We start from the raw sequence: 72,089 nt of genomic DNA, 5'->3' as shown, positions 1-72,089 counted from the left end.
ATGAACCAATACTCTTCCAAAAAATCCACAACTTCTTTGAGATATCCTTACACCCCTGAACATAAATTAACTCAAAAACCAACATCTCAGGGTTGGGAAGATCAATTTAAAAATACTCAAAGGTAAGAGGCCTTAAAATGACTAAGTCCCCAACACTTAGTAAAATTTTCTGGTTTTAAGGCTCTTATGAATGCAACTAGGAGCTAAACTAAGCTAAGAAAAGTATGGGGTAGTATAATATCTTTTCCTTGGGAAAATTCATCCTTGAATAAGATAGATTTGGCTTAGAGTACTAAAGAAGTTGAGAGCATATACTAAACATGCATGACTGAAAATATGAATACTTGATCGAGTTTGAAACATGATACATGAACTGACATGATTTCGTAAATGAATGCAATGACATGAGAATGATTATATAGCTAAAATTGAGAATAGAAAGGAAACAATCTAAGGAAAATTATGACCTTAAGTCGGGTCTTAGTTTGCAGAGAAAAGATGAGGGTACTTGGTACTCATATATTCTTTTTCTTCCCTAGTAGCTCCCTCAACGGACTAATTCTGCCAAAGAACTTTGACCAAAGAAACTTATTTGTTCCTTAGTCTACGAATCTGACAATCGAGAATCCCAGCTCGGACTTCTTTGAGGAAATGGCTATCCTTAACCTCCATATCCTCCAATGGAATAACAATATCTAAATCACCAATACACTTCTTTAACGGGAAAACATGAAACACTAGATGCTCTGATGCAAAATTGCAGGCAATTCTAGCTCATAAGCTACCTTCCCAAAATGGCTCAAAATTCTGTAAGGGCTAAAATATCGGGGAATGAGCTTTCCCAACTTACCAAATCTCTTTACTCCATTCATGGTCGAGGTTTTCAAATAGAATAAATCCCCAACTTCGAACTCAAAATCTCTCCTCCTCACATCTACATAAGATTTCTGATGACTTTAGGCTGTATTAAGCCTATCCTTAATTAATTAAACTTTTTTCATCGCATAAAATACTAAATTTTGCCCTACCAAAGTAACCTTACCTCCTCAAACCAACTAATGGGGTATCTACATATCCTTCCATAAAGAGCCTCAAACAGAGCCATCTGAATACTGAGTGATAACTGTTATTGTAAGCAAATTTAATCAAAGGTAAGTGGTCATCCTAACTTTCTTTAAAATCAAGAACACATGCCCTCAACATGATCTCTAGGGTTGGAATAGTCCTTTTTGCCTGACCATCTGTCAGAGGATGAAAAGCTACACTATGATGAACTTGGGTACCAAGACCCATCTAAAAAGCTCTCCAAAAGTGAGAGGTAAACTGAGTACCTCTATCTGAAATGATATACAATAGGACTCTATGAAATCTAACTCACTAATATAGATCTTGTCCTAGTCTTCAGCTTAATATGAAGTATCAAATGTCAAGAAATGAGCTAATTTAGTTATTCTATCTACAATAACCCATATCGAATCATGCTGATAATGCATACGAGGCAACCTTGTCAGAAAATATATGTTCACCTCTTTCCACTTCTAAGTAGGACTACTGAATTCTTACAATGTACCACCAGGCCTATGGTGTTTAACCTTGTCTTGCTGATAGTTAGATCACAACTCTGCATTATCCCTCTTCATACCACTCCACCAATAGATTTTCCGCAAATCACAGTATATCTTAGTGGATCCTAGGTGAATGGAGTAATGCGCACCATTCATTTCTACTATAATATGCTACTTCAAATCATCAAGATATGGCACACATAGCCTACCTTGACATCGCAATAGACCATCTCCCTCTTAGGAGAAAACCTCTACTTTCTGATCTCTAATTGATTCCTTCAACTTAACCACACTGGAATCCCTATCTTCCTTTTCTTTCACTTCGGCAACCAAAGAAGATGTTGAACCATTCTGAACCATACACTATCCTCAGCTGAATCAACCAACTGTATACCTTATCTATCAAGCTGACGAACCTCTCTGACTAACTTTCTCTTATTATTCTCAATATGAGCAACACTGTGACGCACCGCGTCACTACCCATTAAATCCATCCCGTTTTGGGCACAATTCCGTGCGTTTTGGGCACATTTCGGAACCCGACGGGGCTCCCTCAACGTCTCGGGACAAGGCCAACATGGGGGCATCTTTGGGAGGTCAAAATACAAGCTCGGGTCAACATTTATTGGGCTTTGAAGCCTTGACCAGCTGAGCAGTGACTGCTCTACAAAATCAGCATACTAGACAAAGCCCTTTCTAATTGTTCATGGCTTGTATGCCTAAATAGGGTAATGTTGACTAGCATTAATTGTATCCCTTGACTAAGGGGCATTATATATAGCTTGTAAAGGCCCTCTTGGGCAGATCATTCACTCAAAATATTCAAGAAATATAATCTGAAAATTGGCTCTTCGGGCCTCCCAAAATCGAGTGTCTTTCTTACTATTTCCTCGTGAGTTCGTGTGAGTGTTCGAAAGTTCTTGGGACGAATTTAGGGCGGTTTAGGACTGAAGTTTAGCCTCGATATCGTGAGTGTTAAGCTGTCCGCACGTGGCTAAAATTAGGCCCGTGACAAACACTATCCATAGATAATCTACTAAGGGCGTCTGCCACTAATTATCCTTGCCCGGATGATACAAAACACGTATATCATAATTTTTTAACATCTTAGGCTATGTTTTTAGACAAAGATTTAAATCCTTCTATGAAAACACATACTGCAAACTTTTTTGATTCGTGAACACATCAATATGAAATCCATAAAGGTAATGCATCTAAATTTTCAAGGCAAAAACAAACAGCTTTCAACTCAAGATCATGGGTAGGGTAATTCTTCTCATGGGTTTAAGCTGTCTAGACGCATAGGCTATGACCTTACCTCTCTGCATCAAAACACAAGCAAGACCAACTCTAGAAGCATCACAGTAAATAATAAACCCATCTAAACCATATGGTAAAGTCAAGAATGGGGTAAGGTGAGTCGAGTCTTCAACTCTTGAAACTGTTGGAATTTGACTATCTTCAGAGTCAATCGAGACATGAGGGACACATTAGACAAAAACCCTTCAATTAACCATTTGTAATAGCCAAAAAAACCCAAGAAATTCTTGATATCTGATGGAGAGATAGTTCTGGACCAGTTTCTCACTGCTTTGGTATTTTGAGGGTCAACTCTACTACTATCATCAAAAATAATATGGCTAAGAAAAGATATTGATCTTATCCAAAACTCACACTTATTGAATTTGGTGAATAACTGATGGGCTCTAAGAGTCTGTAATACAATTTTGAGATAGTCTGCATGATCATTTTCACTACCAAAATAGACAAGATTATCATCAATGAGGACTATGATGAACATGTCCAATTGATGCTTAAATACTCTTTTCATCAAGTCTATGAATGTTGTTGGGGCATTTGTTAGTCCAAAAGATATAACTAGGTATTTGAAGTGACCATACTGAGTTCTTAAGACTATCTTCAAAATGTCACATTCTTTGACTCTATTCTGATGATAGCCAGATCTGAGGCCTATCTTAGAGAAACAAATATCACCATAAAGTTGGTCAAATAAGTCATCAATCAAAAGGGAGTGGATACTTATTCTTGATTGTGACTTTGTTCAACTGACAGTAATTGATGTACATTCTTAGAGATTTGTCTTTCTTACACACAAAAAGGACTGGAGCACCTCATGTGGAATTACTGGGTCTGATGAATCCCATATAAAAGAGATTATTCAACTGCTCTTTCAACTCCTTGATCCTAGTTGGAGCCATTTTATAGGGCACAATAGAGATAGGCTGTGTATCTAGAAGGAGATCTATTCCGAAGTCAATTTCCCTTTCGGGAGGAACTCAAGGAAGATCTCCAGGAAAAAAGTCTAGAAATTCCCTTACCACTGAAAATGACTTGAGACTGGGAGTCACATAATTAGAGTCTTTGACTAGAACTAGATGGTGCATGCACACCTTAGATATCATCTTTCTCGCTTTAAGATATGAAATAATTTAACCCCTAAGCACTAAAGTAATACCCCTCGTACTAGTATATTTAAAGTACTGATTGTATACTTTTCTATTCCATTATGCTATCTCATTACATTGGTTCGAACACATAGTTTTTTGACCATTCATAGAAATCTCAATAGTTCCCTGCAGTAATAGAGGTGAGTTCTTATTCGTTAAGGACCTGATATTTTATTTTAGTTATTTCCATATTTCCTTACATCCAGTTCATTTGGAGTTAGTTGGGGGTTTATACCATCAACTCCTTATGATTCTTAGAGGCTTTAAGATAGACAATTACTCAATTTTTAGTTTTTATCAGTTATTTTAGATGGATAGTCTAGTTTCCGGTGTTTATCAAATACTTTGTGCATGTCTATTATATGTTTCTATATTCATATTGATAGTACTTTATTGGTTTATCTTCTATAAATCTTATTTTACTTTTATTAGATTCAGTGCTCACAACAGGTGCGAGAATAAATAATAAAAGAAGAAATGGGGATCAACCCATACCACCACCTATTTAGAAAGATCCCCTGAATGACCATGTTTCTCACGATGAGTTTAGGGCTACTTTCATAGCCTTGGCCTATTTTGAAGTTGCTCAGAACAATCAGCAGGCTATTTTCATAGCCAATCCATTGATGAATATTGTTGTATCTAGGGTCCAAGACTTCAACCGATAAATCCCTCTATGTTTTTTGGATCCAAGTCTGAGGAGGATCCACTAGAATTCCTAGATAGAGTGCAGAAGGTGACAGACATCATGGCTGTCACTTCTAATGAGAGTGTAGAGTTTGCTGTATATTAGTTATAGGGAGTAGCTCACACTTGGTTTAAGTAGTGAAAGGAATATAGAGGTGTGAAAGTAGAGCTTATAGAGTGTAAAGAGTTTTCCACAGCTTTCCTAGAGATGTTATTCCTACTAGAGTTGAGGGAAGATAAGGTTTAAGGGTTCATAAACTTAAAGCAGTGAAGTATCAGCGTGAAGGAGTACTCGCTCAAGTTCACTTAGTTGGCAAGCTATGCTCCTACGATGGTGGATGATAATTGGTATAGAATAAGTAAGTTCATATATGGTGTATCTGATAGTGTGGTTAAAGAAGGTAGGATAGGTATGTTAATTAAGGAGATAGAACTGTCTCGACTTATGGTTCATGCACAGTAGAAATTCCCTTACCATTAAAACTGACTTGAGACTGGGAGTTATAGAATTAGAGTGTTTGACTTGAACAAGATGGTAAATGCACACCTTAGATATCATCTTTCAAATTACTGATTGTATACTTTTCTATTCCATTATGTTATCTCATTACATAGGTTTGAACACATAGTTTCCCAACCATTCTTAGAAAGCTCAAAGTTCCCTGCAGTAGTAGTGGTGAGTTCTTATTCGTTAAGGACCTGATATTTTATTTTAGTTATTTCCATATTTCTTTACATCCAGTTCATTTGGAGTTAGTTGGGGTTTTGTAACATAAAATCCTTATGATTCTTAAAGGCTTTAAGATAGATAATCAGTCAATTTTCAGTTTTTATCGATTATTTTAGATGGACAGTCTAGTTTCCAGTGTTTATCAAATACTTTGGACATGTCATTTATATGTTTCCATATTCATATTAATAGTACTTTATTGGTTTATCTTCTATACATGTTAATTTACTTTTATTACATTCAGTGCTCATAGCAGCTGCAATATCACAGGTTAGCTTGGGGTCACTTGTGTCCTTAACCATTATGTTGCGACTACGGGGTAACCTCAGGTCATGACAAAACTTGGTATAAGAGCCTATGGTTTTAAAGTATCCTAAAATTTCTGAAATCCACAGTGAGTAGAGTCTCGTGCATGGGGGTAAAGCGCACCACACTTATAGATGAGAGGCTATGAGATGTTTTGGAAAGTTTTCCTTCTTTAAGTATTTATGTCGTGTGAAAGAGAATAAGGTCTACTAAATTCCTCTTTCTAACTCATTATTCATTCCATTTATACACAATGCTTCCTATAAAAAATAATAGAAGAGGAAATGGGGATCAACCCACACCACTACCCATTCAGGAAGATTCCCTGAACGACCATGTTTCTCACGATGAGTTTAGGGCCGCTTTCATAGGCTTGGCCTATTTTGAAGTTTCTCAGACCAAGCAGCAGGCTATTTTCATAGCCAATCCATTGATGAATATGGTTATATCTAGGGACGGAGACTTCAATCGATAAATCCCCCTATGTTTTCTGGATCCAAGTCTGAGGAGGATCCACTAGAGTTCCTAGATAGAGTGCAGAAGGTGAAAGGCATCATGGCTGTCACTTCTAATGAGAGTGCAGAGTTTGCTGTATATTAGTTATAGGGAGTATCACACACCTGGTATAAATAGTGGAAGGAATACAGAGGTGTAAAAGTAGAGCTTATAAAATGTAAGGAGTTTTCCATGGCTTTCCTAGAGATATTATTCCTACTAGAGTTGAGGGAAGCTAGAGTTCAGGAGTTCATAAACTTGAAGTAGTGAAGTATGAGCGTGAAGGAGTACTCGCTTAAGTTCACTCAGTTGGCAAGATATGCTCCTACGACGGTGGATGGTAATTGGTATAAAATAAGTAAGTTCATATCTGGTGTATCTGATAGTGTGGTTAAGGAGTGTAGGACCGCCATGTTAATTAAGGAGACAGAACTATATAGACTTATGGTTCATGCTCAGTAGATTGAGGAGGAAAAGCTTAAGAATAAAGAGAGAGATAATAAGAGGGCCAGAACTCATAGCTTTAGCTTTTGTCAGCCATGGTCAAAAGATGATGACCGTTCACTGTTCTGCTAGAAAATTTCAACCCAGCTCTATCATTATCCAGTACGCCAGCACCTAAGTTCAGGCAGGACAAATGGGATATAGCGCCAGGCTCTATGTCTTAGGATAGTGTAAACAGTGGTCGCACCAATCCATTATAAGTGTTTTGGGTATGGTAAGTCAGGCCACAAGATCCTAGAGTGACTAGTGGTTGCTCAAAAGGGAAAGGATTTGCGCCAACAGGGCCAGTCCATTTTTTCATCATCTCCAACAGGTTGCCCAACTTAGCAGGGTGCCATATTAATTATGAACAGTGGGCAGTGCTACAACAAGTTATATGCCCTCCAAACTCGGCATGATCAGGGAAGTTCTGAGCTTCCTCTACTTAACAAATCTCTTCACTTCATTCATGGTCGAGGTTTTCAAATAGACTAAATCCCCAACTTAGAACTCAAAATCTCTCCTCTTCACATTTGCATAAGATTTATGATGACTTAAGGCTGTATTAAGCCTATCCCTGATTAATTAAACTTTTTTCATTGTATAAAATACTAAATTTGGCCCTACCAACGCAACCTTACCTCCTCAAACTAACCAATGCGGTATCTACATCTCCTCCCATAAAGAGCCTTAAACAGAATCATCTGAATACTAGAGTGATAATTGTTATTGTAGGCAAATTCAATCAAAGGTATGTGGTCATCCTAACTTTCTTTAAAATCAAGAACACATGCCCTTAACATGACCTCTAGGGTCTGAATGGTCCTTTTTGCCTGATCATCTGTCAGAGGATGAAAAGATATACTATGATAAACTTGGGTACCAAGATCCTTCTAAAAAGCTCTCCAAAAGTGAGAGGTAAACTGAGTACCTCTATCTAAAATGATAGATAATTGGACTCTATGAAACCTAACTAACTCACTAATATAGAGCTTTTCCTAGTCCTCAGATAAATATGAAGTATGAAATGTTAAGAAATGAGATAATTTAGTCATTCTGTCTACAATAACCCATATCAAATCATGCTGATGATGCATACGAGGCAGCCCTATCATAAAATCCATGTTCACCTATTTCCACTTCTAAGTGGTAATACTGAACTCCTGCAGTATACCACCAGGCCTATGGTGTTCAACCTTGACTTGCTGATAGTTAGATCACTTCGAAACAAACTCTGCATTATCCTTCTTCATACCACTCCACCAATAGATTTTCCGTAATTCACAGTATATCTTAGTGGATCCTAGGTGAATGGTGTAATGCACACTATGCATTTCTGCTAAAATATGCTACCTCAAATCATCAATATATGGCATACATATCCTACCCTGATATCGAAATACACCATCTCCCTCTTGGGAGAAAACCTCTACTTTTTGATCTCTAATTGATTCCTTTAACTTAACCATACTAGAATCCCTATCTTCCTTTTCTTTCACTTCGGCAACCAAAGAAGATGTTGAACCATTCTGAACCCATATACTATCCTCAGCTGAATCAACCAACCGCATACCTTATCTAGCAAGCTGACGAACCTCTCTGACTAACTTTTTCTTATTATTCTCAACATGAGCAACACTATCCATAAATAATGTACTAAGGGTGTCTACCACTAATTGTCCTTGCCCGGATGATAGAACACACTTATATCATTATTTTTTAACAACTTAGGCCATCATTTTAGACAAAGATTTAAATCCTTCTACGAAAACACATACTGCAAAATTTTGTGATCTGTGAACACATCAGCATGAAATCCATAAAGGTAATGCCTCTGAATTTTCAAGGCAAAAACAACAGCTTTAATCTCAAGATCATGGGTAGGGTAATTCTTCTCATGGGTTTAAGCTGTCTAGACGCATAGGCTATGACCTTACTTCTCTACATCAAAACACAACCAAGACCAACTCTAGCAGCATCACAGTAAACAACAAACCTATCTAAACCATATGTTAAAGTCAAGACTGGGGTGAGGTGAGTCTAGTCTTCAACTCTTGAACCTGTTCTTAGAAGAATCTAACCACTGGAATTTGACTATCTTCAGAGTCAATCGAGACATGAGGGACACAATAGACAAAAACCCTTCAACAAACATTTGTAATAGCCAAAAAAACCTAAGAAACTCTTGATATCTGATAGAGAGATGGTTCTGGACCAATTTCTCACTACTTTGGTATTTTGAGGGTCAACTCTACTACTATCATCAAAAATAATATGGCTAAGAAAAGCTATTGATCTTAGCCAAAAATCACACTTATTGAATTTGGCGAATAACTGATGGGCTCTAAGAGTCTGTAATATAATTATGAGATAGTCTGCATGATTATTTTCACTACTGAAATAGACAATATTATCATCAATGAGAACTATGATGAACATGTCCAAGTGATACTTAAACACTCTTTTCATCAAGTCTATGAATGTTGCTGGGTCATTTTTTAGTCCAAAAGATATAATTAGAAATTTAAAGTGACTATACTGAGTTCTGAAGACTATTTTCAAAATGTCACTTTCTCTGACTCTAAGATGATGATAGCTGAATCTGACGCCTATCTTAGAGAAATAAATAGAACCGTAAAGTTGTTCAAACAAGTCATTAATCTTTGGGAGTGGATACTTATTCTTGATTGTGACTTTGTTTAACTAATAGTAATTGATGTACATTCTTAGAGATTTGTCTTTCTTACACACGAAAAGGACTAGAGCACCCCATGTGGAATTACTGGGTCTGATGAATCCCATATATAAGAGATTTTTCAACTATTCTTTTAACTCTTTAATCTTAGTTAGAGCTATTCTGTAGGGCACAATAGAAATAGGCTGGGTATCTAGAAGGAGATCTATTCCGAAGTTAATTTCCCTTTCGAAAGAAACTTCAGGAAGATCTTCAGGGAAAAATTCTAGAAATTCCCTTACCATTGAAACTGACTTGAGACTAGGAGTTATAGAATTAGAGTGTTTGACTTGAACAAAATGGTAAATGCACACCTTAGATATCATCTTTCTCGCTCTAAGATATGAAATAATTTGACCCCTAAGCACTAAAGTACTACCCCACGTACTAGTATATTCAAAGTACTGATTGTATACTTTTCTATTCCATTATGTTATCTCATTACATAGGTTTGAACACACAGTTTCCCAACCATTCTTAGAAAGCTCAACAGTTCCCTGCAGTAGTAGTGGTGAGTTCTTATTCGTTAAGGACCTGATATTTTATTTTAGTTATTTCCATATTTCCTTACATCCAGTTCATTTGGAGTTAGTTGGGGGTTTGTAACATAAAATCCTTATGATTCTTAAAGGCTTTAAGATAGATAATTAGTCAATTTTTAGTTTTTATCGATTATTTTAGATGGACAGTCTAGTTTCCAGTGTTTATCAAATACTTTGGACATGTCATTTATATGTTTCCATATTCATATTGATAGTACTTTATTGGTTTATCTTCTATACATGTTATTTTACTTTTATTACATTCAGTGCTCATAGAAGGTGCAATATCACAAGTTAGCTTGGGGTCACTTGTGTCCTTAACCATCATGTTGCGACTACGGGGTAACCTCAGGCCATGAAAAAACTTGGTATAAGATCCTATGGTTTTAAAGTATCCTACAATTTCTGAAATCCATAGTGAGTAGAGTTTCGTGTATGGGGGTAAAGCGCACCACACTTATGGATGAGAAGCTATGAGATGTTTTGGAAAGTTTTCCTTCTTTAAGTATTTATGTCGTGTGAAAGAGAATAAGGTCTACTAAATTCCTCTTTCTAACTCATCATTCATTCTGTTTATACATAATGCTTCCTATAAAAAATAATAGAAGAGAAAATGGGGATCAACCCACACCACTACCCATTCAGGAAGATTCCCTGAACGACCATGTTTCTCACGATGAGTTTAGGGCCGCTTTCATAGCCTTGGACTATTTTGAAGTTGCTCAGACCAAGCAGTAGGCTATTTTCATAGCCAATCCATTGATGAATATGGTTATATCTAGGGACGGAGACTTCAATCGATAAATCCCCCTATGTTTTCTGGATCCAAGTCTGAGGAGGATCCACAAGAGTTCCTAAATAGAGTGTAGAAGGTAACAAGCATCATGGCTGTCACTTCTAATGAGAGTACAGAGTTTGCTGTATATTAGTTATAGGGAGTAGCACACACCTGGTTTAAGTAGTGAAAGGAATACAGAGGTGTTAAAGTAGAGCTTATAGAATGTAAGGAGTTTTCCATGGCTTTCCTAGAGATATTATTCCTAATAGAGTTGAGAGAAGCTAGAGTTCAGGAGTTCATAAACTTGAAGCAGTGAAGTATAAGCATGAAGGAGTACTCGCTCAAGTTCACTCAGTTGGCAAGATATGCTCCTACGACGGTGGATGGTAATTGGTATAAAATAAGTAAGTTCATATCTGGTGTATCTGATAGTGTGGTTAAGAAGTGTAGGACCGCCATGTTAATTAAAGAGACAGAACTATCTTGACTTATGGTTCATGCTCAGTAGATTGAGAAGGAAAAGCTTAAGAATAAAGAGAGAGATTATAAGAGGGCCAGAACTCATAGCTTTAGCTTTTGTCAGCCATGGTCAAAAGATGATAACCGTTCACTGTTCTGCTAGAAAATTTCAACCCAGCGCCTAAGTTTAGGCAGGACAATTTGGATATAGCGCCAGGCTCTAAGTCTTAGGATAGTGTTAACAGTGGTCGTACTAATCCATTCTGCAGGAAGTGTGGTAAAAATCATCAGGGTGAGTATAAGTTCATAGTGATAAGTGTTTTGGGTATGGCAAGTCAGGCCACAATATCCAGGAGTGTCCAGTGGTTGCTCAAAGCATAACTATACATCATCAATTGCTGAGCTGCTCTCCAAACTCGGTATGATTAGGAAAGTTCTCCAGATATGGTTATGGGTTTGTTACAAGTCTTTTATCTTCATGTTTATGCATTGTTAGATCTTGGAGTTTTAGTTTCCTTTGTGACCCCTTATATTGCTATAGACTTCGGTGTCTATCCATAAACATTAGTAGAGCCTTTCTCAGTTTCTACCTCAATGGGTAAGTTCATTGTAGCCAGACGGGTATACAAAAATTGCCATGTTATAGCATCTCAGAAATTTACGCCAATTGATCTTGTGGAGTTAGAGATGACTGATTTTGATATCAATCTCAGCATGGATTGGCTCCACTCATCTGACACCTTAGTCAATTACAGAAATAGAATTATCCAGTTCCAGTTTCCTAACGAGCCAGTTATCGAATAGAGGGGTAGAACTTCAGTGTTTGAGGGTCAAATTATTTCCTATCTTAAGGAAAGAAGGATGATATCGAAGGGGTACATTTACCATCTTGTCCGAGTCAAGGACTCAAATTCTGTTACTTCGAGTCTTAAGTTAGTTACTGTAGTAAGGGAATTTCCAGATATATTTCCTAAAGATCTTCCCAGGGTTCCTCTCGAAAGGAAAATTGACTTCAAAATAGATCTCCTTCTAGATACCTAGCCTATTTGTATTCCATCTTATAGAATGGATCCACCTGAGCTTAAGGAATTGAAGTATCAGTTAAAGGATCTCTTAGATAAGTGTTCATTAGGCCTAGTTTTTCTCCATGAGGTGCTTCAGTACTATTCCTATGCAAGAAAGATGGTTCTCTCAGGATGTACATCGACTACCATCAGATAAATAAAGTCACTATAAATAATAAGTATCCTTTCCCCAGAATTAATGACTTATTCAACCAACTTCAAGGTGCAAGTTATTTCTCTAATATAGACCTCAAATCCGGTTATCATTAGCTTAAAGTCAAAGTATGTAACATTCTAAAGACAGTCTTCAGAACTCAGTATGGTCACTTAAAATTCCTAGTTATGTATTTTGGATTAACAAATGCCCCTATAAATTTCATGGACTTGATAAACAGGGTGTTCAAGTAGTACTTGGATATGTTCGTCATCATCTTCATTGATGATATCCTTGTTTATTCCCATAGTAAGAATAATGATCCAGGCCATCTGAGAGTTATGTTGCAGACCCTTAGAGATCATCAGTTTTCATGAAGTTTAGTAAGGTCAAATTCAGGTTGAGATTAGTAGATTTCCATGTTCACATAGATTTTGGTGATGGCATTCGAGTTGATCCTCAAAAAATCAAAGTAGTAAGAAACTGGCCTAGACCCGTCCCTCCATTAGATATCAGGAGTTTCTTGGGTTTAGCTGGCTATTACAGATAATTTTTTAAAAGGTTTTCTTTTATTTCTTCCCCTATGTCTAGGATAACCCAAAAAATGGTTAAATTTTAGTGGTTAGATTCTTGTGAGAAGACTATTCAGGAGTTGAAGACTCGAATCACTTTTGCCCTAGTCTTGAGTTTTCTCGATGGCACATATGGGTTTGTAGTTTATTATTATACTTCTAAAGTTGGTCTAGGTTATGGATTGATTCAGAAAGGTAAGGTCATAGCCTACACCTCTAGACACCTTAAACCCTATGAAAAGAATTATCCAACCCATGATCTTGAGTTGGCAGCTATTATGTTCGCCTTGAAAATTTGGAAGAACTATCTTTATGAGGTTCATGTTGATATGTTCATGGATCATAAAATTTTACAGTAGGTGTTCACACAGAAAAACCTAAATCTTTGCTAGAGAAGATGGCTTGAGTTGTTGAAAGATTATGATATGAGTGTGTTGTATCTTCTGAGCAAGGCAAATATAGTGGTAGATGCCCTTAGTAGATTGTATATGGGTAGTTTTGCCCATGTCAAACATGATAAAAATGATTTAGTTTGGGAGGTTCATCAGCTTTCTAGGTTTGGAGTTTTATTGGTTGATTCGACCGAAGGAAGTATATGGGTTTGGAATGGATTGGAATCTTTATTGATTGCTAAAGTAAATAGAAAAGCAAGACAGGGATCCTAATTTGGTTAATTTAAAGGAAGTGGTTAGAGATTAGAAGGTGGAAGTTTTCTACCAAGGGGGAGATGGTGTGCTTCATAGTCAGGATAGGATAGGTTATATGTTTTGTGTGTTGATGGTTTGATATAATGAATATTAGAAGAAACGCATGGTGCACGATGTTCTATTCACCCAGAGCCACTAAGATATACCGAGACTTGCAGAAAATCTATTGGTGGAGTGGTATAAAGAGAGATATTGTAGAGTGTATGGCTAAGTATTTGAACTATCAGCAGGTTAAGGTTGAGCACCAAATGCTTAGTGGTACACTTTAGGAGTTCAACCTCCCCACTTGGAAGTAGGAGGTGGTGAGAATGGATTTTGTGATAGAATTACCTTGTACGCATCGTCAGCACAATTCAATTTGGGTCATTGTATATAGAATGACCAAGTCAGCCTATTTCTTTCCAGTTCATACTTTTTATTTATCTAAGGATTATGCTAGACTTTATCTTAGGGATTTGGTGAAGTTGCATGGGGTTCCATTATCTATCATTTTAGATAAGGGTATCCAGTTTACCTCTCACTTTTAGAAAGCTTTTTTGAAGTGTCTTGGTACCCAAGTTCACCTTAGTACAACTTTTCATCCTCAGATAAGTGGCCAGGCAGAGAGGATCATTCAGACTTTAGAAGACATGTTGAGGGCTTGTTTTATTGACTTTAAAGGTAGTTGGGAAGACCACTTACCTTTGATCGAGTTTGCCTATAACAATAGATATCACTCTAGAATTTAGATGGCTTCATTTGATGCTCTCTATGAGAGGAGATGTAGATCTCCTATTGGTTGGTTTGAAGTAGGTGAGGCTACTTTGATAGGGCCAGTTTTAATATTTGAGGAAATAGAGAAAGTTCAGTTAATTTGAGAGAGGCTGAAGATAGCCTAAAGCCATCAAAAATCTTATGTAGATGTGAGGAGAAGGGATCTTGAGTTTGAGGTTGGTGGCTTGGTCTACTCGAAAATTTTGCCTATGAAAGGAGAGAAGAGATTTGGCAAAAAAGTGAAGCTCAGTCCCCATTATGTTGGCTATATAGAATCTTGAATCATTTTAGGAAGGTAGTTTATGAGCTGGAGTTGCGAGCAAATTTGGCATCAGTACATTTGGTGTTCCATGTTTCTTTGTTAAAGAAACGCATTGGTGATTCATCTTCGGTTATTCCGTTAGAAAGTGTGGATGTTAAATATAGCCTTTTCTACGAACAAGTCCTAGTTGAGATCCTTTATCTTTAGATTCGTAGGCTAAGGAATAAGGAAGTTTCTTTAGTTAAGGTTCTATGGAGGAATCCGTCCGTATAGGGAGCTACTTGGGAAGAAGAAGTAGATATGCGAGCTTGATATCGTAATCTTTTCTCCATAAATCAGACTCGTCTTGAGGTAATGATTTTCTTTAGGTTAACTCTTTCTATTCTCTATTTCAGTTATGCAACTATTCTCTTATAACAACATGCATTCTTGAAGTTAGTTCAACCCATGTAGTATGTGTCATGTTTTAGACCCAGTTATTTGATCATGTTTCATCTTATCAGTGTTCAGTGTAGACTTTTAGTCTCTATAGTATATTAGCTTAACCAATTTTATTCGAGGATGAATCTTTCCAAGGGGGAGATATTGTAATACCACAAAAGATTCTAAGCTTGGTTCATTTGTTGTTCCATGCTTAAGGGGTCCAAGGCTTGTAATTTTCACTAAGTGTTGAGGACTAAGTCATTTTTAAGACCCAAAATTTTATGGATTTTATTTTTAGCCTTCCAACCCCAAGACGTTGGTTTTTGAGTTGGAAATGTTTGTTGTTTTTAAAGGTATGTCTCATGGGAGTTTTAGGATTTTCGGATAGGGTTTGGGGCATGTTTGGATAGCAGAGAAAGAGAGCCCTCGTGATAGGCTTGCAGTACGTTGGTCTTTCCACTATGATGAGGTTTGTGGCGTGGGGGTGGCTTCACCAGAGGGAGGGTCGCGGTGCGAGGGTCACTCCCCTGGAGTAATGGTCACGGTGCATTGCTATATTACACCCAACTTCTCTTTCAAAGAGATCAAGGGGCAATTGAGTCTTTTTCCCTCAACTCTAGTCATCCATAACATGATTGGGGATATCCATAGGGGTATTATTTTCCTCTTTCTCTCAAAATTACTCATTGGTAAGCCTCCTCCTTCCCAAGAACAAAATCCAAGCTCGTTTTCCCAAGAATCCAAGAGTTCAAGCTCCTAAGTTCAAGCAATCTTAAAGAATCTAGCTATTGAGGTATGTGGGGTATTCATCAATGGGTCCCTTTCACCCATTGAGGCCCAAAATCCTCTCTTTGACTAAAATATGGGTTTTTGTTCATTATGGAGTTTCATATATTCAAGATGATTTTAATTCATGTTTTTTCTTAGTAATTTGAATTCAATCCATGTCCACGTATGATCCCATGAAAAATTCGGGTATTTTATGTTTTAAACTTCAATTTCCCATGTTATATTCGAGTGATTTCATGTTACAATACCAAATATTGTATTAAACCATGTAAACATGTTGTTCTATCTTGTTTAACACATTCCCATGCTCAAATTTATGCTTTTCACCTATTTATTGAAATTTCTTATGTTTTGGGTGTTTGAACTATGTTTCCTTACCACTATTTCAAGCCTTGTGATCACATTTAGGTAATCATTGCTGGAGGGTTATAAAATTCTGATACCTATTTGTTAAAACATGTTTTTATTTTCCAGTTACAAGTCTGTTAGATCATGTTTTCAGTATAATATTCAGATTTCTATGTTCATGTTGAGAAATTATCAGTACAATATCATGTCATGTTATACTCATAATAATACCAGTGTCATTTAGTTGGGAGTAGAATTTAGCACCAAGCAAACCTATGGATGGAAGCTCACCCGCCAATTAGGACTAGGTCCTTAGTAGCAGTCCCTACATTCTAAAACTATGTAGCTAACATAGGACTATGAGATGTCACCAGCCATTTTAGGACTGACACTCTCTTGGGGGTCACCCGCCAGTTTAGGACTTACTCCCTTATTTCTTTAGGACTTTAGGTTAGTGGATCCATATAGCTAGTATTGGTAATCGTGGAAAGGTATTGACACCCTTCCAATTGGGGTTACAGATTGTAACCCGATTAGCTCAGATTGGGGCATGCCAGTTACATGATAGATCCTACAGTCTCAGTCAAGTTTTCTTGACCAAGTAATTAGATTTTCAGTTATTTCAATCAGCCAACTTTACAAATTAAATTTAGCTCATGCCTTGCTTGGTCATTACATTCTCATTTTTACATGTTTATGCATTTATGATCAATTGTTATATGTATTTCAATTAGTACTTATATCACGTACCAGTACATTTAAAGTACTGATCGCATACTTTTCTGTTGCATTATGTTGTCTCATAACATAGTTTTGGATGCTCAGTTTCCTGACCATCCTTAGATAGCTCAGCAGTTCCCCGCAGAAGTAGTGGTGAGTCCTCATTCGTCGAGGATGTGACATGTTATTTCAGTTATTTCCGTATTTCCTTATATTCATTTTAGTTGGAGTTAGTTGGGGTTTGTCCCATAAACTCCTTATGATTCTTAGAGGGTTTTAGACAGTTAGAAAATCAATTAGTTTTCAGTTATTATTAGTTATTTTAGATGGACAGTTGAGTTTCCAGTGTTTATCAGATACTTCAAACATGTCTTTTATATGTTTCCATATTCTGATTGATAGTACTATATTGGTTTATCTTCTGCACATGTTATTTTACTTTAATTACATTCAGTACTCACAGCAAGTGCCAGATCATGTGTTAGTTTGGGGTCACTCGTTTATCATAGAAATTAGTGGAAATCAAAAACAACGGTATGATGATAGTAAGTAATTGGAAATGATGATGAACATTTTTTGTGTTCACAACACCTTCGATAAGTAAATCATATACATATAGACACTTATGTAACGTTAACAGGAATGATAATATTGTCCACAATATCCCAAGATACATTTGCAGGTATCTTAAAACCGCTAATGTACTGACCAACATAGTGTTCAGAAGAGATATATCTCATGTCCTTGTTTTTACCCAACAACAGTTGCTCAATTGAACAGACTCACTTAATGAATCAAACGCCAGTTGTGGTATATGTTATCGACTTCATCGTACTATACTTTGCTTTTTTAACAAATAGTACATGATAACATCTACATGCTATTTTAAAAACAAAAATATTATAACAGTTATGCCTAATATTTTCATACATTAGGAATAGTAAAAAAACATACAATCAAACATGTTATGATAGAAGAAGCTACTAATACAGTACTAAGGTAACCAAATTAAGAAAAAAATAAGCACACACAAAAATATCCACATAGCAAAAGTTCAACTTATATCATGATGAAATCTAATACCATTAGTTTTAACAAAATAAGAAGAGGAGGCAGATCGACAAGACTTAAATTCAATTTATTACATGATTGAAGCAATTTATAACTTTTAAATCAAGTTTATCAATCTCCTTTAAGCATGAATTCAAAACTGGATGAAGTAAATAAAATATAACTAGCAAAAATAAAATTATTTTAATTTCAAAAGCCTTTTTGGCTAAATCGATTTCTCAAACATGCAACACAACAAGGAAACTAAAACATTCATTAAATTATTTTCTTTATAATCACTGCCACTTTCCTCTCTCAATGTCAATAAACTTTTGTATCATCACTCATACTTTATCGGTACAAGTTTTGAAATTTGTTAATTCCTCTGATCAATGATTGAAATTTCAGCCTCGTTACACTGCTACTCTCTTAATCTTTCCTACTTTCTAGTTGACGGCACAGCTACAACTTGTTACTACACCTCAACTCCAATCTCCTAAAACTTATGTAAAAAAAATAATGAAAAATATTGCATAAGGAAACAAAAATGGTTTAATTCGTATATAGAAGAGTAGTGGCATATACTTTCATCATTCACTTAGTTATAATGAAAGTAGTCGTATAATGAGCATGATTTTAGCACAGACTACTTCTGTTTACATCCATCGTTATTTCTAAGCATTATAACAGAATAGTTTCTCTACATACGAGTAAGTCATGTGTTGAAAAATACATGATTCATATCAATTTCATACACATTTACTCAAAATACACCATTTAAATACAAGAACAAAAAGCACTCAAAGAATCAAGAAAATAACTTCATCAAAGCAACAATAATTACAATAGGTATAATACTAAAACTTAATGACAAACTCAAATGGTATCCACCCCGAAATTAAAAATAAGGCATGGAATGACCGAATAAATAAGATATAAGCACACACACAGAAGTTTAACAAACAATAGTAATCACATATGCTATAACAATATTTGCACAAAAAATCAAACACCACATATGGTCTGCCAGAATAGTATTCTTCACTCCATATCAGTTTCATACACATCTGAATCTAATAAACAATATTCTTCACCTGTACACAAGTATAAGCTATGTGCAACTAGTATTAGCTTATATTTTAGCCATACCTCATTGTTCCATGAACTGCCAATGTGAATCAATATAAGAAATCAACTTTTTTTTTATTATATTTTCAAACCGTCGAGCTCAAATTCATGATTTATGATGATATGTTCAGCTTTGCATTTTCTACTCCAATGATTATTTAAGAAAACACAGCAAATCTTATATGAGTTTATATACAAAACTCTCAAGTATATGGTTTAAAACATTAAACTCAAAAAATAAAGCACTACCTTTCACGTAGTTTCTTTACATCCACATAACACCAATATATAAATCGATCAATCAATATATCTGAAACGTCAAATTCAATATAGTCTTCAAATGATTTTTTTTGTTGAAGTATCCTATAAATTTTTATGATTGGATTCATATTCACTACTAGAAATTATCCCTATTGTAACGAAACTTTTGGCGACGATTCTAAAACCGTTGCTATAGAGCATCTATTGAAATGGTTCCAACTGTTACAAAAAAACTTGTTCTACTAGAACTATTTTATGCTGCACCCGTTGCTATTATTGGATAACTGTTGCAATAGGGTGTATTATAACAACGGTTGCTTGAACCATTGCCATAAATAAACCTATAGCAATACTTTCATTGACAAAAAAAGATATTGGATCGGTTGTGTCTCATATTACCACGAAAAACTAAAGAAATAAATAATAAAAATTAAATAAATATATAAATAAAAATTAAATAAATATATACGGAGAATTCAGTGGCTCTCATATTACCGCCATTGCAAAAGTACTCTAGCCGCCAATTTCAGTGAAAATCACCACCAGTACTATGCTATACCACAATCACCACCGATACTACACTCTTACCATAATCTCCATCGGAACTACGCTCTGACCATAATTGCCAACGATACTATGCTCTGACCTCAATCACTATCGGTACTATGCTCCAACCATAAAATCGACTATCAGTATGTGAAATCGACCATCAGTGCATGAAATCAACTACTAGTGTGTGCTCCGACCATAAATCATCTTTTCCATTGGTCCGACAACCACTTCAATTTCAAATCTCAAATTTGCACTTCTATTGCACTTCAATTTTGGAGAAAATTTGTGTTTTTTTTTAATGTGGTGATTTAATGTAATTTTGACATAATTTCATCTTTCCACTGCTTCACTTTGATTGCTAACCTAATATTTGGGGATAAGTTTAAATTTGGATGTGAAAGCCATAGGGTTTTTGGTTTTATTTAACTGATGTGTCTATTACAAAAGTTTATTTGGATTAGCCCTTTGTTGTGTAGTTATAGTTGTTTTTTTCTGGTGAATTGGTGATTTAACTGGTGAATTATTTTTAACTGAGTGACTTACATTGTGATCTCCACTACCTGAGGTATAATTGTCTTTTTAACAAGTTTATATTGAGCCCTACCAAGTATGGCGATACAATTTTGACCAACTGATAAATTAGCTTGATTTCTATTCTTCTTTTGAGATTTTATATTACTTGGTTCCTCTTGAACGACATAACGAAGATTAACAATTTTTGGTGATGGAAATTAAAGCTACAATTTGGATGAACATTCATGTATTATGTTGTATTATATGTATTATTTTGATGAGTACAATGTTTAGATGGAATGTATTATTTTTTGTACGATATAATTTTTTTTTACCAACAATCAAAATAAATATTGTATATAGACTGACACATAGGTAACAACCATAAACAAGATGTTATAGTTGAATTTTTTTGTGTTTAGTTGGTCTGATAAAAATATTATTCGGAGAAAATACTAGCAAATAGCATAATGATTTGATAAAAAATTTGAGTATTAAAACTTGATTATAATAAGTTTAATGTCTAAATGAATATTCGTGTATATTTCAAGTAAGTTTGAGCTTGATAGCTTGCAGAGAGGTTCCAATCAGATCGCCAATGAATTTTGTAGGCTAAAAGAGGTGAATATTCTATTTAGTTGTTGAATTAATCTATCATATTCTTCTTGTCAAATATTTTGGTGTCTTTTAATAAGAGCTCATAAGTTCAGCACTTCTATCAGATTGACTTACTCTTAGTATAGTTTATACCTAATTGAATCGTAAGTAGGATTTCAAATTTCAAATTAGAGTTCAATATGAATCATGTTCTTTTTCTTTAATGAAGCTTGGTGAGGATACAAGTCAAATAATTAACGACAAAGTAGAGAACAAGAAACTAAAGGACAAGAAAGAGGTAGAAGTAAAGAAGATTGAAGTCAACTTGGATTCAAAGATGGAAACCATTGGTAACCTTGTGCATGATTCGGTGATAGTTAGTGATGACAAGGCATGTGAATTTTGTTGATTTTTAAGTGACATAAGCAAGCTTAAAATAAAATCGAATCTCTTAACAAATATTTTTTTCGTAGGCAAATAATGTAATAGTAGGTCTTGGAGAGAGAAGCATATTGTGAAAGGTCTTAAAAATCATGTTCATCTCGTTAAAGATCTTGCCATTGCTGACATAAGAAGGGGTAAGGTCTATATTGAGCTTATGAGATAGGCGTTTTGCAACAACACTTGTTTGGTATTCAAAGCATGTTCCTCAACATATTTGTCAAATCATCAAAATAAAGCATAACTATGCATCATCAATTGCTGAGCTGCTCTGACCTCTCTATCTCTCTCTATCCAAGTCCCACTTTTTCATTTACCTTTACCCATTCTAAGATTGCATTCTTCAGAGTCTTATTTTATGTTCTGGAATTTTTTTTCCATCCGTTACTTTTATTTGTTAACTCACAATATTCAGGATAATTTGTTCAGCTAACTCTTTTACTTCTGGAAAATTTTGTTGCTAAACTCGTATTCTCTTGTACGTTGGTGTATTGACTTGCAAGATTAGTATGAAGATATCTCCAATATGCAGGTGCAGATGTTGCTGGAAGAAGAGGTTACTATCTGAAAGGGGATAGTTTACATCTTAATTAAGCATTGATTAATTTTGCTCTTGATTTCTTGGAGGAGAAGGAATATACTTCATTGCAGACTCTATTCTTCATGAGGAAAGATATTATGGCAAAGTATGCTCAGTTAGCTCAATTTAGTGAAGAACTTTACAAGGTATATCTCGTTATGTTTTGTTACATGGAGTTGATAGACACTCATACTACAGTTCATTCCATGAATTAGTGACAGTAACTCTATATTTTTTAAAAACGTAAAAGATATTTCAATAAACAAACAAAAGATTCCCCCGAATAGGTACATTCAAATAGAACCTCCCTATCCTTGATGATATGAGGGAACATTAACTCTATATTCTTGATGTTTTTCTTTTAATACGATATTTATTAGTGGCGAGGCATACCTCACTTTTGTTTTGATAGGTCACTGGTGAGGAAGATGACAAATATTTGATTGCCACTACGCTGAAAGGGGCTGGTGTACATCTTAATCAAGTGTTGATTAATTTTTCTCTTTATTTCTTGGAGAATAGGGGATATACTCTATTTCAGACTCCATTTTTCATGAGGAAAGATATTATGGCAAAGTTTGCTCAGTTAGCTCAATTTAGTGAAGAACTTTACAAGGTATATCTCATTATGTTTTGGTACATGGAGTTGCTAGACACTCATACTACAGTTCATTCCATGAATTAGTGACAATAACTCTACATTTTTTAAAAACGTAAAAGATATTTCAATAAACGGACAAATGAGTCCCAGCATAGGTACATTCAGATTGAACCTCCCTATCCTCGGCGATTTAAGGAAACATTAACTCTATATTCTTGATGTTTTTCTTTCAATATGACATTTATTAGTGGTAAGGCATACCTCACTTATCTTATTCTTTTGATCGGTCACTGGTGAGGGAAATGAAAAATATCTGATTGCCATTGCCGAACAACCTGTGTGTGCTTAATCATTTGACAAACCAAATTCCTCCTTCACAACTTTAATTAAGATATTGTAACACAACCTGGCACCAATGGTCTATCCTGTACTATCTCTATTACCAGTTGGATTTTATTGAGTAACCTATGATATCTACAGGTTTGCTGGATACTTATCATGATTTTGGAAAGGAAGCTGGTTCACATGGTCGCAACACACTTGGAATTTTTAGAGTCCACCAATTTGAGAAAGTGGAACAGTTTTGTTTGACCAATCCAAACAACAATGATTACTGGGACATACACGAAGAGATGATTAAAAACTCAGAGGAATTCTTTCAGCAGATAGGTCTAATTTCTCCACCATTTTCTGGGATATTGCCTGTCTGTTTGAAATATGAGCCTTGAAGCTTCTTTAAATAATAGGAGAGGGGTTGTTTAGGGGGCCACTACTTATTGGGTCTCAGTCTTTTATTTTATGTAGACGGTTAGTAAGTTCAATAATTTTGGTATTTTTGTATATCCAAAAGAACTTTATACATTTGAGATTCCTAAGAGCACTATTGAAAGAAAATTTTTAGTCTGAAATAGCTTTTGTAGCTGACTAATGCATTTTGCTTCACTTAAAAATATTAGTTAGTTGAGGCTTTTACTATTGCTTAGTCATATTATCTGTTACTAGGCTAATCTAAAACTTGGCTTGACATACCATGAGTGTAATTTTTGGATTCTAAAGTAGCTCTTTCCTTGTATCTCTACAGATTCCTTACCAAATTGTGGCTATCGTTGGTGGTGTTGAGTTGTCACTAAAGAACTTTATACATTTATTTTTTGAAAATTTTGGGAACATCATTTGATAAAAAGATTTAGTTTCTAACTTCTGCAACTCAAGAATAGATTCTGGTTCCCAGTGTTTTTAAACATAGCTCTTTCTTTTTAACAGTTAAATATTCCTTACCAAATTGTGGCTATTGTTTTCGGCACACTGAATAATACATCAGCAAAGAAGTATGATCTGGAAAGGTAGTTCCCTACATCATCGACTTACAGAGAGCTTGTGTTCTGCTTAAACTGCACAGACTATCAGTCGAGGAAATTGGAAATTTAGTTTGGACATAAGGTACTTTGCAATCCAGCTTCAGTTTCCATTGTTTTAGATATTTTTTTTCATAAAAATATGAACTACTCTAACATAATTGTTTCCTTTGGGTGAAGAGAAAGCGAATCAGTACGTGCATTTATTAAACTCCACCCTTACAACGACAGAGAGGACTGTGTTGTATACTTGAGAACTACCAGAAAGAGGGATGGAGTTGAGATTCCTAAAGTTCTACGGTCATACATGAGTGGGAAGACATTCATTCCTTTCCAGGTCTCTCCAGCGTAAGAAGCTATGTTTTTAGCTTTGAGATTATTCCAATTACTTGTTGGGATTAAGTTCTTGTCATGTTAGTGTGTTATTTTATGCCAAATATTTTTATTAGCAATTGTTTAGTGTCATTAGAGGTTTATAAGCACATAGAAAATATAGAACACTTCCAATGAGTTCTTATAATATTGGAGTAAGACAGGTTCAATTGAAGCAACATGGACATTGAGGATCCATATAGAGGACCTCCATATAAAAAAAGCATTAATCTTAACGTTTAATGGAATAAAGTCAAAACTTTGAGCCCATCTATTTTATTCTTAAAATACTTTTTTCTTTTAGATTGAGGCTTAAGTGACTCTCCATTACCAGAAATGTGCACACTAATTTTTGGTTTAGACATTTGATTTGAAAAGTTTGCTAGTTAAATCAGATATTTAGTTGGAAGGAGAGGGCTATACCCATGGAGTACGTGTTTGGTAATAGTTTTTTTAAAAATGATTATTATGCTAAATTTTTTGTTGGACTGGTGTTCATTTTTCACGGTATTATACAGAATGAACCCGACAAAAGGAGTATTCTAGGGAACACAATTACAGTTTAAGCGAATATGCCATTAAGTGGTTTGACAACTTTTGGAGCTGCATTTTTGTCCATGTTTGAGTGTTCTCAAATGTTGCATCCTGTGAGTTATGCTACTTCATTATACTCATATATAAAATTATTAGAGCTTTCTCATATACTCACCAGAATCTGAACATCTTTTCCTAACTTTTCCCTCTAATCATGTTAGTTGTTGGAGCATATAACATTTGTCGATACTCCTGAAGTTCTATCTCATGAAAAATAATGAACACAAAGAAGCAATGATTTTATAGGAGTAATTTCCTGGTTTGCTTTTACACGTGATCTCATTCTTCTTTTGTTTGATCCTCACAAACTTGATATAAGAGATGAGTTCAAGTGTGTGATTGCATGTCTTCGAGGTCATGATGATAAGATACGGGTGGTTCTGAACAAGGCTGACCAAGTTAATACTCAATAAGTATGCTTAAACTTTTGATTTTGTTCTGTCATGTTTTTCATCGATTTCTGGACTAAGCTACAAGTTGATTTAATTATTTGTGTCAACTGTAGCTTATGAGGGTTTATGGAGCATTGATGTGGTCGCTAGGGAAGGTTCTAAATACCCTTGAAGTTGTGCGTCTCTACATAGGGTATGATCTCTATATTCTTAAAATCAGTTGTATTTTGGGAATTCTAATATCTATGATTTTCTGAGATGTATCAAGCTTGTGTTAGACTATTGCTAGTGGAAAGGAGATATTGGTTGCACCTTATGAGACTTGACTTCTGATTTGGGAGTTAGACCATGTCTTCTTAACATTAGGCGTGGTTGGCTCCTAGTAGGGTTTTTTAAGGGTGGGGGTTAGAGGTTACTTTGTCCAAAAAATTTCCATCTCATTTGAGATACTACTCCCCCACTGCTTTTGTCTCTCATGCTTGGGAAATCTGGAGACCATACTCGATGGTTATGAAAATGTAGAGGTGGTTCCTCCTTTATTTGTCTTCATGGGAAATTTTTGCTCTCAGCCATTTAGTCATTCATTAAAGTCGATCTCAAGTCTCAGGAAAGTGGAAGTTGGTAGAAGGTATCCGATGGTACCACTGCCATAATAAATATGAAGATGATGTCTTACATTATTAAACTACGTACCATAAAGATCAGCTGTCTCTTCTGGATATATGAATAGTTTAGAGTAGACTTTGTGTTGATGTGAGAAAATCAGAATTGATACTAGATGGAGAAGTGTGTGATAACGTAGATCTCACAATGATGTTTGGTTGAAAGATGTGTTACTGCTTGCGAAATATATAGAACTTAAAATATGTAGAAATTAATCATATTTTGAATTATGACATTATTAATGAATAATTTTATTTTGTGATGTGTATAGATTGTGTTATAATTTATTATGTATGTAAATAAAAATTTACGTTAATACGATGGCTATTTATATAAATCATTTCAATTTAATAACATGTGGCAACAATCATTGTAATAGATCAATAAACCAATAGATAGTCAAAAAACATTGCAATAGAATAACGAAAGCGTCGCAATAGATGCTATTGAAATGGTTTAATGTCATTACAATAGAATCTATTGCAATGGTTAGTAACTGTTGAAATAGATGAAAATAGGAGTTCCAATAAGTAATGAAATAGTTGTAACAGGTACTCAAAAATTGTTGCAACAGAATAACAAAAGCGTCGCAATAGATGTTGTTGCAATAGATTCTATTGCAATGGTTAGTAACTGTTGTAATAGGTGAAAATAGGCATCTCAATAAGTCAAAAAATAACTGTCTCCATGGTCAAGCTATGGCGACAGTTTCAGACAACCATCACATAAATAGTTGCCATAGACCTATCGCAACGCCCACCTATAGGACGCTTACTGAAACGTTGCAGTAGAGGTATGCCAACGGTTTTGTTGTTTATTACAATGGTTTTGCAACTGTCACCATAGGGATAATTTTCAGTAGTGATTGTTGGTGCATTATCACTGGAGATGTATCAAGGATCACCTGTGATAATATTTGGAATTTAATTTTGGGTGTTTCAAGATGTTTAACTATTGATTCTAGTGCGATCAGTTGAGACTCTATAAAAAATAATATTTTATCCAATAAATAAAGATTGTCGATCAATTTTACACCAACAGTGCGATCAGTTGAGACTCCATATAATAATATTTAAAAAGTAATATAATGATTACTTTGTTATATTAAAATAAACACACCAATCTATATTAAGTATAAGGCTAAGTTATGAATATGTTGAAACTTATATGTATTATAGAATACAATTTGAAAATAATTTAATCTAATATTATTATCCTTTTCAACATCCACATCATAAGATAATGCATCTATCCCCTTGATTGGTTCAGTAGAATTTTTTCACATGTCTTGCTTTCATGTGGCATTTGTAGTAAATCACCCGCAAACGCAGAAATATTCTTTTAATAATCATAAAAAAACAACATTAGCTTTTGACAAATAACAAATAAGTCTTTCAAAATTGTTATATGTTGATACATGTTTTCTTCGAATTCATCAAACCTAAGTTCTACAGACCTTAATTCATTCAAAATAATTTTGACAGATTCAGCAACATATTGCTAGATTTTCTTGAATTGTTTCTCAACCTACTCATAAAATAATGATGAATATGATAATTTAATTTGAAATGATATTTTATGAAAAATGTAAAATCAGCTCTATATGCTGCATACAAAATTAAAAAAATTAATACATTACAATAACATAGTAAATGAAATTGTTAGTGCTCTATCTCCATTTAAAATTAAGAATTGAAAAAATTAGCTACAATATGCTAATATTGATATTAGTTACATATAAATTAATAGAAATGAGACAAATACTTACAGAACATTGCATACATCAGTAAATTAATTAATACATTAAATTTTAGTATTGATCTTTTTTCTGAAAATTAGACATATCACCAAGAACCTGTACGTATAAATAACAGTTTTTAATACTAAAGAATGTCATGCCTTTTGCACTATTTGATGAATCAAAAACTTACGTTATTCTAGAACTTCAACATGTCAGCTTGAAACTACAAAAACATGAAAAATATATCAAACACATTATTAGTAAATTCGTAAATGAAATTAAAAATATTAATTGAAAAAGAAATATGAATATTCATAATGTACATTTGACAATTTCTTCTTCAGTTCTATGAATAAATCATCTTTTGAACAAATATTTTCACCACCAACATTTGAATGAATGAAGATGTCCTGATCTTCTTGAATCAAGTTGTCTTGATATATTGTCAGCAGATTGTACTTTATCATTTCCTCATCTGTAAAGATAATATCTTTGAATTGATACTAGTGTAAACAATAAACTTGAGTTAAATGAAATTGATAACAAGTATTAAAATTAATATAAAATAGATATTGATTAAGAATACAACACTGGAGAAAGTAATTAAAACAAAACTAGCAAAATAGAACCACTTCAGTTTCAAAAGCCTTTTAAGCTAAACTGATTACTCAGACATGGAATACAATAAGGCAACTCATACTCTGTTAATACAGGTTTTGAAAATTATTAATTCCTCTGATCAATGACTATGTAACTACTACTAGTTACTGTTTGTGCATTTTAATGTTAATATTAAATTGCATGATGGACATAAAGTGAAGAAGGTGGTGTTATGATAGTTTGATAACTTTTATAACTTCTAACACTTTATTTGTCCATTTTCTATTACTTTATTTTTGGTCTTTAATCTTATGTGTTAGTGGTCAGAATATGGTCATAAGTTTCTTGTATCTTCTATCATTATTCTACCTCTTTATGTATAGTAACTCATATAACATATGAGATCCTTAAAACATTAATCTTCCCACTTTAATATCTACTACTCCCTAATTTATTAGATGGAAGAATATTACACCTATATAAATGGTATTTTCTTCCTTGTATTTAATAACATATGAAAAGAGATGAGCGGTAGTACATTGTGAGTGACAAGAAAAAGAAAAAGACTAAAGAGAGTAACTATGTTAGTGAAATAAAGAGTTAAGACATAAAAAATCTTTCTATCCTTCAACTATATTCACTATACAAAGAGAGTTTTAATATGTTGAAGGAAGATGTTCTTGTGGTGGAGCTTTGAACTCTTCAACTAATCCAGAGTTGCTTGAGTTGTACATCGTTGATGGGCTGTTATATCCTGGAGGGAACAAGTCATGAGATGTACTGCTGGATCGGTGTAGATTATGCCGCAGTGGGCATGAATCCCCTTAAAGAGAGTGAAATATCTGCGCCTCAGCCAAGAAGATGATTGTCTTATTTTCTTCACTCTTTTGTATTTTCAACTGTAGTTTATTATTTGTGGTATATTACACCATCAATTGCTATACCTCAACACTAATCTCATGTCACTTATGTCAAAAAAATGACAAAAAATATAGCATGAACAACCAGTAAGGCTTTGTTTCTTATGTAGATGAGTAGTGGGAGAGAACCTTTTAATGAAGAGAGCCTATGTGATTTGGGTGTGTTGCAAAAGCAGCAAATCAGTATGAACATCAACACATATGTTTCTCTTAGAATACCTTAATGGCCTTACTTGCCAGCAATACATGATTAACCCAGTAAAAGCCGATTAAAAGGTGATCAGTAATCTTTATAAGTCATTGATTAAGTTTATCAAAGAGACAAATAATATTTGAAATCATATTCAAACAACATGAGCATAACAATAAAGGATTCTTACCAGTAGAATATATATCCTTAAAAAAATACTATAAAGATGTAGTTAACATTACCTCATTGCTATAACAATTAAATATTATTTTCTTCAAATACTAATTAAAAATGAGTTTCTTCAATGACTTTCAATTTAAAATTAGAGGACTCAGAAGTGATTCACTTTCAATAACAACAGTTTTGTCCATGTTCAGACAACATTCATAAAATCAAACTTGAAGAGCCAAATGAAGTCCATCAAAAGTAAATAATGATGTATTGATTCTCAAACCATGATTATTTGATTTGTGCAATATTTTAAAACACTCATTCCCCAGTCATAATTCAAGTAGTCACCAGACTCAATCAAATCAAAGTATAACTTTGATATGTAATTTCTTGACAAATCAATTACCAAGAATCTGATTATGAAATAAATCATATCAATATTATACAAATTTTCTTTCCTACGAAAATTCTTAATCATAACAAAATCAGTATAAAAATTACATCTCTTAACCTTTTCAGTACCAGGATAATATTTAGACATAAATTTGTTTGAAGCTTTGGGATCTGAATAAAAATCAAACTTTTTTTTCTAACTTTAAATCAGTGACACCATAAAATTATCTTTTACTGAAATGCAACAACTTGTCATTCAACTTAAAGATAAACATATCATCTATGTTATTCTTTGTCTCTGCGTGCAATAAATTTTGTACAAGTTGGAGCTGCACTTTAAGAAGATGCATCTTCAAAAAGTGTCCAAAAGGTGAGTTTTCAACTATTTCAAAATGTTCCTTCTTCCATCTTAATATAAGGTCATAAAAACATTGACCTTAATATATGATGCCCAATGACAATTTGTTTTTCACTCCTACATACATTTAAAAATAAAAAACTAAGAAAAGTAAAATACAACATCAAAATAACACCAATCTTTGATTAAAAAATTTTAAAAACTAAAATAACTACAACTTATAACAAAAATTTAACATGCATTACATATTTTAAAAAATCTGTTATAAAAAATATAAAAAATCATACAATTTTTATAAACAATTCATACAATCTATAAAAAAGAAATTCAAAACTCATATAATTTTTACATACAAAAAAATACCTACACCATATAACAAAAACTTAACATACAATTTTAAAGAATCTGTAAAATAAATATAAAAATAACATAATTTTTTAAAAAAAAGTCATACAAACTTTAAAACAATGTCCAAAATCATACCATTTTTATAAAACAAGTCATACAAAATATAAAAAAAATCAAAATTCATACAATTATTACATATAAAATAAACTTACAAATTTTTCAAAATTTCTTGTTGCTTTTATTCTTGGACACATTCTTGACATTTGTTACCTTAGACCTTGACCTTGTAATTTGAGAAGGTATATCTATTTCGTACTTTGACTTTTTCGATTTGAGTGATGAAATTTCTTCATCAAAATCGGAATAAAAAATTTGCTCACTAACAATATTCTTTCCCTTATAATTCCTCTTATCTTGAGGAATAATGTAACGCCCCGAGTCTGTACTTCAGATGCTACATAGTTCTAGAGACCCCGAAGGACCACCAACTAACCCATGAAAGGTACCTGCTGTGAGCACTGAATAATAACAATACTACAATGATAATATATCTAAAATAAATGTGGAAGATAGGCTGAAATTTGCCATAAGGTTCACAACTGAGACAAATACTGAATACTAAAATATCTGTCTGAAATACTTTAGTCTGAAAAACTCTAACTATCTGAACATGGAGTTGATGGGACAAGCCCCCAACTAACTCCGTCTACTGAACTACTGATAAAATGAAATTGTAACTTTGTCCTAGAACTATGAAGACTCACCCTTAAGTCTGTTGCTGATAAGCTTGGCTACTAAGTATGATCAGGAGCCCGTGCATCTAAACCTATGATATAAGACATCATAGCACAAAGAAAATAATACGTCAGTACTTTTAATGTACTGGTATGCTAAGTGAGGTAGGTTGATATGCATGGGTTCTTATGCATGAACAATAACTGAATAAGAGTACATGCATAAATACATAAACTGTAACTGAGGTCAGGATAACACTGGATACCGAGTTTTGAATATTGATAAATGATATCTGAGTTTACTGATACTGTATTACTGATAACTGAATGACTATTTTTAATAGTCCTAATTCTAAAGAACTAATCTGAGTTCTACACTAAGTTGGATAACTATATCTGACAGTCCAGAATCTGTATAACTAAACTGAGTTCTGTACTGAGACTGAAATTAAAACTAAAACTGTGGAAGGTAATCATCTAACCAATATACCCTTCTCCAAATGGATTGGGGTCCAACCTGTAATCCAGTTAGAAGGTTGTCAGTACTAATATCTCCCCCTTGGGAACCTTCGTCCTTGAATGAGACTGTCTAAGTTGAGAGTACTGGTAGACTGAACTTGCTTACTGAGCACGCATAACTGAAGCATGATTTCATGACTGAACTACTGATAGACTAAATTTTCATAATAAACATGAATGACTAAAGCATGACTAAATTTTGAAAACATGACACATGACTGAGCTATTTCATGAGGGCATGCATGATATAAGAATGCTGTGCAACTGAACTGATATTTAACTCATAAAGGAAAGCTGAATATGGAACTGAGTAAATTCAAGAAAAACTGTTACCTTGAGCTGAGTCTGAGTTTGCGGAGAAGAGTTGAGGAAACTTGGTTCGTATATCTATTTTTGCTTCCCAAGTAGCTTCCTCAATGGAATGATTCCGCCAAAGAACTTTGACTAGAGGGATTTCTTTGTTCCTCAGTCTGCTAATCTGATAATCAAGGATTTTGACTGGAACCTCTTCGTAAGAGAGATTGTTTTGAATATCTACACCCTCTATAGGGACTGCAACTATTGGGTCACCCATGCATTTCTTTTGCAAGGAGACATGAAACAATGGATGGACTGAAGCTAAGTCTAAAGGTAACTCAAGCTCGTAAGCCACCTTTTCAAAACGTCTAAGAATTTGGTAAGGACCCACATATCGGGGAATGAGTTTCCCCTTTTTGCCAAACCTTTTCACTCATTTCATAGGAGGGATAAATACAAAAAATCCCCAACCTCAAACTCGAGATCCTTTCTGCGCACATCGATATATGAATTTTGTCGGCTCTGAGATGTCTTAAACCTTTCCCTGATCAACTGATCTTTCTCTAAGGTATCAAATATCAAGTCAGGCCCTACCACTGCAGCCTCACTTACTTCAAACCAACCAATGGGAGATCTTTATCTCCTCCCATAAAGCACCTCAAATGGAGCCATCTGAATGCTGGAATGGTAACTATTATTATACGCAAACTCAATCAAGGAAAAGTGGTCATCCCAACCACCCTTAAAGTCAATAACACACGCCCTTAGCATATCTTCCAAAGTCTAAATGGTCCTTTTTGCTTGCCTATCTGTATGAGGATGAAGGCTGTACTGAGGTGAACTTGGGTACCAAGACCCTTTTAGAAGGCTTTCCAAAAATAAAAGGTGAGCTATGTACCTCTATCCAAAATAATGGATAATGGAACTCCGTGAAATCTGACCAACCCTCTAACATAGAGTTTGGCATAATCCTCAGCTAAATAAGAGGTATAGACCGGTAAGAAATGAGCTGACTTGGTCATCTTGTCTACGATAACCCATATAGAATTATGCTGACGACGAGTACGAGGCAAACCCATCACAAAGTCCATGTTCACTTTTTTCCATTTCCATGTGGGAATACTGAACTTCTACAAGGACTCACTAGGCTTTTTGTGCTCAATCTAACCTGCTAACACATCGAGCACTTGGCTATAAACTCTGTAATGTCTCTCTTCATCCTACTTCACCAACAGACTTCCCACAAGTTGCGGTACATCTTAGTGACCCCTGGATGAATCGAGTAGCGCACATCATGCACTTCTGCGAGAATCTGCTGCCTCAAGTCATCTATACCTGGCACACATTACCATCCATGACAACACAATACACCATCTCCCTCTTGGAAGAACACCTCTATCTTTTGATCTCTGACTGATTCTTTTAACTTAAATAGACTGGGATCCCTATCCTGCTCTTTCTCTACCTTAGAAACAAGAGATGATTTTGAGCTACTCTGTACCCATACACTACTTTCTGCTGAATTAACTAAGTGGACACCTAGTCGGGTAAGCTGATGAACTTCCTGAACTAACTTCTTCTTATCATCTTCCACGTGAGCAACACTACCCATAGACATCCTACTGAGAGCATTAGCCACTATATTAGCCTTGCCCAGATGATACAGAACACTCATGTCATAGTTTTTCAACAAATCCAACCACCTTCTCTGATGGAGGTTTAAGTTTTTTGAGAGAACACATACTGCAGGCTCTTATGGTCAGTGAACACATCAATGTGCACTCCATACAAATAGTGCCTCTAAATCATTAAGAAAAATACTATAGCTTCTAACTCCAGATTATGAGAGGGATAGTTATTTTATGAGGCTTAAGCTGTCTAGAGGCATAAGCTATTACCTTACCTCTCTACATTAAAACACACCCTAAACAAACTCTGGAAGCATCACAATATACCACAAACCCAACTGAACCATCTGGTATGGTCAAAACTAGGGCTGTAGTGAGTCGATTCTTCAACTCCTGAAAACTCTTCTCACAAGAATTTGACCACTGGAATTTGACTTTTTTCTAAGTCAATCTGGACATAGGAGATGCAATAGATGAAAATCCCTCAACAAACCATTAGTAATAGCTGGCTAAGCCCATGAAGCTCCTAATATGTGATGGAGAAATGGGTCTGGGCCAGTTTTTTACTGCTTTGGTCTTTTGGGGATCAACCCTAGTGCCATCATCGGAAATAATATGGCTGAGGAAAGCTACTGACCTTAGCCAAAATATGAACTTACTAAATTTGGCGAACAACTGATAATTTTTTAGAGTCTGTAATACTATTCTGAGATGATCTGAATGATCATGCTCATAACGGAAGTAGACAAGAATATCTTCTATGAAGACTATGATGAACATGTCCAAGTATTACTTAAACATACGGTTTATCAAGTCCATTAAAGGTGTTGGGGCATTGGTAAGACCAAATGACATGACTAAGAATCTGAAGTGACCATACCAAGTTCTGAAGGTTGTCTTCAGAATGTCACATTCTCTGACTCTGAGCTAATGATATCCTGATCTGAGGTCTATCTTAGAAAAATAACTGGCACCCTAAAGTTGGTTAAACAAGTCATCGATTTTAGGCAGTAGATACTTGTTGACTTTATTTAGCTGATGGTAGTCTATACACATTCTGAGAAAACCATCTTTCTTACTCACGAATAGAACTGGTGCACCCCACGGGGATACACTGGGTCTGATGAATCCCTTATCTAGGATATCCTTTAACTATTCCTTTAACTCCTTGAGTTCTGCTAAAGCCATTCATATGGTGGGATAGAGATGGGCTGAGCATCTAGAAGAAGGCCGATTCCAAAGTCAATTTCCCTTTCGGGAGGAACTCTGGGAAGATCTTCGAGAAACACATCTGGGAATTCACATGCTACTAATACTGATTCAAGATTAGGGGTATTTAAACTAGAGTCCCAAACTCAAACAAGATGATAGACACATTCTATAGATATCATTCTTCTTGCCCTAAGGTAAGAAATAAGCTGACTCCTAAGCACTGAAGTACTACCGCTCCACTCTAGGAAAGGTTCATTCGGAAACTAAAATTGAATAATTCTATTTCTGCGATCAACAGAGGCATAGAACTAATAAAGCCAGTCCATGCTAAAAATGACATCAAAATCTATCATCTCTAATTCTACTAAGTCTGCTGAAGTGACTTTCTAAAATACCATAATCGAATAGTTCCTGTATACCCGTCGGGCTATAATAGATTTAGCCACTGGGGTAGAGACTGAAAAGGATCTTCTAGGATTTTAGGGACTAACTCCGAAGTCAACAGCTATATAAGGAGTTATAAAGTACAAAGAAGCTCCTAGATCTAGCAAAGCATAAACATGTAAATGATAAAATTATAATGTACCAGTGACTGCATCAGGAGAAATTTCCTAATCCTATTGGGATTGAAGTACGTATAATCTATTTTGATGCTGACCACTGGTAACACTAGAAGTGGCACCTTATTGAGTTGGTCGATTGCTGGGACTGGCCTTGTTGGCGTAACTCCCTACCTTTCTGAGCAACTACCTGACACTCCTAAATTCAATGGCTTGGCTTGCCACACCTGAAGAATACCTCACTGGCATCTCTACACTTATCCTGATGGTGTATGCCATATTTTTGACATAGAGGATTTGTATGGGCACTGTTAACACTTCCTTGGGACTTAGGGCCTAATTTCTTACCCTTATTATCATTTCTGAATTTAGGTAATGGGGCATTCACTGAACAAGGTGCTGGGGCTAAAGAGGTCTGATAAAACTGAGGAAGGTTACCCCCTTCTGACCTAGGCTGAGTGAAATTGAAGCTACCTATTCTAGCTCTCTTATTCTTTCTCTCCTTCTCTTTATTCTTAGCCTCTTCTATTTGCTAAGCATGGACTATGAGCCTCGATATGTCCATCTCCTTAATTATCATTGCAGTCCTACACTCCTTTATCATACTGTTAGACACACCGAAACAAACTTACTCATCTTAGATTTGTTATCTGCTACCATATAAGGGGCATATCCAGCTAACTAAGTAAACTTGACAGAATACTCTTGTACTATCATGTTGCCCCGCTTTAGATTAATAAACTCCAAAGCCTTAGCTTCCCTCAACTCCAGTGGGAAAAACCTATCAAGGAAAGCAGAGGCAAACTCCTCCCATTCTATGGGCCCTATATCTGTAGCCCTCCCTGCCTTCCACTGCTTAAACCATAAGTGAGCTATATCCTGCAACTGATATTCAATCAATCAGAACTCTTACTGGCCATCACCTCCATAATATTTGTAACTTTCTGTACCTGATCAAGGAATTCCTGTGGGTCCTCATCTGAATTAGACCCAGTAAATGATGGAGGATTCATTCAGGTAAAGTTTTGAATTCTAGCTGTAGTAGTGTTAGCCTCTGGGTTGGTCAGAACGAAAGTTGGGCATTTATTTTGGGCTGCTACTTAATTGGCTAGAGTGGTAAATGCAGCCCTGAATTCTATATGGGAGACATATTCGTCTATAGGATCTACCTGAATGGGCTGAGGGGATGGCTGATTTCTTGCTTTTCTTGCGTTCTTCTTCTATTCTTCTTAGGAGGCATGTTCTGTAAACAAAAGGAAGAAAAAAATTAGACTGAGATTTTAATTTAAGCTTATCCTCATTCACACAACATGAATACTGAAATAAGGGAAACTTTTCCTAAAACATCTCATAGCCTCTGGTCCATAAGTGTGAAGCGCTACACACCCATGCACAAGAATTTACTTGATGTGTCTTTATAACTTCCTAGGACTCTGTTGAACCTTAGGCTTTGATACCAAGTTTGTAACACCCCAATTCTGTACCTCGAATGTTATACGGTGCTAGTGACCTTGAAGGACCACTAGCTAACCCATGATTGGTACTGCTATAAGTACTGAAAATGATAATAATCTGAAATAAATATAGAAGATAGGATGAAATTCACCATAAGGTTCATAATTGAGACAAATACTAAATATTGAAACATCTATCTGAAATACTCTAGTTTGAAAGCCTCTAACTGTCTGAACGTGGAGTTGATGAGACAAGACCCGAACTAGCTCTGTCTACTAAACTATTGACAAACTAAAATTATAACTTTATCCTCAAACTATGAGGATTCACCCTTAAGTCTATTGCAGATAGGCTGGGCTGCTAAGTGCGATTAGGAGGTCGTGCGTCTGAACCTATAATATAAGACATCATAGCACAAAGAAAAGTATGCGTCACTACTTTGAATGTATTGGTATGCTAAGTGAGGTAGGCTAATATGCATTGGTTCATATACATGAACAATAATTGAATGAGAGTACATGCATGAATACATAAACTGTAACTGAGGTCATGGTAACACTAGATATTGAGTTCTGACTACTGATTAATTGATATATGAGTTTACTGATAACTAAATAACTATTTCTAATAGTTCTGATTCTGAAGAACTGATCTGAGTTCTTCACTGAGCTGGATGACTATATCTGAAACTGAAACTGTGGGAGGTAATTATCTAACCGACATACCTTTTTTTAAATGGATTGGGGTCCAACCTATAACCCCAGTTGAAAGAGTGTCAGTATTGTGCCATGGGTACTAATACTGGTTATATGGATCCATTATACTGATGTATTATATTATCCCAAAAGACTAAGGGTTTCAATCCTGAACTGACGTGACCCTTACAAAAAAGTCAAGCCTAAACTAACTGTCTATGTAGTTCTGGAGTACATGGATTGCTACTAACAACTCTTCCTATCTGATGGGGAAGCCGTCATCTCTGCACTCGCTCAGTGCTAAATCCTACTCCCAACTGAATAGACACTGAACTGATTTCTAGACTGTACTAGGCTTGACTGAACTGTTACTGATCGTGCTATGTAACTGAACTGAGATCACTAGGTTTCATAGATTGAAAGAATGCTACTGAGTTCTATTAACTGACTATGTTTACCTGAGGTCTGGACTGAATACTAAATTGAGACTGTGACTGGGTACTGAGTGCTACTGTTCGTGACACTACTGAGACCATTCTATAACTACTATAGCTCTAGGTAAACAACTAGATTTTTGAGTATTGAATACCCCCAGGACTCGATAGCATGAAAAATAAAGCATACCATAACTTGAAAAGTATAACCATGTGCACTTGTTTCTAACTCATTCATAGAGACATTTCATCAAACACTTGTAGGATATGAACTTGCAGATAAGATAGCATAACATGATCTTTCCCTTTTAGTTCACATGAGCAATTGATCAAGCATTTGGGGAAACATAATCTATACACGTGATACTAAGCAACATGTAGGCATCTTAATTTCCAATCCCAATTTACAATTTCAAGGGTCAACATGAATTCACATGATACTAAACACATGATAAATAATTTCACATAATACTTGTAATAACCCATGGATTAGAAATTTAAATAACATCAAAATCACGAATATATTCAAAATCCAACATGGAATTTACAAAATCATTTAAATTATAGTTTAAAAGAGTTTCTTGAACTCCAAGGGTGAAATAAAACCCTTGGATGAACACTTCACATACGTTGGTGCTTGAATTAATGAAGGTTGATGGTGAGTTCTTGAATCTTGAATTTGCAATTATATCTCCTACAATGTTTGTTATTGAGTAATTTGAGAGAGAAAGAGTGTAATTTACTTATTCAGGGCAGAATTTTGTATTTTGGGGGCTGAATAAACATGGGAAAATGACCCAAATACCCTTAAGGATGCTGAGCTTTAATGACTGAAAACTGACCCAGATACGCATCGCCTGATGTGTCGCATCGGTAGGATCGATGCTATGGCTGACATGCTATGTCGAGTCCACATTGGTTCACTGGAAATTGGCACTGGGAGATGGGAAAAATATTTATCAATGCGATAGGCAATGGTACATTGAGATCTCATTGATCCACTGGTTGGGACTCCCAAACGTGTTACGGACGATGTCAAAAAAATTCGAAACTTATATAAGAACACCTACTAACATGCCTGATCATGATTCAACCTAAAATTGATACTTTAAGGTCATAAGAGTCGTAAAATAAGATCTTCAACTTATGATGCTAAACTAATTCTAAGTGTAAACACTTTGCTGAAATTTTCTAAGTATAGGACCCCTTATCGAGCTCTAAGGGCTGAGTTAAGCTTAGAATTTTATAGGATCTTACAAATTACAACCTTTTTGTTGAGGTTTTTTTCATTTGCATGTTGACTTTTAACTTCTTGGATGGTTCATGTACTAGAAGAAATTCAGTTTTGTCGGTCAAGAATCTTTTTGCTTCTTGATGTGTAACACCCTACATTTTTGAGCTAGAAATTAAATCATCTTTCCTACGTGTATATAATAAAATCCCATGATTTATATTATAATTCATGTTTCATAATCTTTATACTGGGGTGTGAAGTTCTTATAAGGTGAAAAACGTTCAAAGAAATCACTTAGAGCAAGGTTGAGCTAAGAGCCTTTGATTTAGCCAAAATTTTATATTTAATTCTATAAGGGTCAACTTTGAATGTGTATAACTTTTTCACATATATGAAATTTTGCAAATCAATACCAACCAAATTATAGATAATTGAATTAGCTTTCAAACGATACCAATTTTGTCTTAATCCGATACTCGTGCAAAAAGTTATGACCATTTTTGTCAAAAATAGTAAGCTACCACGATAGCTCCGCAATGTGGAGTTAAGTTACCGCGTCAACCTCTACAATGCAGAGGATAATTTTCCTGCATCTATAAATACAAGCCCAAATGGTGTTTTAGTCATTTCCCCTGCCCCCAAGCACCTAAGTGATGGATTAAAGCCCCTAAAGGGCATTATTTGGCACTATCATCATCAAACCCTTATGTAAACCCTCCTCCTTCCCAAGAACAAAATCCAAAATCTTTTCCCCAAGAAATCTAGAGGTTAAGATTTCAAGTTCAAGAATCTTTAATAAAACACAAGAATAGGGTTCCTTTTACAAGCTCATCATTCAAGTCCCAACATTCAAGCTTTCTTCCTCAAGAATTCAAGGATTCAAGTTTCAATTTTAAAATTTTTCAAGAATTCATTCAATTAAAGTATGTGGGTATCCATCAATGGGTTCCTTTCACCCATTGAGCCTAAAAACCTCCTTTTTAATTAAAATATGGAGTTTTTCCTTTACTATGGAATTTCATATGTTCAAGATGGGTAAAATTCACGTGTTTCCTAGTAATTTGAACTCAATTCATGTTCATGTATTATTCCATGAAAATTTAGGTTGCTTCATGCTTTAAATTTCAGTTTGCCATGTCATATTCTAGTGAATTTCATGTTCAATCCCCAAACTATGAATTTAGCCATGTAATCATGTTGTTTTTCTCATACTTAACACACCTCCATGTTCAAGTTCATGATTCTCACATGCTTGATGAAATGTCTATGTTTTGGTTCATTAAAAGATGATTCCATACTATAGTTTTAAAGCTTTGTTATAATATTTTATGGTCACTCAGTGTTGGCGGGTTATGAATACTCGATACGTATATATTTTACATGATTTCAGTTTTTCAAGTAATGATTCAGTTAAACCATGGATATTATTATTTTACTCAGTTGATGTAATCATGATGAGCACCATAGTAACTAATGTTTAGTTAAAATTAGTCCATTTTAGTACCAGTATCAGTTGAATTAGGAGTAGAATTTACCACCAAGTGAATGCATGGATGTCGGCTCCCCTATCAGTTTAGGTAGAGTCATTAGTAGCAGTCCCTAAGTTTCAGAACTACGTAGCCAGCGTAGGATATGAGGGGTCACCCCTCAGTTTAGACTTGAATTCTTCTCAGGGGTCATCCGTCAGTTTAGTCTTGACACCCTAGTCCTTTAGGACACCAGTTTAGTGGATCCACATATCTAGTGTTCATACCCGTAGCACGGTATTGACACCTTTTCAAGTGGGGTTACAAATTATACCCCAATTAGCTCAAATTTGGGCATTTTGGTTATATGATACCTCCCACATTTTCAGTTAGTACTCAGTCTATATAAGTTCAGGTTTTCTTGACCAAGTAATCAGATTTTCAGTTATTTAGTCATTCAGATTATTTCAGTACATTCTTTGCTTGGTCTTGCATTCTTAGTATTACTTTGTCATGTTTTTATGCTCAGTATCCATACATGATCCTTGGTTTGTTTTACAGTCCATTCAGCTTTACATGAGATTTACATACAGTATTCATGTTTTACCGATTCCCAGCTTCAGTACTACTTATTCCACTAATGTAAAAATTTTAAGAAATTAAGTGTAGTGATTCACCAGCTTATCGGATTATGTTTGTTACTCATACTTTAAGATACTCCAGCTTTCAGTTTATTTCAGTCTCTTGATGAGTCTACTTGCACTTAGCAAACATGTTTTAAGATTATGTATGAAATTAGTTTACTTATTGCATTCACCCATACTTACTCAGTACATTCCAAAGTACTAATACAAATAAATGTCTATGTGCTACATTGTCTCATAATATAGGTACCAGTTGTAGCACACATTATAATCAGACGGTTTGCAGCTTCCAGCCAGTAGGTGATGAGTTCTCCTAGTTCGAGAATCTCCAAATAGTTGTAGTTCATGTACTTTATTTTAATTATTCATTTGTGATGTGTGAGCAGAAGCTAACACATTTGAAGCTTTTAACTCTAAATAATTGCAAAGTCTTAAGCAACTTTTGTTGTTTTTGATTGTTTTTATTATATTAATGTAGATACAAGTGATCGGGGAGGAAACCAAAGGAAACAAGAATAAATAAGCTAAAATCTGGTGCAAATAAGCTGAAGTAGATACGACGACATATTTGAAGCGCCGTCAGACATGTGACAAGGCGACAAAATTTCTGTCAACCGGAGGCAGATTATGCTGATTTCCAGTGAAGATGTGATGACATTTTTCACGCGCTGTCACATATTTGACACGCCGTCAGATTTTCCGTCGGAAGAATCAGAAGATAGCAATTCACTAGAAACTTTGACAACAGCTGGTACACGCCGTCAGACGTCTGACACACCGTCAAGATTACCCTCGTCTATTCCGAAGAAAAAAATTAAAACCTTAATTTTCATTTTCTTATTTAGGGTGACTATTTAAAGACTTGTTGAAGGGTTTTTATTATTATCCATCAGACAATTAAGGATCGATGACTGAGGGACAATAGATGATATATTTTTGTCTCTCTATTTCAAGAACAACATTATTTTGGTGTCTTTGCCTTGTGATTCGAATACAAGTTCTCTTTTGATCCTATTCATCATTGTAAGTTAATTCTTTCAGTTATGAATTCAAATTGCATGTTTGTTTCTCGTGTCATGAGTAGCTAAACTCCTTTAACCTGGATTGTGGGATCTAGGGTTAGGTCATGATAAGGTGTTAAGTTATTACTCAAGGTTTAATAGGTGTTAGGATTTCTTGGTAATTCTGATGTTATAACTTATGTCTGTTGGTTGCAAACAATAGGCGTACCTACTTTAGTTTGTTTGAGAAAGAAATCATAAACAGTAGGAAGTGAATTATCAATAGGGATTCAGAAAGGCTTCATTTAATAATCAGCACTGTACAAGGTTAATTAACCTGAGGTAAAATCTATGTAGTGATAAACGATTCCCTAAGTCTGAGAGGATTAGGAAATTAGTCGTTTGAATAGGTCGAGAGACATTTGAGCATACCATCGATTAAGATAAATTTTCATCCTAACTATCGTAAGAACCTTGAGTAAATTTTAGTGTCTTTCATGTACCGTATGCCCTAGTGAACATAATCCCAGTTATTCCATAACATAGTGATTACAAATATTTAAATTTAAACTGAAAATTGATCTTCTATGAAACTTAAATCCCCATTCAAGGAAACAACAAAATACCAGTAAATCATATCGTAAACAACTTAAAGTTCGCATCATATTCCTTGTGGGATTCGACCCCAACCTGCTTGGGTTTTATATTGACAACGATCTCTTATACCCATTCAAGAGTGTAGTTTAAGCATTATCAAAAATGACATCATTGCCGAGAACTATGGTTGTAAACTGAAAGATTGTGTGCGATAATTTGCTGTTAGTTAAGATTTCTATATTTACGTTTATTTTTTGTTTTTGTTTATTGTAGGTACTGCATTATTTATGCCAAAAATAAGAAGTTCTGGAGAATCGTTATTGCCAATCAATACGAAACCTCAACTGATAGAAAGAATGGCTGAAAACAGGAGACGGACAGACTAGCCGCTTTAGCTAGGGCTCAGGTGAATGTATAAAATTTGGGTCAAAAAGCACATCACCAGAACCCTGATGATAAAGATTTAGGTGATGAGGAATTTTTGAATCCTCAAAACCCAAGGCGAGCTGAGCAACTTACTGCACCAATGCAGCAAAATGTCAATAGAAACCGTCAAATCTAAGGAAGGTATGGCCAACAACCTGTTCAGTACGAGGCTGATGAAGATGATGAAGGCATGGACGGAGCTGGTGCAACGGGTGCTATCATTCCTCCACCATTGGCACCGGGTATAAAATTTAGCATAACAAGTACTATGATCCAACTTCTAAATTTAAAGGGGTTGTTTGGAGGCCTACCGGGTGATGATCCGAACATACATTTGGTGAACTTTATCACCATTTGCAAATATTTTGACAACCAGGAGTTATCTAAAATGCAATAAGGTTGAGGTTGTTTCCATTGTCTCTGTCTGGAGATGCAACAATGTGGTTGAATGAGTTAGAGCCTGATTCTTAACCAACTGGAGACAATTGAAAGATGCATTCGTAGAACGGTTCTTTCCACCCTCCAGAAGGGTGCAGTTGAGGGAGAAAATCAGTAACTTTAGAAAGCTCCCGATTGAAGTATTGCACGAAACCTGGGAGAGATTAAAGAAGAAGCTTGCACAATGTCCGAACCACAACATGACGGACTTGCACTTGATGGAGACTTTGTACAGAGCATTCAACTCTGTGACAAAGCTAATTGCTGACAATGCTGGTGGTGGTTCATTCATTGACCTCTCTTTTCTAGATGCTTTTGATATGATGAATAGAATAACCAAGCCAAGCCGGGCTTGGCATACAGGGATTCTATAGTTGTTAGCCTAACTGTTGCTGGTGGTATAACTGCGGAGCAGCGTAGAAGGGATGAAGAGCGAGATCAGGACATGGCCCATTTGATGACACAGATAGACTTACTGGCCAAGCACTTGCTATCAGGAAAGACTAAAATGGTTAAGGCTGTGGAATCTCAGGGTACTATTTCTGCAGGTGTTGATACAGAGGCAAACTATGTAAGTAATCAGGGGGGTTTCTGAGGTAATAGCCAAGGGAACCAAGTTCGGAACTTCTATGACAAGCCTGATTATAAAGACAAAGAGCAGGGACACTGGAGAAATAATAATGATAGGAGTGGTTTGTATGTTCCTTCTGGAAGTCGGGATGCTGTAACATTTAGTTCTGGCAAGATGTCCATGGAGGACATGACAAAAAAGCTATTGAAGGGAGTTGAAGCTACCAACTCGGGGGTAACTACTATGAAAAGAAAATTTTCTACCCTCAGTTAGTTGGTTAGCTCACACTCTGCTTTTAATAAGTAGTTGGAGCAGCAAATGAGCCAACTTTCTGCTACACTGAACTAGAGAAAAACTGGTACTTTACCTAGTGATACGGTTCAGAACCTGCGAAATGATGGCTCGTATATGGTGATTACCACTAGAAGTGGTAAAGTATTATCTGACCCTTTTATGGGCAAAGCTACGATTGATGAGGTAGTCGATGCTGAGCCAGACGTAGATGATTTAATAGAATCTGAGAAGTTGAGTAGTTCTGTTGGTATATCTGATAAAGGAAAAGATAAGGTGAAGAAAATGGTAGTAAAAGAAATGCCAAGGACACCACCTCCCTTTCCTCAGAGATTGAAGAAGAAAGCAGATGATGAAAAATTTAGCAAATTAATGGCAATACTGAAACAACTGACAGTGAATACACCATTGATGAAGTCACTTGAGCAAATGCCAAACTATGCTAAATTTATGAAGGAATTGTTAAATAAAGAAGTGGAATGTAAGCTGTGAGCCGATGGACAACATCCACCACTGTAATGTTGTTTCTTCATAATCCTTAGTGCCAAAAAATCCTGACCTTGAGGCATTTACCATACCGTGCACAGTTGGGTCGATGAAGTTTACAAAAGCTTTATGTGACTTAGGAGCAAGTATTAATCTGATGCCATTTGATATCTACAAGAAACTTGGATTGGGGGAACCTACCCCTACAACGATACGTCTTGTGATGGCAAACAGATCGATGAAATAACCAGTTGGTATATTGAATGATGTAACGGTAAAGGTGGATGAATTTATTCTGCCTGCAGATTTTGTGATATTGGACTGTGATGTTGATTTTGAGGTACCCATCATTTTGGGTAGACCACTATTGGCCACGGTAAGGTTATTAGTTTATATGGAGCTCAATGAGCTAAAGTTCATGTATGGAAAAAAGAAGGCCAGATTCAAAATGCATCCTCCTATAAAGCAGTTAGAGGAGATGAATATCTTTTTGATTGTGGATGTATTCCAAGAAAATGGTAATGAGGTATCGATACGGTATCTTGACGAAGTCTGAGCGATGTTAAATCAGGCACTATTTAGGAGGCAACCCAAAGTTTTAATTTTATTGTACTAGCATTTTTAATTTTTGTAGCAAGAGTTGTACAAATGAGGTGAAATTATTACAGTCAGCTTAAGAAGGTTGATGATAATTTTTGACAGGCTATCCCAAGTATGACAAGCCATGAAAAATGTCGTAAAAACAATTAAGTCAAAGCCTTATACTGTTAAGGCTGACGACAATGTTGAAGCGCCATCCGATCTCTGACGTGCTGTCAAAAATGCTGTCGAACGAGTTGGGCCCAATTTAAAATTTTTGAACTAACCCTGTGCAACAATAACTGTTCACATTCCCGCGTACTAGAGATAATTTTCTTTCAGTTTTGGTTCTCTTTCCTTAGTTAGTTATTTCCCTTTCTTTTTTAAATTTATTTCCATCTAAGGCAAATTTTAAAGCTTTCTTGTAAGTTGAAGCTTGAGGGTTAAGTTAAGAAACCTTCTCTCTCTCATCTCAGTCTTCTCCCACTCAAAATTCTAGGTGGACAAAGTACACCAGCTAAGTGTTGACATTCAGGTATGAGAAAAACTTCAACTTTATCTTTCTTTGGATAAATTGTGAACTACTAGAAACCTTGGTTTTGAAGGAATGAGCTGAACCCATTAACAGGTTTCAAGCTCCTTCAAAAACTAGGGTTTGTAGTGTTATGCTGTACAACTTCATTGAAATTTTAGTTAAATAACATGACCCAAGTTGAAATTGAGAATTATGGTAGATGAAAAATCAAGTAAAAAGGAATTTAAAGTTATAATTTTGTTTGACGACAATTTTTATGGCCTTTCACCTATGTGATGGCTATTCAAAAATGGCATCAAAAGTTGAGAAAATATTGTGGGTTCTGTATAAGGTTGATGACACTTTTGAAGCGCCGTCACATAAGTGATGACAAATCAGAAAGGCCGTCAAAACTTCGAACTAAAAATAGAATAATGTTAAACTGAGGTGATCCTTCTTCTTCTCTTGGTTGATTGTGGACACTAATTGAGGAATTTTATGTTGTTTCAGAACTGAGCATGGCACCCAAGAAAAAGAATACAACCACACCAAAGAAAGCGGATAAGGAGAGTGTACCTCAAAAACTTGTCAATGAGGACTCTGATGATGAAGACGACGAACCATTGCTCAGATAGGCTAGAAAGAGGGAAAGTCTAAAGGCACCACCTTTACCTAAGCCAATTGAGATGGAGGATACTGATGATACTGAGGTAACAACCTCTTTTGAGCAAGAATCAGAGGGAAAAGGACCAGAACACACTGAGCAGGAGTCTGAGGACACTAAACAAGTATCTGAAAATAAGGATTCTGAGAAGCCGACAGCTGAAAAAATTGAGTCTGAATCACCATCATCGAAGCAGCAAGGTGATAAGGATTCTCCAGTAAGGAGAACTTTGGTGAAATACAAAAACCCAGAAATTAGAAATAATGCGAGAGGGTAAATCTCTGGGGTTGAAAAGATCTTTTGGGACGGACTAGCAAAATGATCGAAGAAGTGCTAGAAGGCCAATTTTAGAGGAGAAGAAGATTATCACTACAGGGTTGATCAGATACCCTGAGGTGATGCAAAAACTCAAAGATTATGGCCTAGAGTGGACTTCTAGGGGAAGAGGTTCTTACTGTCCTTCATTAGTCTGGGAGTTTTATGTGAACTACCAGGCTACGATGGAAAATATGTGCAAATATAGGGATAGAACTTCAGATAAGCCTCTACTGACCAAAGTTGTAGTACGTGGGTGAGGGTGGATGTATCAGATGCCACCATAAACATGTTTATTTATGGGCCAGCATTTGTTCCATGAGCTACTTCACCTACCTTCTATGCTCGGTTAAGGCATCGATAAAATCAGCGCAAATAGCTAGCGACTTTCATAGCAGATGGAGAGCCTGAGTGGCTAAATAATCCTGTAGAAAAGATAACCAAAGTATCCCTAAATTCAGAAGCAAAATTTTGGTGGGGTTTAGTACGGATTCATCTGATACCCACCGAGGGAGAAAACATATTAGGGGATGATCGAGCGATATTGGTTGCAAGCTTGGTGGATAGAACTCCTTTGTATTTTGGAGAGATTATAGCAGAAGAGATCAAGATTTAACTCGCAAAACCTGATGCTGCATATCTATTCCTATGTATGATTACTAAGTTGTGTGAGGGAGATAATGTACCTGAGATTTCAGGTATTGATATTGAGTTACATGCCAAGAATACCCACAACCCTGTCAGGAAAGATGAACTTTAGCTGGGCTTGCAACTTGATTGAGATGCAGTTGGCGCAGCAGATCCTCCAGTCGCTGATACTATTTCAGCACCAGATATTGGGGCACAAAGCTTCAAAGTTGTTCCACCACCACTGGCCTCTTCAGCTCAGGTAGGCTCAGTGCCTCAAAGTGAGCCAACTACTTCAGTTTCTCAAGCAGCAACAGGTTCTGTAGTTTAGCCTAATAATATCAAAAAGGTGGATAGGTAAGCTAATTGGTGTGAGGTACAGCTACATGCCTTTGCCAAATAGTTTGCTGCTGCTGTGGACAAAAGAATCAAGGCTGAACTTGAATCTTTTATGACTTTGCCTAGGCGGGTGGAAGATTTGGAGAACAGATTTGGTGCCTGGGAAAAAGAGATGACAGGTGATGATCTTGGTACGTTCAAGGCTGCATTGGATAAGGTAAAGGATGAAGTTGGGTTGCTGTAGAAATACCAAATTATGGTGCCAACAGGTTCATATATGCATGATGTGGAGGAAGAATTCCTATACTTGATCTCATTGCGGACTCCCCAAAGAAAAAGAAGACAAAAGGGGAAAAGAAAGGGAAGAATAAGAGAGATGAGCCGGTTAGTAAAGAAGAAAGAAAAGATAAAAATAAGGTAAAGAAGAAGGCAGAAAAGAAAGAATTGAAAAAGGCAAGATTGGAGTCTCTGGCTGACACGGAGAAATAGGAAGCAGCCATCAGACCTAGGGCTGCAGGTGCTTCATCCAGCCAGGCTTCAATCACCACAAAGGTAGATGCTACAAATGGGGAGAAAATATCATATCATACAGTCATAGGGTTGGGGACCCAGGATCCACATGCTTGACTTCAGGTATACCTTAACCCTAAGTGTATTTTATTTTTGATTTTAAGTTGAGGGTGTAGGGGTAAGCTATTGTTGCAACATATTCTATAGATAATTAGGAGTGGTACAAGTACTTGAGGCGGTTGGCTCATTTCATGATTTTTTAGTACCTCTCCAGTGATCTAATCTGTGTCCTGTGTGAATTGCATTCATTGTGACCATTGTGCATCTGTTTGTGGAATTAGTATGGAAAATGAATAACCTGTAGCAAACAAATGCATAAAATGGATGGGTAGTGATATGCTACATATTTGTGTGCCATGTGCGTGTAAGGTTTTGCTCAGTTCCCGTTGAGTGTTGAATCTAGAACTTGCCCAGTTAGTCATACCATAGTCATGGGATAGGTGTTAGGAAAGGATCATAGGCCGTTTTTGCATGTTCGCCCATTTTAGCTTAAATGACCATCCAAATGTGAATAATATCCCTTGATCCTTTTTTGAGCCTAAATAGCCTAGTTCTTTCTTGTATACCTTTCACCTTCCCATTACATCATAATAAACCTGTCTTGGCTCTGGTCCTTCTCAGACACTGTGCACCTTGACTTAGGCAAATAACCTAAGTAGAGGGTGGCTATTATAGGGGTGCATGATGCATTATGAGTATGAAGAGTGGTAAAAGAAGAAAACTTAATTAGAAGTTGGGTGCAATCAAAAGGAAATAGGAAAAAAGAAAACTAAAAAAGTTGAGAAAAGATAATCTGATTGCTTGAACTAATAGTACCCATCTTAAGCACGCTTGACAAATAAAAGAGAAAATAAAAGAAGGTCAAAAGTTGAAACCCCGAGAGTTAATGTAGTTCCAAGGAGGTGTAGTCACTCTGAAATACCATAAATATCATACCAGCCCCTAGCCTACGTTACAAGCTTAAGAAAAGCCCTATAGTGATCCTAATTGACCTGTCTGAAGACCTAGGTACTGACTATAAGGGCAAGCCTATGGAATTTAATATGCAATGTTGGAACTTCATTCTGAGAGTGAGTCTTATGTTTATCCCTATGTTTTACATGTAAATCTGAGTGAAAAAAGGGATTTCTTTATTGTGAGGGCATATTAGGTATGTTGCTAATAACTGCTTTGTTTGGATAATGTGATTTGGGTATATGTTGGTTTGTTATTGCTGAGATTTTTGGCCTATCTAGATACCGGAGAGTTGCATGGTTGTTTTCAAATAATACTTTGACTGATTATGGAGATGGTGCATATATTCTGAACTGATAGGAGTAGTTAGCTGCTGAATTATACTTCGTATACTCCTAGTTATGTTTTGGTTACTTGATGACAAGTAATTGTTTTAAGTTAAGGGTGTTGATGTGTGAGCTGACGCTAACACATTTGAAGCTTTTAACTCTGAATAATTGTGAAGTCTTAAGCAACTTTTGTTATTTTTGATTGTTTTTCATTGTTTTAATACAGATACAAGTGATCGGGGAGGAAACCAAAGAAAAGAAGAATAAATAACCTGAAATCTGGTGCAAATAAGCTAAAGTAGAGATAATGACATAATTGAAGCGCCGTCAAACATGTGACAAGGCATCAAAATTTCCATCAACCTAAGGCAGATTATGCTGATTTCCAGTGAAGATGTGGCGACATTTTTCACGCACCGTCACATATTTGACATGCCGTTAGATTTGCCGTCAGAAGAATCAGAAGATAGCAATTCACTGGAAACTTTGACGATATCTGGAACATGCCGTCAAGATTTTCGTCGTCTATTCTGAAGAAAAAAACTAAAACCTTAATTTTTATTTCCTTATTTAGGGTGACTATTTGAAAACTTGTTGAAGGGTTTTTATTATTATCCATCAGACAATTAAGGATCAATGACTGAGGGACAATAGACGATATATTTTTTCCTCTCTATTTCAAGAACAACATTATTTTTGTGTCTTTACCTTATGATTCGAATACAAGTTCTCTTTTGATTCTATTCATCATTATAAGTTAATTCTTTTAGTTATGAATTCAAATTGCATGCTTGTTTCTTGCGTCATGAGTAGCTAAACTCCTTTAACCTGGATTGTGGGATCTAGGGTTAGGTCATGATAAGGTGTTAAGTTATTACTTAAGGTTTGATAGGTGTTAGCATTTCATGGTAATTCTAATGTTATAACTTATGTCTGTTGGTTACAAACAATAGGCGTACCTACTTTGGTTTGCTTGAGAAAGAAATCATAAACAGTAGGAAGCGAATTATCAACAAGGACTCGAAAAGGCTTTGTTTAATAATTAGCACTATAACAAGGTTGATTAACCTGAGGTAAAATCTATGTAGTGGTAAGTGATTCCCTAAGTTCGAGAGGATTAGGAAATTAGATGCTTGAATAGGTCAAGAGAAATTTGAGCATGACATCGATTAAGATAACTTGTCATCCTAACTACCGTAAGAACCTTGAGTAAATGTTAGTGTCTGTTATGTACCGTATGCCCTAGTGAACATAATCCCGGTTATTCCATAACATATTGATTACAAACATTTATATATTTAAAGTGAAAATTGATCTTCTGTGAAACTTAAACCCCCATTCAAGGAAACAGCAAACTACCAGTAAATCATATCGTAAACAACTCAAAGTTCACACCATATTCCCTATGGGATTCGACCCCAACATAGTTGGGTTTTATATTGACAACGATCGCTTACACCCATTCAAGAGTGTAGTTTGAGCGTTATCAATTTGTATTGATTAGTGGTAGTTGGAGGTATGTCCCAGCTATCTATATCAGTATAGCTGAGGGTTCATAGATAGTTAGTCAGAGTCACTCATGTAATTTAAGTTCTTCCTTTAGATTTATTGTGTTGTAAACCTTTTTAGTATCACATGTATTCCAATTTTCTTACGATTATGCTTTCGTTGGGCAAATTTAGTTTAAATAATTAATTTGATTTAGATGCTCAATCATCATTCCAGTCCATGGATTAGCTTGGGATCACTTGTGGTTCTAAGCATTGTGTTACGACTAGGGGGTAGTCTCGGGTTGTGACATGATGTTAGACCCACTTTTAATAAAATTTTTACACTTAGATAGAGGAGATGGAGTAAAACAATCAAGATCAAATGAAGGTCTTGACAAACAATAGGACTACTATTCTCTATTAGTCTAGGGCTCTTACATGAAGGAGTAGAATCAATCTTTAGTTTAAACATGAATCATGAAAATTGATAAATATAGAGATAATAAAAAGTAAACCCCAAATTGTTTTTCAAGAAATACTTTGAGTATGTAAATAGAGAAGAGTTATACTTGGAGTATGAATGGAGAAGAAATGTCTTTCAGGAAAAAAAAATATTCTTTTAATAAAGTAGTTTCAGAAAAGCGTGACTTTTTGGAATAGATAAATATAGGAATAATAAATAAAGATATTGGTGGATGTTGAAAATAAGAAGATGAATGAAGAGGAGTTTGAGTACCCATCTTGAAATGAAAGAAGGAAGACGTCGTGTCACAACGATAACTAAGGCGCTAGGTGGGAGGCAATCCACAAATACTATGAGAGTGGGTTGTATCCTTTTTTGTAGGGTAGATGTTATCTTTTGCATATGAATAACACATGTATTTTTGGCACTATGGAGTGCTTCGGATAACCTGAACAGTGGAGAAATATGGAAAAATTGAGTAAAATACTGAATGGGGAAAATAGGGGACCAAAATTGCTCTTGATTACTACAATCGTGGTCCCCAAATGCAATCACATTTATGCGGGTGTCTATGATCGTAGTCCCTTGACCGCGGTTGTGGCCACTTCTGCCATTTAACCCAAAATTGCCCTTATTTACGTCACACCCCTTTTAAGATTGTACTATCTAATTTAGGCTAATTTCTGGTCAAGTTTGTGAGCTCAAACAACATCCTTTCATTCCATTGCATCAAAACTCTGGTAGGTGACATGAAACCATGCTTTTACTTGTGAAAATAGGCCATATAATGCATGATTAAAAAGGGCCTAAAATTTTGATTGTTATGTTTTCCATGATAGTCATATTTGGTATTGGTGTGATGTTGGCTGTTTGATTAAGGTATGCTCACAAGTGGGGGGAAATCATGAGTAGCCAATTATGTGTGAAAAAGGTATAACAATGAGGTATACACACCAAGTGTTTGATAAAATGCTCTAATGAACTTTCAATACTTATATTTTCTTTCTAAAGGGCATTTGCACACTTTTTAGTACTGTTCCAATGATCTTCATATGCTTTCACATTGTAGAACATACCGATAGCCTAAATTTGGAAAAATCTATACATAGAGAGCTGTCACAGAACTAGCCTTAGGTAGTGTGACTGTGGTCATAGACCATGATCGCGGTAATGTGAATGTGATCCTGACTCACGATCGCCATAACTGAGGACAACGTCCTTCCATGCAAAAAATCCTGCATTCCTAATTTTTAGCCAAGAAACACCAAGTACCTAGTCCACTAAACTCTAGTGATCAAACTAGTATATTTTGTATTATTAAAATGTCATTGACAGATATAATGTGTGCTTAGTGCTTTTAAGAAAAACCTCATGGATAAGTATGATAACATTCGATTCATGGAGCTTGAGTGCCACACCCTTTACCTCAAGGATCTTCCAAGGACAAAGTTTCTCCCGGAGAGAGGAATTTGCTTGGATAATATGTTAGAGAAACTACTGGCACTTCATGAAAAACTTCAAGCCATAGGGTGGTGGTGCTTCGCCCCGGATCCATGCATTGAAAATGAGCAATGGGTCTGTGAATTCTATGCAAACATTAGTGAAGTCTCTTTTTGGACCCACTAAATGTTATTATCAAGATTTGGTAAAATCCGATGAAAGTTAGGTCTAAACAAATCAATGATGTTTATGGGCTCAAGCAGGCTGATTTGGGTGAATTCAAAGCGAAGGGGTGTAAATCGAGGAATTAGTTGGCACAATGACTATGTCCCAAAAAGGAAGTCTCATGGACCAAAACTAAAAGCAATATTTCCATGAACAACTTCACCTCCGAGTCTCAGATATCATTTCTCATCATTTGTAGTTGAGTTTGTCCTTGCACCCATATGACAGCATTCCCAAAATTGCATGCTAGGATGGTTGCGTGAATTTTAGATGTCATTCCTCTAAATGTTTATCAACTCATGGTTAATAAAATAGATAATTTCAAGAACCAAAATGGTATGCATCTCTTCTTCTATTCTTTAATTACCGAGCTTTGCAGGAAAGCAGGGGTGGACGAGTATGCTAGTGATACATGAGTGTACCCCAATTCCCTATTTACCCCTTGGGCATTAGAGGTGAGGGCGTACCCAACAAAATTAAGAAAATAAAGATAGACTTGGAAAAGCCGGCATGCAATGAACCTGAGTCTCATAGGACAACTACCATGGGACCCCTTGAAGAGATTGGAGTAAATATTGCAACCATCAAAGAGCTTGTGTCTAGTTTTCCCCATGGATCGGGAGAGCCTTCCACCGCTCACCATTCTTATGTGTCATGAATCGATTATGAGAAGTACAAGGAGGACCAAAAGAAGCAAGAAGCTACCATTAATAAGATTGAAAAGGCCTACTCTTCTTTAGCAGAGTCACATCGATACCTCCAAATCACACATGAGAAAAAGGTTACAAGGGAGAAGAAAATGGATGAATTCTTTATTAGGATATGGAAGAGTGTAAAGGGCCTATAGAAGGTTCTAAGGCCTCAAGATAGACTTCCTTCTTCATGGATGGACAGTGATGATGAAGCCCCAGCTGAGTGGTTCAATCATGAGAAAGAGGATGGTGATACAGAATCCAACAGTGATAGAAGCCCTTGATGCTGTTTCAGGGAGCACCCTTATCTCTTTTACCCTTGATTATTTGTAGTGGGGACACTGCTATCTTTTTAGTTGGGGATGTATACTTAGTCTTATTCATTTAATTTGGGCCTGTATTATTGATATTTCTTCATACTTTTTTGCTCTTTTGGATAATTCTCATCTTTATTTTATTTGGGTTGTAATATTCAGGCACCTTGATAGTGCCCACATTTGCATGTAGTTATTTTTTTCTTAGTTTGATTTTTTAGTGTAAATTTCTTTAGTCGAGCTTTGCCTTCGTGATTGGGTTTCTAACCATAGATGCAGGGGAAGTCTGAGTACCCATGGCATCAAGGTCATAGAATGCAAGAAAAGTCTGAGTACCTGTAGCATTGATAATTTTGGGTTGTATTAAGACCCATTGGTGAAGTCTGAGTAACTATATGGTGGGTCTTCCATACTATGAACTTCAATGTAAGACGATACCTTAGATGGTTGCCATGATTAGTAAATTATATATAGTGCGGATGCAAAAGCAAACAATCCCCCCCATTTGAAAAATTTGAAGGCATGGACATGAGCAACTTTGTGACAAAACTTTTCCCTCTTCCTATAACTCTAAAAGTTGACTTCTTAAAAATAATTAATACTCCATATTTGTCTCGAGTGGGTAGAACAATTGAATCTCCTTGATGACATGCGCATGCCATGTGTGTGAGGTTGATTGTCTCCATATTATATGTACTTGTACTATCTAAAACTTGACCTTTTAGTCATTCAAAGATAATTTTTTAATGTGCTTGGTTGGTAAAATAATCATAGGCCATCTTATGATTTCAGAAGTCCACTTTAGCCTAAAGAGCCTAACAAATCATAAGAGTTACCCCTAGTCACCCTCTTTGTGCCTTTGGACTTTTCTTAGCAAATGTGTGACAAGCCATGACTCTTCTATTTATTCGCTCTTGAACCCCATCCTACTTGATCTTGAGAATACAAATTGAGGCTAAAATCCTAAGTTGGGGGTAGGGGAAAGAGAAAGAAGTATAGTTGAGCCATGAAGTTTTAAGAAGGTTCCTACAATCTTGAGAAAGTGAAGCTTTTTGGATTTGAATAAAGAAAAGATCCCATAAATAAAGAAAGCCTTTATCTATGTGAAAAAAATTATAGAAAAAAAAAAGAAAGAGAGAAAAGTAGGAAAACCAAGAAAAAGGAAAGGTAGGAAAAATGGTAAGGTAAAAAGAAGTGTCCCGAATAATTGTTGCATAAAAAGAGTATGATGTAGAAGTTCAAGGAGGGTTTACCCTTGTTTTCCTGCATTGATCTCCTACCCTACCCTAAACCTACATTGCAAGCTCAACAAGCCCTTTATGATTCCCAACCAAGTGTAGTCATTGTAGTGGTGATTGAAAATAGGGGCAAGCCTATGGCATGGTACTTGTTAGCATGGAGAATTTCTTAAGAGAGTGAGTGGTTACACTTAAAATTCCTTGTTGCATGATTGGTAACTATGCATGTTAATTTCTTCTTTTTGGTGAGGAGGCATGTGAACTAGTTAAAGTGAGTGATTTTGTCATCCTCTGCACAATGAGACAAATGGAAGTATAGAATGATTGTAGTCAACATGTGAGTCATTTTTAGAGTGTTATAAATTGTTACATAGTTGCTCCCCGAAGACTATTGCATCCTTCACTATTCTATTTTATGATGAGAGGAGTCGTTAAAAGACTATTTGTCCATATATATAAAAAACTTTTGGTGGTCGCAATCAAGTTTGAGTCTTCATGATCATTCAGTGATAGAAAGAGAGCATGCATATAAAATTGTTTCATAGTAAGTGGTAACATTCCTTGAGGACAAGTAAGGTCTTAATTTGGGGGTGTTGATGAGTGGTGAGTTTACCACTTATTCGCACTCATTATTCATGCACATTGCCTTATTTTGAATGACTAAATGAGACAAAACTTATGGTTAGATGCACTAATATCCACTCTTTGCAGGCATAAAGTTGAGGAGACCAAAAATATGTGGATTGGAGCTGAAAATGATAAAAAGGGAGCAAGGAAGAGAGAAACTGAAGACCTAGACTATATCAGCCTCAGTTATTATAATTACGGTCCTCTATTCGAGGTCACGGTCAGTCAAGATAGTCAGAGCAATGCAGCGTAGTACACAACCATGGTCGCGTGGTTGCATTCGTGGGGAGCCGTGCATGCTCGTGGTTCAGGGAGAATATGCCTAGGGGCAGATCTATAAAAGTACATAGATGTACCCAAGCCATATTTATGCTAAAACCCCTTTCTCTGTAGGGATATTTTAGCTCATATGATATCTTTGAATTCTATACATGAAACCCTAATTGGGCATGTGTGTAATTAACTTTGGAGGCTGAATTTCTTAGGAATTTTGTGAAGAATGAACGCTTTGGATAATCCTTATGGTATATATCTCTTTACTTTCTTTATGAGCAGCTAAGTAATTTAGTCTTGGGATTATGTTGAACTAGAGTGTAATTTGTGTGTGGGTATTATTGTGTTTACATGATTGTTAGTTTTTGAGTAAGGATTTCACCATTGCTTGAGCTTATGAGTTGGAATTTGGTGGGTGAAAGCCCCAAATCTCCAAATGGGTTTGATGGGTGAAAACACCAAACTCTAACAACCCTTTATTATCCTTAAAAGAGGGATGAAGGTAAATATTAGGTAACCCATAATATCCTTGAAAGAGGGTTATAGAGGAACAAGGGAATGGTGAACAATTAAGCCTATGGTTTGCTCCCTTTTGCAATCTTAGGAATAAGTGTATTAAGAGTATAAATCATGTCAAGAGCATTATCCTAGAAATAGGGATGCTTGATTAAGGTATTGGGTGATTATGAATTTCACACTTGTTAGGTGCTCGAAAGAGACAACGGGTGAAATTATTTTGGTTTGATTGAAAGATTGACCACAATGACCTTCGACCTAGCCTATCCTTTAGTTAACAACTAAGTTTCATGCTAAACCTTCATTAACCCACATAATTTTACCATTAGGTTGACATAATCCCAAGATTTTCTCCAACATTGTTGCTTTAAACAAAATTATTATCTTTTTATCATTTGTGAAAGATTGAACAAAAAGTTCCTAAAAAAATCCCCCCATTATATTTTACATGTCGTTTTTGTTAGCATTTCGGGTAATCTCGTAGTAATTTGAGCGCCCATAGTTTTTAAAGTCTATAATTCGCTCCTTGATATTCGACCCCAATTCAAATTGGGTTACTTGAAAATGATCGCCTCACCCCTTAAATATGGGAGTGAGTTGAACGTTATCAGCATCCGAACCAATGATATGAGATATCATACATAAAAAATGAGTATGTAGTTAGTACTTTGAATGTACTGGTATGCTAGATGGGGTTAGGATGATATGCATGGGCTATGTGCATGAGTAATTACTGACTGAATTAGTAGCTTGAAATAACTAATGCATAGTATACGTGAAAGCTATAAAATCTGAGAATTCATGACCAAGCATATAACATGATACTGAAGTAGTCTGTAAACTAAAATATTGAAATCTGAGTACTGATTTAATTGATAAACTATATGCTATGGTCAAGAAAACCTGAACTGACTTTCAAACTGAGACTGTGGAAGGTATCATCTAACTGACATGCCCCATTCTAAGCTTATTGGGGTCCAACCTGTGACCCCAGTTGGAAGGGTGTCAGTACCATGCCACGGGGACTAACAATGACTGTGTTGATCCACTAAGCTACTGAAGAACCAATGTATCAATCCTAAGCTGACGAGTGATCCCTGGGCGGAGTCAAGCCTAAACTAACAGGTGACCCTTGGGAGGTAGTTAAGCCTAAACTGATGGGTGAATCCTCATAACCCACGCTGGTTATGTGGTTTTGGAATATAGGGACTGCTATTAGAAACTTCTCCTAACTGATGGGGAAGTCAATGTTCTGTATTCGCTCGGTGCTAAATCCTACTCCTAACTGAAAGACACTGATTACTGAAATAAACTGAGCTTATCTGAACCAAAAACTGAGCAATAATACTAATTGAATGACAAGACTCATGGTTTATCTAAAACCATCATGAAGATTCCAAAAAAAAACTAAGTAAATAGCTAAGTTTTGGGTATTCAAAACCCCTAGCACTGAATGAAAATAACAATAAAGGTATGTAAAAGCTTCAAAATCACGATGGGGAAATCATTCTCTTTGGCATTTCATCAAACACTTGGAATTCGTAGACTTGAACATGGGGATAGTTAAGACATATGCTACTAACATAATTTCAATTATAAAATCATGGTTTAAGGATGTAACATGAAAAAATCACCATTCAAACATTTCACGGATAAATTCCAATGAAAACACATGGTAAACATGATTTGAAATCAAAGTTCATAATGGATTCATGTAGTTAATTCATAACAACATGTAGAAATCATAACTTTAAACTTTAAAATGGATTCTTGGACTCCATGGGTGAAAAGGGACCATGGATGAATATCACACATACCTTAATTGATGAATTTGTGAGAGTTCTTGGTGGTTTTCTTGAAGCTTGAGCTCTAATGTTGAATATGCTAGGGTTTGTTCTTGAGAGAGAATAGTTTTCTTTTGACAAAATTTATGTAAGAGATGACCAATTATTCTTTAGGGACCTTCAATACCATGTTATGGACCTATTGGGTAAAGGGAAATGACCCATTTGCCCTTGGAAAATGGAATCAAAAGCTGGAAAAATAAGGGACGGGTGATAGAGCAGGCGTTATGGGCTTTGGTGTAGTACACTAGAGCGGGCACCATGGGCTCTACTGCGGTGCACTACAGCTGGTACCGCAGGATTATCCCAGTGAAGCTACTATTTTGGTTGTCCCAACATGCCCTTACGCTCGTCTGAAAATTCTAAAACTTACTCAAGACGTACCCTTGAAATCCCCGATCAGGAATCAACTTTAAAATAAACATTCTAAGACCGGGAAGGTCAAAAATAAAATCATCAAAGTTTAAGGGGCTTTGGAAATGACTAAGTCTTAATATAGTGAAATTTTTTCTAAGTCTTGGATCCCTTTAACATGCAATAGTAAGCTGAAAGAGCTAGGATATTGTGGGGTCTTACAATATCTCCCCTTTAGGAACATTCATCCTCGAATAAGACTGATTAAGATGAGAAATACTAAGGTACTGAGATTAAAGGCTGAATATGCATAACTGAAAACATGATTACATGACTGAGTCTGACATATGATGATTGACTGAACTGATTCGTGAATGCATGCAATGACATGAATATAATCATATGGCTAGAACTGGGACTGGAAAAGAGAAAATTTAAGGAAAACTATTACCTTAAGTTGATTCTGAGTTGCGGAGAAAAGGTGGGGGGTATTTGGTTCGCATATTTACTTCTACTTCCCAAGTGGCTCCCTCTACGGACTGATTCCACCAAAGAACTTTGACTAAGGGAACTTCTTTGTTCCTTAGTTTACAAATATGATGATCGAGAATTTGAACTGGATTTTGTTCGTAATAAAGGCTATCCTCGACATCTGTACTTTCTAAAGGAACAACCACATCTGGGTTACCAATGCAATTTTTTAACAAGGACACATGGAACATTGGATGCACTAATGCCAAATCTGCAGGAAACTCAAACTCGTGAGCTAACTTTTCATAAAAAATCAATATCCTGTAAGGGACAACAAATCAGGGACTAATCTTCCCCTTCCTGCCAAATCTCTTCACTCCCTTCATGAGAGAGATTTTCAAATTGACTAAATCTCCAACTACAAATTTAAGATCTCTCTTATGCACATCTGCATAGGATTTCTGATGGCTTTGGGTTGTCTTCAGCCTCTCTCTGATTAATTGAACCTTCTCGATCACATTAAATACTAAATCTAGCCCTATTAATGCGATCTCACCTAGCTCAAACCAACTAATAGGAGCTCGACACCTTATTTTATAGAGAGCCTAAAATAGAGCCATCTGAATACTAGAATGATAACTTCTATTATAGGCAAACTTGATCAAAGACAGTTGATCATCCCAACCGCCCTCTTAACATATCCTCTAGGGTTTGAATAGTCCTCTCTACCTGACCATATATTTGGGGATGAAAAGTGGGTACTGAGATTAACTTGGGTACCTAGACCCTTCTGAAAAGATTTCCAAAAGTAAGAGGTAAACTGGGTACCTCTATCTGAAATGATAGACAATGGGACTCCATGAAACCTAACCAACTCTCTAATACAGATCTTGGCATAATTCTTTGCTAAATATAAAGTTTGAAATGGAAAGAAATAAGCTAATTTGGTCATTATGTCGATAATAACCCATATCGAATCATGCTGATGATGTATACGGGGCAACCCTGTTACAAAGTCCATGTTCACTTCCTCCCACTTTTAAGTAGGAATGCTAAACTCCAACATCATGCCACTAGGCCTCTAGTTCTTTAATTGTAAAGCTCTGAGTTTGTACCTTGGATGCTACACAGTGCCCATAATCTCAAAGGACCACAAGCTAACCCATGATTGGTACCTACTGCAATAATTGTATAACTAATATTGTAATGATTGTGGAAATAGGCGGAAACATATTCCATAAGATTTAAATATGTAAATAAATCTGAATGCGGTATTAAAATACCAAAATTAAATATAAGTACTGAAAAACAATCTGAAAATATCTAGTCTGAAAAGCCTCTAAACTATCTGAACTGTGGAGTTGATGGGACAAGTCCCCAACCAACTCTGACTACTAAAATAAACTTAAATGATGAAATAATAATCATGTCCTCAAATTATGAGGACTCACCACTAACTCTGAATGCTGAAGATCTGAGCTTCTAAGGGTGCTCGGAAGCCCATACGTCTCAACCTATGATATAAGACATCATATTGCAAAATAAAAGCATGTATCAGTACTTTGAATGTACTGGTATGCTCAGTAAGGTAGGCTGAAATGCATAGGTTCATATGCATGAACAATACTAACTGAAAAACATGAGTATGGCTGAATGAGAGTGCATGCATGAATATGTAACTGTAACTAAAATCATGATAACACTGGATACTAAACCTGAATACTGATTAACTGATATCTGAGTATGATGCTACTGAATTACTGATAACTGAATGACTGTATCTGATAGTCCTAAATCTGTGGAACTGTACTAATTTCTAAACTGTGCCAAGTGACTATATCTGACAGTTCTGAATCTATAGAACTAAATAGAGTTCTATTCTAAGACTGAATCTGAAACTAAGACTGTGGGAGGTGATCATCTAATCGACATGAAATTTCTCTAACTGATTTGGGGTCCAACCTATAATCCCAGTTGGAAGGGTATTAATATCGTGCCACGAGTAAGGACAAGTTGTGAGAGAACCCTCTCTAATAGGAAGCTCTTCCATCAACCTTCGTTGGTAGGAAAACTCAAATAAGATATATCAACCCTAGTCTTACAGGGAGATATCTCAATCTACACTGGCTACGTAGTTCTGGAACGCAAAGATTGCTTCTAAGGACCACACCCTCTACTGGCAGGTGAGCCCCCATCCTTGGGTTTACTCGGTGCTGAATCCTACTCCCAACTGAATGGACACTGAACTGATTTCCTAGTTCATACTAGGCTTGATTGACTATTACTGATCGTACTGTTTAACTGAACTGAACTGAGTTCACTAAGTTCTGCTGACTGGTGGACTATTACTGAATTCTGTTAACTGACTGAGTCTACTAAGGTCTGAACTGAGTACTGTGATTGAGTTATGAGCACTATTGAGATTTCTTGAGTTTCTATAACTGACTGAGAGTACTACTATTCGTGACGTGACTAACACTATTCTATGACTGAGCATGGCTCTAGATAATCAGCTAAATTGTCGGGTATTAAATACCTTTAGGGCTCGATAGCATAAATTAAGATATAGCACAAATTGAGACATGTAAGCTAAGTACTTTGATCATCACTCATTCATTGGGGCTTTTTAATAAACACTTGCATGGCATGAACTTGAATACATGCTAACATGATATAATTTCACTATTCAACTCACATGCTTAATTTATCCATTATTTGAAGGGCATAAAATATGCACATATACAAATCAACATGTAGGCATCGTGATTCAATTCCAATTACACAATTCCAAGAGTTTCAACATGAATTCCCATAATAAAGCACACATATCAATTAACTCTGCATGAATCTTGTAATAAATCATGAAATGCAAACCCAATTAAGTAATAATCATGAATGCTCTTTAATTCAAATCATGGAAGTCATAAAATCACCCTACATCATATTTAAAAGAGTTTTTTGGACTCCAAGGGTGGAAGTAACCTTTGGATGAATACTTTACATACCTTAGTTGATGAATTTCTGAAAGGTAATGGTGAGTTCTTGAGTTCTTTCTTTGAAATTTGAACACCTAGAGTTCTTATTCTAGAGCAATTTGTGAAAGAATGAATATAATTTCTCTCCAAAGGGTTTAATTTCATGTTTTAGGGGCTGAAGAGCGTGGGAAAAAGACCTAATTAACCCTGTGGATGCGGCCTTTTAATGATTGTAAACTGTGTTACCGACGTGTAAGCTAACACGCCACATCAAGTGCACATTGGTTCATTGGAATTTGTACTGAAGTTGGGGAAAAATGATCTTATCGATGCGATGGTTGATGCAACGCATTGAGATCGCATCAACCCACTATTTTGGGCACTCAAACATGGTCTAAACGAGGTCCAAAAATTTGAAACTTGTTCGGTAGCACCTATTGATATTTCTGATCATGAATTAACTCAAATATCAATATTTGATGGGCGTAAAGGTCATGACATAAGATTACCAACTTTTGAAGGCTAAAATGGCACTAAGTCTGAATACATAGTTAATATATTCTAAGTTTGGGACCCCTAACAAGCTTAAAGGACTGAATTCAGCTAAGAATTTTGTGGAGTCATACATTATCTCCCCCTTGAAAACATTCGTCCTCGAATGAGATAGACTAAGCGGAGAATACTGGTAGACTGAACTTACTTACTGAACATGAACACCCAAAACATGATTATCTAATTGTCTTTACTGAAATACTAAATTTCACACTGAACATGCATATCTGATACACGAGTACATACTGAGCTGATTCGTGAATGCATGACTGGGGTTCCTGATAAGTTGAATTTTCCCCAACTGAACATGCATATCTGATGCATGAATACATGACTAAACTGACACATAAAGGCGTGACTAAATATGCAAAGATAACCGATACTAAGTTTGTAAAGTTAATCTGAACATGGTACTGAGTAATTTTAAGGAAAAACTATTACTTGAACCGTAAAATACTGATGAACCCAAGATCATTTTTGGAGTACTCATGAGTGGGAACTTGAGAACATGATTGAGATTGGAACGTGGTACATGAACTGAATATTGTGCACTAAACTGAGCACCTTGAATACGTGGCTTATGAATAAGATTGGAACTTGAGGGTCAATTTATGAGTACCTATTTCTCCAAACTGGATTTGATATGTGAGGAGGAAAAATGAAAGGTCTAGGTCATGAAAGCTAGGGGGATATAGTACATCTCGCCCTTGGGACACTATGTCCCTCAAAGAATGCTGACTTGGCTGAGATACTAAGTAAAATTGGGGCGATGCACCAGGCACCTACGAACTGAATCGTGACTAAATATCTAGGATCTAGAATTGAGACATGACATATGAACTGAGCTAAACATGCAACTATCTAGTTGGTCCATCTTAAAATGATTACATTCATGAGACTTTGGATAGTGCGACTTGATGAAAAGGTGGAAAACCACACCACATGAACTTGTCCATCTGACTACCAAACTGAATAACTAGCTTTACGGACTAACTCATACTGAAAACTTATTCTCAACTATACTCTCCACCTTAGCACGACACTTCACCTTGGACTACTAAAAGATATTCACATGGGCATTGCGCATGAATGCATAAGAATACTAACTTATCTGATTAACTGAATGACTGATAGTTGAATATTGGGCCTGCAAGACTGCACTGTACTTAGTATGAATAACTAGGCTAAAACTATAGAGTACTACGCATATGAGGAAGGGACTGACTGAGTAACATGAGATAAATGAGCATGAATTCATGAAAGCCTTATTATTTGAGAATGTAAGACCAAACGTATAACATGGTTCTAAAATATTCTATAAACTGAGGTACTGAATTACTAATAACTGAGTAACTGATAACTGTACGCTATGGTTGAGCAAACCTAAAATTGAACTGAGTTTCTGATTAGATTACTGGACTGAAACTGACACTACAACTAAGACTGTGATTGAGACTATGATTCAGATGGTAACTGGGACTGAACATACTGTAAGGCATGAGTACAGAAGTCATGAGCTGCATGAACTGAGTTTGTAGTTTCTGTGTTCATGGAACATGATTCATACTATTGAGTAAACTGGAACTCCTCATACTAAGAACTGGAAATACACATGATTCTATAGAAAGTGTGTGAATATAAGTTGTGTTCATGGAGCTGAGATATAAAGCATGTGTAGGTATCATGATGACTGAACTACAATACTTTGAACTGAGATAAAGATAAGTTGGGTATCATTCCCACCAATTACTTTTCTACACATACTTATATTACCACTAAATCTAGAAGCTTGACTTCCTGAGATGTCATAATCAGACAGTTTCTGTATACCTGCCTGGCGATGATAGACTGACCTACTGGGTTTGAGGCTGAGAAAGGTTTTGTTAATATTTGGTCTAACTTTAAAGTTAACTACTATGCAAAGAGTTATGAAAGACATAGAATCTCCTGGATATGATGAGACATAAACATGTAACTGGGAGGTCTATAACATACTAGTAACCGTATCAGGGGAACTTTTCCGATCTTGCCTGGACTGAAGTGCATAAAGCCTATTTGGGCACTTCTTACTGGCGGCACTGGAAGTGGTACCCTGCTGATTTGGGTGACCAAAATGAGCTGAAGAATGACTGTGCTGACTTTGTAGACCAGCCTTAGGACAGTCTCGAACTTTGTGACCTGACTTGCCTTACCCAAAACACACATCACTGTCGGCTCTACACATACCCTTATGAGTCTTACCATATTCTTTGCAAAGCGGATTAGTACGAACACCGCTTGCACTACATTAGGTTTTAGAGCTTGGAACCCCATTATGACTATCATTCCTGAACCTTGGTACTGATGTACTAGCTGAAGATGGAACTGGGGATGAAAACTTCTGACTAAATTAAGAAAGGTTACTACCCTCTGACCTTGGTTGGGCAAAACTAAAGCTACCTATTCTAGATTTCTTATTTTCTCTCTCCTTCTTCTTAAGTTTTTGTTCCTTAATCTATTGATCATGGACCATAATCCTAGATATGTCTATCTCCCTAATCAATATCACAGTCCTGCACTCCTTAACCACTCTATCCGATAGTCAAGACATAAACTTGCTCATTCTAGATCTATTGTCTGCTACTACAAACGGAAATACCTAGATAACTAAGTAAAATTGAGGGAATACTCTTTCATACTCATACTGCCTTGCCTAAGATTGCTGAACTCTAATACTTTGGCTTCTTTCAACTCTAAAGGAAAGAATCTATCTAAGAAGGCCATAGCAAACTCTTCCCATTCTATGGGCTCTGCATCTGCACCCCTTTCTACAGTTTACTTCTTAAACCATATAAGGGCTACATCATATAGCTGATAGGTGGCTAACTCGACACTCTCACTAGAAGTCACTCCCATGACTTCTGTGACTTTTTGAACCTGATCGAGGAACTCCTGTGGATCTTCTTCAGACTTACAACCTAAGAATTAGGGAGGATTTATCTGGGTAAAGTCCCAAATCCTAGTTGCAGTAGTATTGGCCACTGGGTTGGACAGAATAATAGCTAGCCATTTATTCTGAGTTACGACTGAATTGGCAAGAGTAGTGAATGCAGCCCTGAATTTTGCATGAGAGACATGCTCATCCAGGGGATCTGCCTGAACTGGTTGAGGTTCTGAATATTCTCCCATTCCTCTTCCCTTAGTCCTCTTTGCAGGCTTATTCTGTAAATGAAAGGGAAATAATTAGACTAAAAGTTTAAATAGAGCTCATTCTCACTTGCATGACATGAATACCAGAAAAAGGGAAACTTTTCCTAAAACATCTCGTAGCCTCTTGTCCATAAGTGAGATTTAAAAGAGTTTCTTGGACTCCAAGGGTGTAAGGGACCCTTAGATGAACGCTTCACATACCTCAGTTGATGAATTTTCAAAAGTTAATGGTGAGTTCTTGAGTTTTTTATTTGAAATTTGAACACCTAAGCTTCTTGTTCTTGAGCAATATATGAAAGAATGAATATAATTGCTCTCCAAAGGGTTTAATTTTGTATTTTGGGGGCTGAAGGGCTTGGGAAAAAGACCTAATTAACCCTGTGGATGCGACCTTTTAATGCCTATAAATTGTGTTACTGACGTGCCACATCATTGGCATCGACGTGATAGCCAACGCGCCACGTCGAGTCCATCGGTTCATTGGAATTTGCACTGAAGTAGGGGAAAAACTATCTTATCGATGCGATGGTCGGCGTGACGCTTCAAGATCACATTGACCCACTATTTTAGGCACTCGAACATGGTCTAAACGAGGTTTGGAAAATCTAAAACTTATCCGAAAACACCTATTAACATTCCTGATCATGAATTAACTCAAATATCAACATTTAATGGGTGTAAAGGTCATGAAATAAGATTGCCAACTTTCGAAGGGTAAAATGGCACTAAGTTTAAATACTTAGTTAATATATTCTAAGTTTGGGACCCCTACCAAGCTTAAAGGATTGAGTTTAGCTAAGAATTTTGTGGGGTATTACATTAACCTTAACCTACTAACAATTAGGACACTTAGCTACAAACTCTGCAATATCTCTTTTCATGCCACTCCACTAATAGATTTCCCACAAATCCCTATATATCTTAGGTGCTACTAGGTGAATAGAATAATATGCATCATGCGCTTCTGCAAAAATCTGCTATCTCAAACTATCAATACGCGGCACACACAACCTACCCTGACATCGCAACACGCCATCTCCCCCTTGGGAGAAAACCTCTACTTTTTTATCTATGATTGACTTCTTTAACTGAACCAGACTAGGATCCCTATCTTGGTTTTCTTTCATTTTAACAACCAAAGAGGATTTCAAACTATTCTAAACCCATACACTACCCTCAGTTGAATCAACAAAACGAACACCTAGTCTAGCAAGCTGGTGAACCTCCTGACTAACTTCTTCTTATCATTCTCAACATGAGTAACACTACCCATAGACAACCTACTAAGGGCATCTGCCACTACATTGGCCTTTTCCCAGATAATACAACACACTCATATCATAATTTTTTAACAACTCCAATCACCTTCTTTGATAAAGATTTAAAATTTTTACGAAAATACATACTGCAAACTTTTGTTATCCGTAAACACATCAAAATGAACCCCATACAAATAGTGCCTCCAAATTTTCAAGGAAAAGACAATAATTGCTAACTCAAGATCATGGTGGATGATTTTTCTCTGTTTTCTAGAGGCATAGGCTGTGACATTACCTCTCTGCCTCAAAACACAACCCAAACCAACTCTAGAAGCATCATGGTCAACAATAAACCCATCTGAACCATCTGGCAAGATCGAGACTGGGCTGAGGTGAGTCGAGTCTTCAACTCTTGAAAATTCTTCTCACAAGAATATAACCACTGAAACTAAACTTGCTTCTGAGTCAATCGATACATGGGGGACGCAATAGACAATAAACCTTCAACAAACCATCTGTAATAGCTAGCCAAATCTAAGAAACTCCTAATATCAGATAGATAGATTTATCTTTCTCACTTTTTCAGTCTTGTAAGGGTCAACTCTAATGCCATCATCAAAAATAATGTGGCCAAGGAAAGATACAAATCTTAGTCAAAATTTGCACTTACTAAATTTAGCGAATAACTAATGGGCTCTAAGAGTCTGCAATATGATTCTGAGATGGTCTGCATGATCATTTTCACTGCTGGAGTAGACAAGAATATCATCAATGAAGACTATGATGAACATGTCCAAGTACTTCTTAAACACTGGTTCATCAAGTCCGTGAAAGCTACAGGGGCATTCGTTAGTCCAAAAGACATAACTAAGAAGTCAAAGTAACCATACTGGGTTCTGAAAGTTGTTTCCAGAATGTCACATTCTCCGACTCTAAATTGATGGTAGCCGGATCTGAGGTCTCTCTTAGAGAAATAACTGGCACCCTGAAGTTGATCAAACAAGTCATCAATTTTGGGGAGTGCATACTTATTCTTGATTTTAACTTTGTTCAACTGACGCTAATCGCTGCACATTCTAAGGGAACCGTCTTTTTTTTGCACGAAAAGGTCTGGAACACCCTATAGGAAAACATTGGGCCTGATAAATCCCTTATCTAAGAGATCTTTCAATTGTTCTTTTAACTTCCTAATCTCAATTGAATCCATTCTATAAGTCAAAATAGAGATAGGCTGGGTATCTGAAAGAGGGTCTATTCCAAAGTAAATTTCTCTTTCGGGAGGAACTCCGGAAAGGTCTTCTGGAAACACATTTAGAAATTCCCTTACTACTAAAATTGGCTTGATACTTGGTGCCTCATAATTAGAGTCTTTGAATCGAATAAGATGGTAACACAAACTTTGGAAATTATTTTTCTTGCCTTAAGGTATGAAATAATTTGACCCCCCCTATCTTGTATCGAAAGGTTCATCTAGAAACTAAAATTGAACGACTCTGTTTCTACAATTAACTGGAGCATAGAATAAGTGGAGCCTATCCGTGTTAAGAATGACAATGACATCAAAATCCGTCATCTCTAACTCCATAAGATCAGCTAAAGTGACTTTCTGGGATATTATGACTAGACAGTTCCTGTATACCTGCCTAGCTACAATAGAGACACCTACTAGAGTGAACACTGAGAAGGGATCTTCTAAAGTTTCGGGATTAAGTCCAAAGTTGACAGCTATATAAGGGGTTACAATAAAGAGTAAAGCCCTGAAATCTAACAAAGCATAAATATGTAAATGAAAGACCTATAACATACCCGTAACTATGTCAGGATACCTTTGTTAATCTTGACGAGACTGAAGTGCATACAATCTATTCTGGCACTAACCACTGGTGGCACTTGAAGTAGCGCCCTGCTGAGTCTAACAACCTGCTAGAGCTGATGACTAGTTGGACTGACCTTATTGGGGCAAGTTCCTTTCCTTCTAAGCAACTAATCGACACTCTTTGAACCTGTGTCATGGATTTACACATCCAAAACATACTTCACTACTAGCTCTACACACACCCTGATGATTTCTACTACATTTCTGGCAAAGAGGATTAGTGCGACCACTATTCATACTACCTTGGGGCTTAGATCCTGATGCCCTATCCTGATTGTCATTTCTAAACTTTGTTACTGGCGTACTAGCAGAAGATGGAGCTGGGGCTCATAACTTTTATTTGAACTAAGAACGGTTACCACCCTCTAACTTCGACTGAGCAAACCCAAAGCTACCTATTTTGGCTCTCTTGTTCTCCCTCTTTTTCTCCTTAAAATTCTACCCCTCAATTTGTTAAGCATGGACTATAATCCTAGATATGTCCATCTCCTTAATCAACATCACTGTCTTACACTCCTTGAACATACTATCAGATATGCCAGACACGAACTTACTCATTCTAGACTGGTTATCAGACACCACATGAAGAGCATACCTCGCCAGCTGAGTAAACTTAAGAAAATACTATGTCACACTCATACTGCCCTACTTCAAATTAATAAACTTTATCACCTAGCTTTCCTCAACTCTAAGGGAAAGAATCTATCTAAAAAGTCTATAGTAAACTCCTCCCACTCTATAGGCCCTATATCTGCACCTCTATCCTTCTTCCACTACTTAAACCAGGTATGAGCTACATCCTGTAACTGGTAAGTAGCCAACTCTGCACTCTCACTAAATGTAACACCCATAATATTTGTCGCCTTCTGAACCATGTCAAAGAACTCCTTCGGATCCTCATTTGACTTAGATCCCAAAAACTGAGGGGGATTCTTATGGATGAAGTCCTGAATCCTAGCTGCGGATATATTAGACATTAGAACAGATGGGGAAGTAGCCTACTAATTATTTTGAGCTGTTACTGAGTGAGCTAAAGTAGTGAATTCTGCTCGAAATTCGGCATGAAAGATATGCTCGTTCAAGGAATCTTCCTAAATAAGCGGAGGTGCAGGCTGATTTCCATTTCTCTTTCCGTTATTCTTTCTAGGAGGCATGTTCTATGAATGGAAAGAAGGTTAAATTAGAAAGAGATTTTAAATTGAGCTCATACTCATTTAGACGACCTGAATACTGAAAAAAGGGAAACTTTTCATAAAACGTCTTATAGCTTTTTGTCCATAAGTATGGCGCGATTCATACCCATGCACAAGACTCTACTCAATGCATCTTTCAAACTCCTTAGGAAACTTTAAAACCTTAAGCTCTGATACCAAGTTTTTTCATGACCCGAGGATACCCCCTAGTCGCAACAATGGTGCTTATGGTGACAAGTGACCACAAGCTAACCATGAGCCAGTACCTGCTGGGGGAAATAAATAATAATAAGAAAATACACATGTATGGAATAACTTAATATGCCAAAAGGTTTTAAATCCAAAAAAAATTCTAAATCATAAGTCCAAAAAAAAACTTTCAAAAAATAACTGTCTAAAACCTGATAAAAGAAATGACAAACTGACTGACTGTCTGAAGTTTCCGAAAGCCTCTAAAACTGACTGAATAAGAGTTTATGAGATAGGCCCCAAATAACTCCAACTGACTAATGAATTGAAACACTAAAATAAACATAATCATTGAGACGTACCCTTGAAATCCCCGATCTTTAATCAACTTTAAAATCGATATTCTAAGGCTGGGAAGGTCGAAAATAAAATCATCAAAGTTTAACATGCAATAGTAAGCAGAAAGATCTA

General features: G+C 36.1%; 1 pseudogene; it reads left to right on the top strand.

The window, feature by feature from the left end:
• Positions 1-21,363: 21,363 nt before the first annotated feature.
• On the top strand, positions 21,364-47,275 carry LOC107876417 (annotated as a pseudogene).
• The last annotated feature ends 24,814 nt before the right edge of the window (positions 47,276-72,089 follow it).

Source organism: Capsicum annuum, chromosome 7 (assembly GCF_002878395.1).
Source record: "Capsicum annuum cultivar UCD-10X-F1 chromosome 7, UCD10Xv1.1, whole genome shotgun sequence".
NCBI lineage: Eukaryota > Viridiplantae > Streptophyta > Magnoliopsida > Solanales > Solanaceae > Capsicum > Capsicum annuum.
Note: the sequence above shows the minus strand (reverse complement) of the source record. Positions and strands in the feature narration are given on the sequence as shown.